General features: G+C 41.9%; 2 long non-coding RNA genes and 1 other non-coding gene across 5 annotated transcripts; all 3 read left to right on the top strand.

Annotated features, from left to right (window-relative positions):
- The first annotated feature begins 18,765 nt into the window (after positions 1-18,765).
- Positions 18,766-25,072, top strand: LOC128629692 (uncharacterized). Of its 3 annotated transcripts, none has more exons than XR_008394066.1 (4): positions 18,766-21,291; positions 22,069-22,117; positions 22,311-23,406; positions 23,530-25,072. It is a non-coding gene; the product is annotated as an uncharacterized LOC128629692 (long non-coding RNA). The 3 variants fall into 3 exon arrangements; XR_008394067.1 differs by lacking the exon at positions 18,766-21,291 and having other exon boundaries at positions 21,579-22,117; positions 22,311-22,375; positions 23,260-23,406; XR_008394065.1 differs by lacking the exon at positions 18,766-21,291 and having other exon boundaries at positions 21,579-22,117.
- On the top strand, positions 21,100-21,171 carry trnaw-cca (transfer RNA tryptophan (anticodon CCA)). The gene has a single exon. It is a non-coding gene; the product is annotated as a tRNA-Trp (tRNA).
- An 11,885-nt stretch (positions 25,073-36,957) lies between the features above and the next one.
- LOC124627564 (uncharacterized) lies at positions 36,958-42,852 on the top strand. The gene is made up of 3 exons (XR_008394085.1): positions 36,958-37,312; positions 38,113-38,139; positions 42,570-42,852. It is a non-coding gene; the product is annotated as an uncharacterized LOC124627564 (long non-coding RNA).
- Positions 42,853-61,129: the final 18,277 nt, after the last annotated feature.

Below are 61,129 nucleotides of genomic sequence, written 5' to 3' on the forward strand. Positions count from 1 at the left end.
TTCTGTACTGAAAAACATTCTCTATTCGACAAGTCAAACAGGTTTCCAACTTTAGTTATCCCAGCTAAAACAAAGTTAGAAATTTCGGTGTTGGATATAGTGCATTTTTTTAGAAAACCAAGGACTGTGCAGAAGTGGTTCATCAAAACCAAAATGTTCTTTCCGCTCCGACTTAAAGTAACCCCAAGCTTCAAGAACCGATCCATAAAACCTTATCTTAAACATGTCTTTTACCACATTTCCCGAAATCAGAAACATTTGTTTATCAAAATCCATCTTGTTTTTTCCACGTAGAATGGCAAGGCCAAAGCTAATCCATGGTAGAGAGTCCGACGAGTAAAGCAGTTTTTGGGCGGTCTGCAACCTCATGGATTTCACCTTAGAGGCTAAATGAATTAATCCCTGACCGCTATCAATTGTAGGGAGACACAGTACCCCAGGGGGGAAGCCAATGATGACCACCCCAAAAGAAGTCTACAAAGGCTTTTTGAAGTTGTGACAAAAGCTCTTTCTGAGGGTCCAACACGGTTAGACGATGCCACGCATTGAGGTGGCTAGATTATTCACCACCAGCACCCTGCCTCTGTAGAAAAGCTGGGCTTGAATCCACTTCCATCTCTGGAGCTTGCCTGTCACTTTTTCTACAAGTCCTTCCCAATTCTTGTTCATGTGCTGTTCAGTCCCAAAGAACAGCCCCAGTATCTTAACCCCCTCTTTATTCCAAGGGTGCTGATGTGGAAGCTGAGGTGGATTTTGGTGTGACCAATGGCCTAACAATAAAGTGTCAGTTTTTCCCCCAATTGATCCGTGAGGAAGAAGCACTCTAAAAGATGTTGAGGCATGAGGTAAGATGTTTAACATCATCTTCAGATCTAATGATCACTGGGATGTCATCTGTATACGCGGTGAGTTTCACCACTGCTGTGTTAGAAAGGTGAGATGTTGGAACTGTAAATCCTTGCAGCTTCTCTCTCAGAATCCTCAACATTGACTCAATGGAAATCGTGTACAAGAGACTAGACAAACTACACCCTTGTGTCACACCTCTACCTACAGAAGAAGGTCTGGTCAAAATTTCATTTATTTTCAGCATACTATAGACATCTTTATAAAGAAGCCTTATCCATGAAATAAACTGATTCCCAAAGCCAAATCTTTCAAGTATTTTGAACAGGTATTCATGGTCAAATTTATCAAAGGTTTTTTCTTGGTCCAAACACACAAGACCAAGATCTAATGTATGCAGTTCCGTTAAGTACACCATGTCCCGCACAAAAAAAGATTGTGAAATATAGATCGCTAGGGTACACAGTAGGACTGATCTTCATGGATGATGGACGCTATAGATTTTTTAAGATGATTTGTCAGAGTTTTAGACAATATTTTATAATCAGTTCCTAAAAGAGAGACCGGTCGCCAGTTCTTCAATAAACCAAGATCTCCTTTCTTGGGTAAAAGAGTCACTACAGCTCTTCTACAACTGATGGGTAGGATATTTGACTCAAAGCTTTCGAGAAACACCTCATACAAATCCTGACCAATGAGGGACCAGAAGGCTTTATAAATTTCAGAAGTCAAGCCATCCAATCCTGGTGATTTTCCCGAAGATTGCTGCTGGACAGCTTCCGTTAACTCCTGAAAGGACAAAGGTTTCTCCAGCTCTGCTTTATCTTCATGTCCAAGATGCGGCAGTCCATCTGAAAGCAGATTAATTGCTCCAAGGTCACAGGGTTGTGCAGTATATAATTCTTCATAAAAAGATAGAGTTTGCGAAAAAAAAAAAATTCTTTTCTGTTATTTCTTTCCCATTTAACAATTTAAGATGATTTATATTCTTTTTTCTCTGATGTTCTTTTCCAATGAAAAAAAGAAAGTTGTTGAAGAATCCATGCTGTTTAACTGAAGATATCTTCCCAGTATGGATGTACTACGACTTATCTCTTCATACAAATTTTTCAAAATCATGTTGTACTCGTCAAGCATTTTTGCAGTTTCCATCTCTTCACCATCACTAATGGAGCTGCTTAGCTTCAGAATCTGCTGTTCCAAAAACTTAACCTTTTCCTAGTTCAGTCAGGTGACTCCTTGTGTATTGTTGGCACAAGAGCCGGATCTGTACTTTTCCAAAATCCCACCACTGGCTTAAAGTATTATAGTGTGATTTTCTCTCTCTTCACTCTCCCCAAAACTGAGCGACTAATTGTACGAAAACTTTATCTTGCAATAATCTATTATTAAAAGCCAAATCTTATAATATGTGTTACTCTGCGTTATAGTCATAGTTACTGCAATATAGTGGTGATCCGAAAATGGTGTTGGCGAATTATCACTATTGGAAAATCTTCCTCTGTCGTTCATCTGAACATAAAATCTATCGAGTCGTGCACCGGAAACTGTATTAGAATTCATTTTCACCCATGTTTATTGTTTACTGCCAGGGAAAGCTTCTCTCCATACATCTACAAGACTATGAAACTGAACAACGGTTTTGAGAGTCTCAGACGAATTTGGATGAGGTTCAACATGATTCCGATCCATAGTGTAATCGAATGTACAATTAAAATCACCAGCTAAAATTATTATTCTATTCTGCGAAACTTTTGAAATAACGTCTTTTACTTTTTTTAAAAAAGAAGCTCTTTCTGCCCCATCATTCGGAGCATAAATATTAATAAGAGATTGCGGTAACTCAAAGCGTAAATTCTATAATTTGCATTCTGCCAGGTATAATTTCTTCAGCTCTACTGTCTTGAATTTGTAAATCCGATGAAATAAGAACTTCTACTCCGGCACTCACGTTTGAATCATGGCTCACTGAGCCATTGCACCTGATTGTCCATATATGTGTGTGTGTTTCTTGCAGAAAAACTACACTTGCTTTTTTCCAACTAAAAAAAATCGAACAAAGCGAATAATTTTTCAGCACCATGACATCCATTAATGTTCAAAGATCATAAGTTTAAGGATGCCATGATGCTGACTATTGAATAAATGACGAATGACATCGCAACACAGGTCTCATTATCTCCTCTCTTCATTACAACATATTCAAACCTTCTTCGCCTTACGGTTAATCATGACTTTTACCTTTGTTATTATTTTCCTGAAGTGATAAAGGTTCTGAATGCTAAGCTCTTCGTCAGTTGCTTTATTCATCGCCATTTTACACGACACCAAAAAGCGCTTTAAATCAGGGAAAAAAGTCTCAATTTGTGGTTTCCGAGCTCCTTTAGTCTCATCTAGAAAGTCATTAATTTGCTTTAATGTGTACAGTCTAGCGCTGAGAGACTCTGTTCCTTCAGCATCATCCATATCAGAAAAACTCTCTATGCTCTCTAGATCAACATCTGAGTCATTTTCAGAGTGAGCATATTCTGAACTCATGGTGGACATCTGAGTACAGATATCTACAGCTGCTTCACTTTCACCATCTCCTTTATTACTTTCTATTCCTGTCTGTTCTTTTTCTGATGGTTTATCATGTTCATTTACTATCTGAGTCAATGTTTAAACAGGAAGATATTGGTCGGCATCACAGAGTGAAGAACTCGCCACTGTAGGTCTCCAGATCGCTTTGGTAGGGGACTCTTATAGAGCAGCCTCCACATAGGGGACTGAGACGGAGGAGTGGATAGGTGTATTCTCCACTTTCTGTCAGTCCGTCCTTTGAGCTCTCTTGAAAGTTCGTTTTTTATGCAGAAGTTGTACAATTGGTCTTTTGCTATCATTGAAAAGCGGACGTTTCTAAGTCTTGTGTACGAGAGAAGTTGGCCTGTGCCATCGTCGTCTGGAGCTTCGCTGGGAGTTATGTACAACTCTGGAAAAGACGTTTGATCAGGATCTCCAGTCATATAGTTGTTTATGAACGTCAGTAGGGGTGTGGGGAACAAAGCCTTCAAAGTCCTTACCACATTCCCCACAATCCTCTCTGACCTGCCTCCAATCTCTTTGGAAAGTTGGTGTACTTGTATCCACTCTCGCTTATCCTGGTCAATAAGATCTCCCACCTTGGCTACTCCTGCTGAGATGAAAGCAGTAATCTCGATTCTAGACTCAGTTTGTTCAGGGAACCAGGTGTTGTAAAAGAGTGGTTCGTTCAGACCATAATGATCTTTCCGTTGCGTTCTAAGCTGAGACCAGGTTTTAAAAACTGTTCCATAATAGTGACTGACAGGCACGGCCTTTGTGACACTATTAGACATTAAGAACATCTGTCTGTCGAGTCCCATTCTTCCCGCAAACCTCAGTACTGCAAGCCCAAAACTAACCCATGGCACAGTACTTGGACAGTACAACAGCTTCTGAGCAGTTTGTAGTCTCAGGGCCTTCACCTTGGACTGAAGATGGATCAGACTCTGCTCGCCCTCACACACCGGTAAACTCAGTGCGCCGGATGGTATCCAATGGTGACCGCTCCAGACAAAGTCCACAAAGCACTTCTGACGTTGGTGTAGGAGTTCTTGAGGTGGATCTAATACTGTCAGACGGTGCCATAGCATCGAGGCAGCCAAGTTGTTTATCACTAGGACTCTGCCCCTGTAAGATAGCTGTGATTGAATCCATCTCCATCTATTTAGCTTTTCAGTAACCTTACTGGTCAATCCATCCCAGTTCTTCTGCATATATCGATCTGTGCCAAAGAAGATCCCAAGTATTCTCACTCCCTCCTTGCTCCATGAACAGTCCTGTGGGAGGTGAGGTATATTCTCCTCCTGCCATTGGCCTAGGAGCAAGGCATCAGATTTGTTCCAGTTTACGCGTGCAGATGATGCTCTCTGAAAGACATCGAGGCTAGAAACCATATGGCCGATGTCATCCTCAGATCTGATTACCACCGTCACATCATCAGCGTATGCTGCGAGTTTGATTCTGGTCACATCAGATAAGTCAGGGCTTAACACTGAAAATCTTTGCAGGTTTTCTCGCAGGCGTCTTAGCAGGGGCTCAATGGAGAGAGTGTACAGCAGACCGGACAGGCTACAGCCTTGTCGAACACCTCTGTGCACGGAAAACGTTCTTGTTAGTGTTCCATTTATTTTCAGCATGCTGTACGCAGTGTACAGCAGCTCAGTGTACAGCAGCCTAATCCATGAGATGAAGTCTCATGGACGTCCACCAATGCCAAAAGCTGTTAGGGTCTTAAAGAGATAGCCATGATCCACTCCTTCTCTTGTTCTAGTGACACTAGACCCATCTCTGCCTTATATAGCTCTGTGAAGTGTAACAGGTCTTGCACCAGAAAAAGGTTGTTAGAGATTGAGCGTCCTGGGATGCAGTATGACTGGTCTTCATGTACTATTGTGGCCAAAAATCTTTTAAGGTGGTTTGTTAGTGCCTTCGAAAAGATTTTATAGTCTGTCCCAAGGAGAGACACAGGACGCCAGTTCTTTAAGCTACCAAGGTCTCCTTTTTTGGGTAGCAGAGTAATTACAGCTCTCCTACAGCTGAGGGGTAAAACTTTTCATTCCATACATCTGAGTATGACAAAGTGCAGGTCTGGGCCAATCAAAGGCCAGAATGTTTTATAAAATTCAGAGGTCAATCCATCCAGCCCCGGTGACTTTCCGTTTGACAGCTGGTGAGCAGCTGTACTGAGCTCTTCAAGCGAGAGTGATTCCTCGAGTTCATTCCTCTCACACTCACTCAGCTGTGGTAGTCCACTCAGGAGTTCTTCAATTGCTTCGGGATCACATGGCTGGCTGTTGTACAGTTTCTCGTAAAAAGATAACGCTTGTAAAGTGATGTCATCTTTGTCGGTGGTTTCTTGCCCATTGGGCAGTTTCAAGTGGCTGATGGACTTCTTTTCTCTGTTTTTTTTTCTCCAGCGCGAAGAAGAAAGATGTAGATGAGTCCATTTTATTATATTGTATAAACTTAGTGCGCACCATGGCACCTTGATCTCTCTCTTCATACAAGTTTTTCAGAAGAATTTTGTTCTTCTCCAGCGTTACTTTTGTTCTTGTTTCTTCTTCTTCGCTTATTGAGCTGCTGAGTTTCAGTATTTCCTTTTCAAGAAAGTTGATCCTTTCCTTGATTTCTCTGGTGCTATTTTCCGTGTATTGTTGGCAGAAGATCTGAACCTGAACTTTGCCAATGTCTCACCACTGGTTTACTGATGTATACTGAACCTTTCTCTCTCTCTAAGACTTCCAGAAAAGTGTAAAGGCGTGAATAAAGTGATGATCCTGTAATAACCTGTTGTTAAAATGCCAGTGATGTTGACGGGAAGTGCTCAGTGTGGTAGTGACAGCGACAGAAATGTAATGATGATCAGAAACATGAGTGGGATGAATATAACAGTTATAAAATCTGCCTCTGTTGAATTTTTGAGTATAAAGTCTATCGAGTCTTGCTGCAAGAATCTTTCCGGGAGTTGATTTTAGCCAAGTGTACTGCCTGTCCATGGGTAGAGTTTCTCTCCACACATCTACTAAATTATGGTTTTGTACCACGCTTCTAAGTGCTTCTGCTAAGCGAGGATGAGGTTCGCCATGATTCCGATCTACACTCTGATTCAAAGTGCAGTTGAAATCTCCAGCTAAAACGATGATCCTTTCTTGAGGGATATCTGAGATGGCTTTATCCAAAAGATTAAAAAAACGGACGCGTTCTGTGCCAATGTTGGGAGCGTAAATGTTAATCAGGGAAAGCGAGAGTTCGTGTAGATCAAGATCTACTCTCTGCATCCTTCCAGGTACAATTTCTACTGCGTTTATTGCTTGTTCTCGAATATCTGCAGAGAACAATATAGCAACCCCAGCGCTCATGTTTGAGCCATGACTGTGAAAAGCCTGACCTTTCCACTCACTTAACCACTGAATTTGATTACTGTTGTCTGTATGTGTTTCTTGTAGAAATACTATGTTAGCCTTCTTTAGGAACAGAAAATTAAAAAGACTGAAACGCTTCTCAGCACTACGGCATCCATTAAAGTTGAGTGAGCCAATGTTTAGAGAGGCCATGTTTTTTTTTTATTTAAGTTAACATTGCCCCTTCTTTTTGAACTTGTGTTGTATCATCTTTTTCACTTTTAGCATAATTTTTTTCAGATGGTAGTGTTTTTGTTGGTCAAGTTCTTCAAGGGTGGCATTTTGCATTACTACGTGACATGACAAATAAAAACGTGAGAGATCGGGAAAGAAGGTTTCAATTTTGAGTTTCTTAACCCCTTTTGTCAGATCTAAAAAAAAGCATTTATCTGTAATGTGGTAAGCAGCTGAGAACTACTGAAAGTTTTGTGTAGTCTAGCTATCATTCCTGAGGAATCAACGTCCTCATCAGAGCTACTCTCTAGATCTTCAAGTTTGTTTTCTGAGCCATCACGCTGTGAGCTTTCTAAAGCCATCTCAGAACAAGTTTCCTGCATTTCCTCCTCTAGCTCTAGTGAAACGTTAGGATCAGCCTCTGGATGAACAGGCTGTGAGAGCTCCTCATTCCCCGTGAGGTCGGTCTGAGACAGGGACCGAGGCTGTAAGTGCACTTCACTCCAGGTGGGATTTGTCTGAGATAGGGACCGAGGTTGTGGGGGAGGAGGTTCTTGCTTTTTTACAGTTTTTTTCCATTTAATGCTAGGGTTACGTTGTGGAGCTGGGTCAGTGCTGTGGCCCGTTGGGGTTTCAGCAGTGTTGTCAGTGTTAGGTGTGACATCTGTCTCGGGTTGGTTAGTGGGAGTTTCTGCCTCGAGTTGTTCTGTAGGACTCGTCACCGGCACTGCGCGAGCTGTAGACATGCTCGGCTGCCCGGCACGCGCTGGGTCTGCCGGTGTCTCTACCTGTGTGCTCTCCTGTCTGCTCGGACATGTCTGTCTGACATGGCCGTGTTCGCCACACACGAAACATCTCATCTGTTCGGAGCTGATGAAGATGGTGCAATCTTTATTCTCCAGCGTTAGCTTAACAGAGAGAGAGAGAGCGGCTCGTGTTGTGTGTTTAGGATCATGTAGGTGAAATGGCGGAAAGACATGACGTGTTTAATGTCCGGGTTTTTTAAACCCAACGGAATCATTTTGATCGGTGCTGTTAACTTTCTGTAGTGCTCGAGCACACTTTTTAAAGTTTCATTTTTAATAAAAGGAGGCACATTAGACAGCACGATTTTCTTAGAGACACCGGAGAGTGGAAACACACGAACATACTCATTGTTTATTATTAGCCCCTGTTCAATTAGTGCATCAGCCATTTCAATTTCGGCAAGAAAAACCACCACTGCTTTGTTCATCCGAGAAGCTGATCTGATGTTTAAACCACCAACCTGATTACTGAAAGCGGTGAGAACTTCTTCAATTGGTATAGAATCATCCGGCGTACATTTACACCCATGTCTCAGGGTCAGACGAGAGAAATCTCCATTTAACTCCATTTTGGAGCGAGTTCTGCCGACAATAGTCGGCTCACACATTGTTAACTTCACTAAAGCTCTTACTTTAGAAGAAAAAAAGCTAAATAAGAAAACAGAAAAGAAAGTATTTGAAAAAGCACTACAAACACTCAGACGTGCTCTAGCCACCTGTACTCTCGCCCGCTACCCACAATCCTGAGAGAGAGAGAGAGAGAGAAAATTGAATTTCAAAGGCCTTTTATTTACAAGCTTTTAAAAACTACATCGACCTATTTCGGTCCCTCAAAGTCATTGCAAATGACCCTAAAAGAAAAAAAGTCAAATAAATTTTTATATATATATATATATATATATATATATATATATATATATATATATATATATATATATATATATATATATGTAATATAGATAGATAGATAGATAGATAGATAGATAGATAGATAGATAGATAGTTAAAATAATTCTCTTTCTAGTTGCCTTTAAAACCAACAGGGAGTAAAGAAAATAAAAAAGCAAACAAGTGTCAAACAGTACGTACATTTGATTCAATTTTGTTTCTCCTGCTGACATATATGGCCATCTTTGCCTGCCCTATGATAAAATTTATCAACTGACACTTAAACCTTTTTTTTTGAGAGTATTTACAACCAAAGATAAAAGTTTCGATTGTAAAACTCTCATTAAAATGGCCAAGCAGTCTCTGTAAAACAGTAAAAAGAGGCTTCAATCTCACACAGTGCATAAACATGTGAAACACAGATTCTCTCACAGCACAGAAAGGACATTCATAACTCACATCAGAGTTTAAAACACAGATAAAAGAATTAACAGCCACTGCACCGTGTAAAATCCTCCACTGTAAATCCCCACACTTTTTTGTTAATGGTGACTTGTATAAAGCGCTCCATTGTGGCTTTACATGTTCCTTTATTTGTAGAACAGACCGCCAAGGTGTGTCGACTCTTTTGTCCAAAAAATTTTTCTTTAGGGATAGTACGCACATTTTATACAGTTCTTTCCCAGATGGTACCTTGGGACCCACAAAACTTAGTTGTTCAGATTTAAAAAACACACCTGAGCACTCATGTACATTCGCCGAGACACAAAAATCTGGTAAGGGATCTTGGTCATTGGGACTGTTTAGCCCTCCGGAATATTCCTCCAGCATTTTCAAGACCTCTTCAGTCAACAGGGACCTCCATTCCACAAGGAACTGCGTGACTACACGGACTGACCTCATCTTTATGTGCCCGGCAACTGCCACCGCGTTCCCAAAACCCGGTCAGTAGGTCACCCAGAGTGACGACTCCAGCCCTGCAGAATCTCTCCGTAAGCGCAGGAAACGGCTTCCTCTGAGAGACATCAAGAATGGAACCCTTTATAATCGGCTCCTGCAGCAGACAGTAGAGAGAACTTGAGCATTGTACTCTCTGCACTGTTAAAAGTCCCCACACTTTAAAAACATTTTGGTAAAAAACAGGAAGTTTCCTGATGTCCATCTTTTTCGGGTCCATCCAGAAAAGAGGTTTATGCAAATCCAGCCCTTCAAGTGTCCGTAAGATGGCACATGCTACACCCTTCCAGTTTGCATTTACAGGTCCTTGTAGCAGCCTTTGCACAAAACGTAACCGAAAGGCTGCAGTCCTGCTCTGCAGGTGTACCAGTCCATGTCCCCCTTCATCCTTGGGGAGAAACAGAACACTCTGTGGAACCCAGTGTAGACTATCCCAGAAAAAATTAACTAAAATTGACTGGATTTTAGATAAAACATGTATTGGAGGATCGATGCACGCAAGCCTATGCCAGAGGGATGATGCTACCAGGTTGTTAATTATAAGTACCCGCCCCCTAAAGGACACTTTTTTAACTAAAAAATTCCACTTCTCCAACCGACCCTTTACCTTCTCGACAGTCCCTTCAAAGTTTTTCCTCATAAACCCTTCATCTCCTAAAAACACCCCCAAATACCTAAAACCACCTCTGCACCATAGTAAGCGGTCTGGGAGGTTTGGGACGCCGCCTAACCATCCCCCGATTAAAAACGCCACGCTTTTCTCCCAGTTTACCTTGGCAGAAGAAACAATTCTAAAATCGTCAGTGATCTTCCGTATCGTATCAACATCCCTCTGGCTGCCAACAAGTATCGCCACATCGTCAGCGTATGCTGATAGTTTAAAAACACCCTCACACTTTGGAATTGTTATACCTTGTAGTTCAGTTCTCAGTTTAGTTAAAAGAGGTTCAATCGCAAGGGAATATAACATGCCAGATAGTGGGCATCCTTGTCTTATTCCCCTATGAACTTTAAAAGGAGCACACAAGTCACCATTAACCTTCAGTATGCTTTCACTGTCACGGTACAGAACTCTTATTTTTTCGATAAAATCCGAATTAAAACCAAAAGCAGACAAAACGTTCCATAAGTAGGTATGCTCAACCCTGTCGAAAGCCTTTTTCTGGTCAATTAAAATCAAACCACATTCCAAATTGAAAATCCTTCCGACCTCTACAACATCCCTAATGAACGAAATGTTATCGTGAATAAATCGACCCGGCACACAGTAGGTCTGGTCGGGATGGATCACCTCTTCCATGACTTTACTAAGTCGGTTTGCCAATACCTTGGAGAGCAGTCGGTATTCTACACAGAGAACTGAGACAGGTCTCCATGATTTTATGTCGTGTAAATCTCCTTTCTTGGGCAACAGAGTCAAAACTGCTCTGCGACAACTGAGCGGCAGCCGCCCCGTGACTAAACTGTCACCCAGTACTTCCAGTAGGTCTGCACCCATTTCAGGCCAAAAGGACTTATAAAATTCAGCCGGTAGACCATCGATCCCTGGTGCCTTGCCACTCTCCATACCCTGGAGGGCTCGTAGCAGTTCCTCTAGGGTCAACTCCCCATGTTGTTCTAAAATCACTCCAAAAATACTTAAACACATCCTTAAAATGACCGTCTTGCAATAAACTGGTGTTAAAATGCCAATACGCACTCTTATGCTTGAGTTTACTTAAAAACACAGTAGACAGAACCATACAATGGTCCGTAAATCCTACCGGTATAATTGCACAACTTCTAAAAGCACTTAACTGGTGTTTAAAACCATAAAATTTATCCAATCTGGCCATAGAGAGCATATTATTATAGGAGTGCACCCAGGTATATTGTTTCTGCATGTGGTGGAAATTTCTCCAAATGTCCACAAGGTCACAGGAATTCATTAATTCGACTAGCCTTCTACGTGATGGCATATGGGGCTCTACATGATTCCTGTCCATATCCAGCTCTGTACAGTTAAAATCCCCCCCTAGAATCAAAAAATCATCAGAGTCACAATTTTTTAGGACATTATCTAGGTTTCGTAAAAATACCATTCTGTCAATGGCTGTGGTCGGGGCATAAACACAAACAAAAACGACCCACCTATTCTCATACTGAGCTCTAACCTTTAACAGTCGACCCTTTATGATTTCATCAACTTGATAAGAACAGGGGATAAAATTATTGGAAAATAAAATAGCTACTCCCCCACTGGTAGATGTCTTATGACTTAAAACGGATAACCCTTTAAATTCCCTGGCCCAGTCCGCAGCATTATTAGCGTCTGTGTGGGTTTCCTGAGCAAAGATTACATCAATTTTCTTTTGGTTCACCGTTTCAAACAACAAAAATCTTTTATTTATTTCCCTTGCTCCATTTAAATTCAACGAAGCAACTCGAAACTCACTCATAAAAATGATGAAAACTAATAGATTTACATACATGATGTCTAGGATTGACTGTCACTATCATTATTGTCCAGCATAACATTGACTTTTGTAAGGATTTTTTTTAGACGGTACCCCTCCTGATCAGTGAAACCCCCTTCTGACATAAACCCACGTGTTTTTCTAATGAACTGTTCCACATCTGGGAAAAACTCGTCTATCCTTACATTCCTAGCATGCTTAGTCTTTCTCAGAAACACCTTGATGTCGTCCAGGCTATATTCATGGCTCGAAAAGCCACTTAGATTTACACTACATGTTATACTGCAGTCGGAGGCTTCACTCTCACTCTCTACCTCCCCAGAATTCAGCTCCTCTACGCCATCTTTCCTCTTAGCCTGTGCATGAGGACGATTTCTCCATCTCTTTCTCTGGGGCACATTGAACACATTTTCTTCCGTCTCCATATGAGAGCTATCATCCGTAACTTCATCACCAAGGGACGGATCCACACTATCTAGTGACACCGTACTGTCCTGTGTATCCTTATCACATAACTCAGGCTCACCCTCAGCCTTCTCTTCTTCACCTGGTTGAACATTGATACCCTGGTGAGAGGGGCCAGCTTCAGGTGCCTCCACCTGAGAGGGTACTGCTGTTCCCTCTCCCAGTGTGTGGGCCCCATCCACCCCAACACCCTCTCCAACAGTAATTTTGTTACCAGCGGCTACGTTAGCATTATCACTATTTTCGGGATTTACCCGTTTTTCTGGACAGGCCCTCACCAGATGACCAGATAAACCACACCCAAAACACTTCATTGTAGTAGTAGTGGCATAAATTACATAATTAAAATCCTCCACCTTTACATTGAGTGTCAGCTCCAGCTCATTATTATCCTTCAGGACCATGTACACAAATCGTCTAAAAGACACGATATGTTTTACACGAGGGGATTTGCTTGTAATTGCAATCCTCTTGATCTGGGAGACCAGTTTACCATAGCGGGATAGAGCTTGGGACAGAACCTCGTCCTTAATAAAAGGAGGAACATTCAACAGGATTATTTTTTTTGACGGGGTTGACAAAGGAAGCACTAAGTGGAACACATCATCAATCACAACTCCACTGTCCACCATTTCGTTTGCCAACTCCACCGTTTTCAGAAACAGCACAACAGCACTATTCATCCGGGCCGCAGACAGAATGTTGTCGTATCCTACACTCTCCCCCACGGCCAGACACACCTCCTCAACGCTGGCGGTAGTGGCTACTTTAATAGCATGCCGCCGCGTGAGGGAATCATATTTCCCGGTACCTGGGACAGCCATGTTTCCCAAAACACCACGGAAACAGCCGCCCAGGCCAGCGAGAAGCGCACACAAACACACACACACACACACACACACAAACACACAAACACACACACACGCGCGCGCGCGCACACAACAAACAGTAGTAAATTGAACTCTCTCAGAAACCAAAGACCTAAAGGAAATTGTATTTCTTAAGAAAAAATAGATAGAAAAAAGAGATAGAAAAAATGAACAAGCGAACTTGGAGCAGCGGCCTCGGCCACGCTCCGCACACACTCACTCACTTCCGCTCCGACTCCGCCCACTCACTCAGTCCATGCGCACACGAGAGAGAGAGACGGTAGCGTGTCTGACTCCAGATCAGAAGGTTGCGTGTTCAAATCACGTCGGGGTCATTCAATGCACTGGGGTGAGATCTACCATTTGATCTTGAAAATCTCCCTTAATGTCCAGGGAAGGGAAACCAGCCAGGTTATGCCTTTAAAGGGCTCGTGCCTTGTCCTCTGAAAGAGCTCTTGCCCAGATGTCAGACACTAGTCGCAACAGTCACAGCCCACCACCTGTCTCCGAGTTCCAATGCGTCTTGATCGCCACGCCGATGAACAAGTATGCCTTGCACCATGATGCGCTATAGGCTTCGCGCTGGGACCTCGTGGCGCAACGGTAGTGCGTCTGACTCCAGATCAGGAGGTTCAAAGCACGTCGGGGTCATTCAATGTGCTCTTATTCACACAGACCCATGATTTTCTGCGCAGTCTAATAAGGATGCTGTTATATGGACTCCAATCTCTATGATGACCACCCATGTCTTTGTCAACTTCATGCTAAAAGGTAACAAAGCTTAGGTAGCAACACTCTCACCTAGTAACCATTAGTAACTTGACAACCTGCTGAATGTTTACCCTTAGTTTGCCCATTTTGCTTGCTGAACAAAACATGCTGGAAAGAGGCACCTTAGATGGTTTCACTGGACCTCTCAGAGGAGAGAGGTTACACAGGTTACACAGAGGTTCTCACAGACATAAATGGTGCTCAGCCCTTGGCTTGGAAAGGGCCCATCCCATCTGGTTCTCATGGCTTTCTACAAACTATTAACACAGCTCAGCACCACTATTCAAGGACACAAAACAACAGGGTTCAACCACGGCTCTGTCCTTCATACTTCTTTACCCACTGACTGCCTGCAGTCTGAGACATACGAAGAGACAAGGTTCTTGTGAAACCTGTAAAATGGTGACGTTAACCAAGAGAATGTTGAACTTTGGTCCTATCTATTATGTTGGCCAGTTTCTAAGTTGAGATCAACTTAACCCCAGTGCTTTCTGTTTAACGACCTTGTTCGTATTTTTGTTTACAACTAGCACACTTTTGACCAGCATGTCGCTTGGAAATCGTTACCAGCATAACTCTTATTCGTAAGGCTCACTCTGGAGGCTTGTCTTGGTTCAAGGAATGCCTTCGTGTCACGGTATGAGAACAAGTAGAATAGCATCAGCATTTTTAATTAAACTTGGCTTTTCTGCACAAGGAGACCAAAATTTCTAACAAACACGTTAATTCCACACCACAAACTGACGTGTAATCTTGGCTCTGTATGCCTCGCAAAAAGCAGGTTTACGCCACCTTTGCCACTGATTGCCCATCGTCTGACACGTATAATGACGCAAAGGCCTCGTACAAATGGTAAATGTGTGAAGTTACCCAGAAGAAGGCTGAACCATGGTTCTATCGCATAGGCAGTTGAGTCCCTGAGTTGCGCTTCAGGTATAAGTTGTCCACGCTTCACTCTCACGCACTGGGGTGAGATCTACCATTTGATCTTGAAAATCTCCCTTAATGTCCAGGGAAGGGAAACCAGCCAGGTTATGCCTTTAAAGGGCTCGTGCCTTGTCCTCTGAAAGAGCTCTTGCCCAGATGTCAGACACTAGTCGCAACAGTCACAGCCCACCACCTGTCTCCGAGTTCCAATGCGTCTTGATCGCCATGCCGATGAACAAGTATGCCTTGCACCATGATGCGCTATAGGCTTCGCGCTGGGACCTCGTGGCGCAACGGTAGTGCGTCTGACTCCAGATCAGGAGGTTCAAAGCACGTCGGGGTCATTCAATGTGCTCTTTTTCACACAGACCCATGATTTTCTGCGCAGTCTAATAAGGATGCTGTTATATGGACTCCAATCTCTATGATGACCACCCATGTCTTTGTCAACTTCATGCTAAAAGGTAACAAAGCTTAGGTAGCAACACTCTCACCTAGTAACCATTAGTAACTTGACAACCTGCTGAATGTTTACCCTTAGTTTGCCCATTTTGCTTGCTGAACAAAACATGCTGGAAAGAGGCACCTTAGATGGTTTCACTGGACCTCTCAGAGGAGAGAGGTTACACAGGTTACACAGAGGTTCTCACAGACATAAATGGTGCTCAGCCCTTGGCTTGGAAAGGGCCCATCCCATCTGGTTCTCATGGCTTTCTACAAACTATTAACGCAGCTCAGCACCACTATTCAAGGACACAAAACAACAGGGTTCAACCACGGCTCTGTCCTTCATACTTCTTTACCCACTGACTGCCTGCAGTCTGAGACATACGAAGAGACAAGGTTCTTGTGAAACCTGTAAAATGGTGACGTTAACCAAGAGAATGTTGAACTTTGGTCCTATCTATTATGTTGGCCAGTTTCTAAGTTGAGATCAACTTAACCCCAGTGCTTTCTGTTTAACGACCTTGTTCGTATTTTTGTTTACAACTAGCACACTTTTGACCAGCATGTCGCTTGGAAATCGTTACCAGCATAACTCTTATTCGTAAGGCTCACTCTGGAGGCTTGTCTTGGTTCAAGGAATGCCTTCGTGTCACGGTATGAGAACAAGTAGAATAGCATCAGCATTTTTAATTAAACTTGGCTTTTCTGCACAAGGAGACCAAAATTTCTAACAAACACGTTAATTCCACACCACAAACTGACGTGTAATCTTGGCTCTGTATGCCTCGCAAAAAGCAGGTTTACGCCACCTTTGCCACTGATTGCCCATCGTCTGACACGTATAATGACGCAAAGGCCTCGTACAAATGGTAAATGTGTGAAGTTACCCAGAAGAAGGCTGAACCATGGTTCTATCGCATAGGCAGTTGAGTCCCTGAGTTGCGCTTCAGGTATAAGTTGTCCACGCTTCACTCTCACGCACTGGGGTGAGATCTACCATTTGATCTTGAAAATCTCCCTTAATGTCCAGGGAAGGGAAACCAGCCAGGTTATGCCTTTAAAGGGCTCGTGCCTTGTCCTCTGAAAGAGCTCTTGCCCAGATGTCAGACACTAGTCGCAACAGTCACAGCCCACCACCTGTCTCCGAGTTCCAATGCGTCTTGATCGCCACGCCGATGAACAAGTATGCCTTGCACCATGATGCGCTATAGGCTTCGCGCTGGGACCTCGTGGCGCAACGGTAGTGCGTCTGACTCCAGATCAGGAGGTTCAAAGCACGTCGGGGTCATTCAATGTGCTCTTTTTCACACAGACCCATGATTTTCTGCGCAGTCTAATAAGGATGCTGTTATATGGACTCCAATCTCTATGATGACCACCCATGTCTTTGTCAACTTCATGCTAAAAGGTAACAAAGCTTAGGTAGCAACACTCTCACCTAGTAACCATTAGTAACTTGACAACCTGCTGAATGTTTACCCTTAGTTTGCCCATTTTGCTTGCTGAACAAAACATGCTGGAAAGAGGCACCTTAGATGGTTTCACTGGACCTCTCAGAGGAGAGAGGTTACACAGGTTACACAGAGGTTCTCACAGACATAAATGGTGCTCAGCCCTTGGCTTGGAAAGGGCCCATCCCATCTGGTTCTCATGGCTTTCTACAAACTATTAACACAGCTCAGCACCACTATTCAAGGACACAAAACAACAGGGTTCAACCACAGCTCTGTCCTTCATACTTCTTTACCCACTGACTGCCTGCAGTCTGAGACATACGAAGAGACAAGGTTCTTGTGAAACCTGTAAAATGGTGACGTTAACCAAGAGAATGTTGAACTTTGGTCCTATCTATTATGTTGGCCAGTTTCTAAGTTGAGATCAACTTAACCCCAGTGCTTTCTGTTTAACGACCTTGTTCGTATTTTTGTTTACAACTAGCACACTTTTGACCAGCATGTCGCTTGGAAATCGTTACCAGCATAACTCTTATTCGTAAGGCTCACTCTGGAGGCTTGTCTTGGTTCAAGGAATGCCTTCGTGTCACGGTATGAGAACAAGTAGAATAGCATCAGCATTTTTAATTAAACTTGGCTTTTCTGCACAAGGAGACCAAAATTTCTAACAAACACGTTAATTCCACACCACAAACTGACGTGTAATCTTGGCTCTGTATGCCTCGCAAAAAGCAGGTTTACGCCACCTTTGCCACTGATTGCCCATCGTCTGACACGTATAATGACGCAAAGGCCTCGTACAAATGGTAAATGTGTGAAGTTACCCAGAAGAAGGCTGAACCATGGTTCTATCGCATAGGCAGTTGAGTCCCTGAGTTGCGCTTCAGGTATAAGTTGTCCACGCTTCACTCTCACGCACTGGGGTGAGATCTACCATTTGATCTTGAAAATCTCCCTTAATGTCCAGGGAAGGGAAACCAGCCAGGTTATGCCTTTAAAGGGCTCGTGCCTTGTCCTCTGAAAGAGCTCTTGCCCAGATGTCAGACACTAGTCGCAACAGTCACAGCCCACCACCTGTCTCCGAGTTCCAATGCGTCTTGATCGCCACGCCGATGAACAAGTATGCCTTGCACCATGATGCGCTATAGGCTTCGCGCTGGGACCTCGTGGCGCAACGGTAGTGCGTCTGACTCCAGATCAGGAGGTTCAAAGCACGTCGGGGTCATTCAATGTGCTCTTTTTCACACAGACCCATGATTTTCTGCGCAGTCTAATAAGGATGCTGTTATATGGACTCCAATCTCTATGATGACCACCCATGTCTTTGTCAACTTCATGCTAAAAGGTAACAAAGCTTAGGTAGCAACACTCTCACCTAGTAACCATTAGTAACTTGACAACCTGCTGAATGTTTACCCTTAGTTTGCCCATTTTGCTTGCTGAACAAAACATGCTGGAAAGAGGCACCTTAGATGGTTTCACTGGACCTCTCAGAGGAGAGAGGTTACACAGGTTACACAGAGGTTCTCACAGACATAAATGGTGCTCAGCCCTTGGCTTGGAAAGGGCCCATCCCATCTGGTTCTCATGGCTTTCTACAAACTATTAACACAGCTCAGCACCACTATTCAAGGACACAAAACAACAGGGTTCAACCACAGCTCTGTCCTTCATACTTCTTTACCCACTGACTGCCTGCAGTCTGAGACATACGAAGAGACAAGGTTCTTGTGAAACCTGTAAAATGGTGACGTTAACCAAGAGAATGTTGAACTTTGGTCCTATCTATTATGTTGGCCAGTTTCTAAGTTGAGATCAACTTAACCCCAGTGCTTTCTGTTTAACGACCTTGTTCGTATTTTTGTTTACAACTAGCACACTTTTGACCAGCATGTCGCTTGGAAATCGTTACCAGCATAACTCTTATTCGTAAGGCTCACTCTGGAGGCTTGTCTTGGTTCAAGGAATGCCTTCGTGTCACGGTATGAGAACAAGTAGAATAGCATCAGCATTTTTAATTAAACTTGGCTTTTCTGCACAAGGAGACCAAAATTTCTAACAAACACGTTAATTCCACACCACAAACTGACGTGTAATCTTGGCTCTGTATGCCTCGCAAAAAGCAGGTTTACGCCACCTTTGCCACTGATTGCCCATCGTCTGACACGTATAATGACGCAAAGGCCTCGTACAAATGGTAAATGTGTGAAGTTACCCAGAAGAAGGCTGAACCATGGTTCTATCGCATAGGCAGTTGAGTCCCTGAGTTGCGCTTCAGGTATAAGTTGTCCACGCTTCACTCTCACGCACTGGGGTGAGATCTACCATTTGATCTTGAAAATCTCCCTTAATGTCCAGGGAAGGGAAACCAGCCAGGTTATGCCTTTAAAGGGCTCGTGCCTTGTCCTCTGAAAGAGCTCTTGCCCAGATGTCAGACACTAGTCGCAACAGTCACAGCCCACCACCTGTCTCCGAGTTCCAATGCGTCTTGATCGCCACGCCGATGAACAAGTATGCCTTGCACCATGATGCGCTATAGGCTTCGAGCTGGGACCTCGTGGCACAACGGTAGTGCGTCTGACTCCAGAGCAGAAGGTTCAAATCATGTCGGGGTCATTCAATGTGCTCTTTTTCACACAGACCCATGATTTTCTGCGCAGTCTAATAAGGATGCTGTTATATGGACTCCAATCTCTATGATGACCACCCATGTCTTTGTCAACTTCATGCTAAAAGGTAACAAAGCTTAGGTAGCGACACTCTCACCTAGTAACCATTAGTAACTTGACAACCTGCTGAATGTTTACCCTTAGTTTGCCCATTTTGCTTGCTGAACAAAGCATGCTGGAAAGAGGCACCTTAGATGGTTTCACTGGACCTCTCAGAGGATCTGGAGGGTACTACAACACCCAAACAGGGACTTGAACCTTGGACCCTCAGATTAAAAGTCTGATGCTCTACCGACTGAGCTACCTGGGCTCGAGGAGAGAGAGAGCCCACTTTACCCTCGAGCTTGTAGGTCAGGCCTGTGGACGCTCTAGTTCAACGGTTCTCACAGACATAAATGGTGCTCAGCCCTTGGCTTGGAAAGGGCCCATCCCATCTGGTTCTCATGGCTTTCTACAAACTATTAACACAGCTCAGCACCACTATTCAAGGATACAAACCAACAGGGTTCAACCACGGCTCTGTCCTTCATACTTCTTTACCCACTGACTGCCTGCAGTCTGAGACATACAAAGAGACAAGGTTCTTGTGAAACCTGTAAAATGGTGACGTTAACCAAGAGAATGTTGAACTTTGGTCCTATCTATTATGTTGGCCAGTTTCTAAGTTGAGATCAACTTAACCCCAGTGCTTTCTGTTTAACGACCTTGTTCGTATTTTTGTTTACAACTAGCACACTTTTGACCAGCATGTCGCTTGGAAATCGTTACCAGCATAACTCTTATTCGTAAGGCTCACTCTGGAGGCTTGTCTTGGTTCAAGGAATGCCTTCGTGTCACGGTATGAGAACAAGTAGAATAGCATCAGCATTTTTAATTAAACTTGGCTTTTCTGCACAAGGAGACCAAAATTTCTAACAAACACGTTAATTCCACACCACAAACTGACGTGTAATCTTGGCTCTGTATGCCTCGCAAAAAGCAGGTTTACGCCACCTTTGCCACTGATTGCCCATCGTCTGACACGTATAATGACACAAAGGCCTCGCACAAATGGTAAATGTGTGAAGTTACCCAGAAGAAGGCTGAACCATGGTTCTATCGCATAGGCAGTTGAGTCCCTGAGTTGCGCTTCAGGTATAAGTTGTCCACGCTTCACTCTCACACACTGGGGTGAGATCTACCATTTGATCTTGAAAATCTCCCTTAATGTCCAGGGAAGGGAAACCAGCCAGGTTATGCCTTTAAAGGGCTCGTGCCTTGTCCTCTGAAAGAGCTCTTGCCCAGATGTCAGACACTAGTCGCAACAGTCACAGCCCACCACCTGTCTCCGAGTTCCAATGCGTCTTGATCGCCACGCCGATGAACAAGTATGCCTTGCACCATGGTGCGCTATAGTTTTTGCGCTTGGACCTCGTGGCGCAATGGTAGCGCGTCTGACTCCAGATCAGAAGGTTGTGTGTTCAAATCACGTCGGGGTCATTCAATGTGCTCTTTTTCACACAGACCCATGATTTACTGCGCAGTCTAATAAGGATGCTGTTATATGGACTCCAATCTCTATGATGACCACCCATGTCTTTGTCAACTTCATGCTAAAAGGTAACAAAGCTTAGGTAGCAACACTCTCACCTAGTAACCATTAGTAACTTGACAACCTGCTGAATGTTTACCCTTAGTTTGCCCATTTTGCTTGTTGAACAAAACATGCTTGAAAGAGGCACCTTAGATGGTTTCACTGGTCCTCTCAGAAGATTTGGAGGGTACTACAACACCCAAACAGGGACTTCAACCCTGGACCCTCAGATTAAAAGTCTGATGCTATATATATATATATATATATATATATATATATATATATATATATATATATATATATATGTATTTATATATATTTCATTAGAAAAAGTGCAGTACATTTTCATGGTACGGTCAGTACTGTTTATTTTTGTAATAAAGTGAACTTAATTTTTCCACTGAGTGTTATATTTTCATTCAGTACTAATCGGTTATTAGTAGGTGCTACCCGACTTGGTTATCGGCATCTGTAAGATCCACTGTCGATCAGCCTTTAAAATAGATTAATGTGTATGACATGATCTTCTTTAATTAATAAAGAAATGCACTTGTTGACAACTTGCTGTGGTATAAGGGGAATAAAACACTTCAGAATGTGCAGTTCTACCTTAGGGTGGTAACGGTCACTCCACTTCATTGGATCGTTGACTGTTTTCCTATAACCGTATGTTTATTCCTTACATAAATTAAACACAAAGGATGTAGGGGTTCTACATGCATGTAGTATTTGTACAATCAATAACCTATTAGAGTAATACATTGTGGTATATAAACTGAACTTTGTGTTTGATGTGTCTGCAGTGCCCAAAGCCCGTGGTGGTGGCAGTGCATGGCGTTTGTGTGGAAGCAGGTCTGTTGGGAGTGTTAAGTACCATCATCTCATACACTCACCACAACTCTGGGAAGTTCCATCCATATTGTTTGCTGTCACTTTTCCTGCAAAGCTTTAACCATCAGAGAGTTATCTTTTACTGGGGCTTTTAGCTGCAGGAGACTGAATTACTAAGTTTTTTTTTTTGTGGATCTGATTCCTTCTTTCGCAGGAGTGGATCTAATCACAGCCTGTGATATTCGTCTGTGCACACAGGAGGCCTGGTTTCAGGTGAAGGTATGAGGAACATTAACTTGCCATACATTGCTTGCTTACATGTTTACACCAAGATCTGTAAACAAGCTATTTTTGTCCATATGATCATATATAGAGATAGTAAGTGATGAGAAGATAAGAATGGGCTGATTGTTCCGACTCGTACAAGCCCCTATGAAAGAGTTGACCACAAGGGGGCACACTCTGAACAATTATTTACATTTGCAGTTTGTTGAAGATTAAATAAACCACAGTGAGCATCAGATGTCTGGTTTTAATACAAAGTTTTATGATGAACTATTTTATGATATTACCATCTTGTCATTTATCAAAGAAGAGCTACAAAACCTGAAATTTGTTCATTTTTAGACAGAAAAATTCTGCAGTGTAGCTCTTCTAGTGGGCTTTCCCACTGGATGTTTAGTCCAAAACAGAGCAGTTTGCATGGAAAGTTGGTAATGTGACCGTCGTAATGTGGACTGGGAAGTGCACTGCGGTACCGAACCCGAGACTACCTGTAGAAGGTGGTCCGAGTTCAGTTACAATGGAACTGTGAATGTGAATTGTCCCATGAATGTGAACGTAACTTGTATCCGGGTCTGCACTTTTTCAGGAAGTAGAGTAACCTGTGCTGAAGGCCTGTTGTGGTGATGACGTGTCATGACATGTTTTGGCCCAAATCTGCAGTGACTTTGAAAAAGTGGAAGCTCCTCTGAATATTGTGGAGTTTCTTGATTTTGTGTTAATTTCTATGATCACAAAAAGGTGAAATTCTAGACTGACACATGGAAGATATGGAATGATAACAGAAGAATGTGACGTTGGGTTGTACCGTGTATTTTTTTCATGTAGCTTAATTGTTTAGTATAAATGAAGGCAAGTGTGTGTTCTGTTCATCTCTGCAGTCGTGTGTTCCCTGATAGTCAATGATTGCTGGAGCTCTGGAAATAGCAGGTGAGATTGCAGGCCGGAGTCGCGTCGCTGTCTAGGGAACCAAAGTCAACCTCCCCTACTCCTGAGACCACAGTGTGACTGAGAGCCTAGACTACATGGTAAGAACCTGCTTAAGACATGAATAGCATTTTTAGCCTCAAGGTAGACCCATGCGCACACAGTATGGCCACAAACACAAAGTAGAAGGGTCGAAATCTGAGATTTCTCCTCTGCGTCTCCAGGCTACTTGGAACATGAACATGTTGCAGACACAGGATCTTATGAAGTCAGCGCAGGCAGCCCTGGAAAAGAAGAGTCCGAAAGACGTGCCCTTCTCCAAGCTTTAAAGGAGAAGATCCAGGGCTGTTGAAGCTGCGGTGGAACTGAGACTTCATCATCCCCATATCTTTAGTTTTTCTTGCTAAGTCTCAGTTTCTTTTTAGTCTTTTTATTTTTAGACTGGTCAAAAGACTGATTAGTGGAAGTGAAATGATAGATGAACTTTTAATTACTTGCTTTATTATTTGCAGGGGCCTTGTACAGTAAGACAGGGTAACTAATACTCAAAAGCTTGTTTTGTGTGTTAACATGTACAGTAGATGGACATATTTTTTCTGGTCCTGTGTGACTGCAGAATGTAGTGCAGTTAACACAGTAAATTTCCTTGGATGCTCACTTTTAACTCGAGGAGGTCACAGTTTGCCCAGACATCTTTTATTTAAATCCGTCAATCTGTCACCCACACGTCATTCTGGGGGACGAAGAGGAGGAAGCTGGACAGATACATTTATTTATTATTGCTGTTTCCTCAATCCAGTGCAGAAAGAAGAAAAACTACACAACTGATTTAAAATAAAAATATAGAAAACAATCTAATGTAAGGTTCTGATCCGGTTTGCTTTCAGCAGGAAGGCTGTCCTCTTTCCTGTTGCTCTTTCCCTTCTATTAGTCCATTTGTCCAGTCTGAATCGGTTTGATTGTTTGATTCGTTTCGAGACGATTCAGAGTCAAATAATTTTCTAGTGAGAGTCGCACACTTCCAAACGAACTAGACTGAGATGAGTATTTGATTCTCACTAGAAAGTGATTAGACTCTGAATAAACTCGAAATGAATCAGTCAAACTGATTCAGACTTGATAAAAGGACTATGAGATGTGATTAAGATATATATTCCAATGTTTTGCTTTACAATTCCACTGTGTGTGTGTGCGCGCCTGTGTGTGTTTTTCAGGGGAATGAGAAAATCTGACACAACAGTACATACTGACCATTGGTACTGTGTACACATCAACATACACACACGTCTCCATGCTGGACATCTCAGGAGGTTTCACACACAGTGCTAGGAATATCCCGGGACAGAGAAACGCACCTCCTAAGTGAGTGAGTTTAGCGTCAACCGGTGAAATTTGCTGTTGCGTGAACGCTTCGCCTCTGTGAGCTTCACTCTCTGTCAGGTTCCCTGTAATTAGACATAAAATGTACATAATTATTTTGCATACATTTAGGATTTAATGTTTTTTTTTTTTTTTTTAACTCTTCGAGGAACAGAAATGATCTTTCGAGGCAGCTTCTTCATCACTACCTGCTCCGTTTGACTCAAAAATGTAACGACCGGTTTCAAAAAGTCACGATGTCTTCAGTTCATGAGATTTTACTGTTGAATTTAAACAGGAAATGTGAAATATTTTTGTTCCTTTATGTTTCCTCTACTGTCTTTTTGCTGTGATATTGAACACAGTTGTATTTTTTTTAAAAGAATACATAAATGATCATTCTATTTCTCTCACTTTCCTTGTCCTAATTGTCCTGTAGTTGTGTTGTGCTTCCCTTTATAAATGCATCATTGATGGCTTTAAGTAAGGTGAAAGAATAGGATGCAGTTTCCGTAATGCAAATATTAAGAAATCATGAAGAACTAATGATACACGGATTTATAACAGACACGTATATGATGGAATGGAACTCCCATAATGCACCGGGGCAAACAAAACGAAAACATTAAAAAAAACCATGTCATTTCTAATTAGTTATTGCAGTAAATGATGTTATATTCATTACAGGTCTTTTGCCTGTACAACTGTTCAGAAGAGTTTGATTGAAAAGTGTTTCGATAATCCTTACCATAAATAGTATAACTACTTTTTTATTGTTTTATTTATTATACAAACCTCCCCCTCAATGATGCAAGCCCAGCCCTAGAGATAATTCCAAGACAGCTTCCATATTGAGTGAATGGTAGAAAATTTGTCTACATCTAGAAGTGATTGTGAAACTATAGTAGTAATCTGGCTCAGTGTTATGTTACGGTACCTTGTCAGGAAGCAAGCACAGGTGGTGCTGAAACAAGAAGGCGAGGAGAAGAAGGTCAGGTTTTCGGGCGAACAGTCAACACTGGGCAAGGCAGGTAATCATGGTCGAGAAACGAGTACAAAGGCTTGGTGAGCGCCAGAGATGAGAATTCTGAGCGTTTACTTCACGAGCTAGTACTGCGCGAACTTCCTCTTAAATGCTGTGTTAGTGAGTGAGTGCAGGTGTCCGCAATCAGAATTCCGGAAAATGTGTGCGTGTCTGGGAAGTGTAGTCCTCGTCGGCCATGTTTGTAGTTCGCGCTGCACTCTGGGAACTGTAGTCGCGAGTTCGCCGTGAAGTGACACTCAGGGAATGGTGGCTTGAGCCCATCTCCTTTCTCCACCAGATGTTTTCATTTATTTCTTTATTTGTTGGTTGACTGTTTTGTTTTTGCTATGCAGTACAAAAAGACCAAAGTGGTACTTAAAAAAAAGAAAAAGAAAGAAAAAGTCAATTACATTTATAACAACAACTACAACAACAAAAAGTCAAATGGAGATGTACATTGTGAAGTTTTCAGTTTCTTGTAAGTTTCTTTTTCTTGTTCCGTTAGTTTTCTTTCTGCACAGTTAGAGGGTATTTTTGTTTATTATTTTGGCCTGGTCGACTTCTGAAGTGATAACCACTATAGATATATAAAAGGTGAATAAAACAAAGCAAACACACTCTTGGTCTCGCCAACCCTTTTCTTTTTTTATTGTATGTTGCGGCCTGACCTAGACCGTAACAGAATTGGGGGCTCATCCTGTGCTTTCCCTCCTGTCATCCCGTTTCTCTTTCGGCGTTTTTTTGTGTGTGTGTGTGTGTGTGTGTGTGTGTGTGTGTGTGTGTGTGTGTGTGTGTGCAGGTTATAAGATATGGCTACAAAATTTAACCTGTATCAGTTTACCTTTTGTCCACGTTAGAGCAGTTTGAGCGATGCTGTAAGGATGGTCTGTTGCTCCTTGCGGACTTTTACAGCGTATCGGTTGCACGGAGCGCCACTAAGCGAGACATCAAAAAGCTGCTGTATGAGGAGCTTGTAAAACAGCGAGTCATGCTTGAGCCTACCGAGGCGGGTGTTGCATCACCAGTCAGTGGTTCCGAGGATTTGGCTGCAGCGGAGGCTGGGGCCAAGCCCGAGGAACCGACGCGCATAGATCCCGCGGTAGTAGACTCTCCATTAGAGGAGCCCATGCTCGCACTGCAACTGAAGAAACTTGACCTTGTCGTCTGCAGTATCAAGCTCAGCTACAGTTCCACACACTGGAGCTGGAAACCAAGAAGGAGATAAAGCTGAAGGCGCTGGAGTTAGAGTTGGCGCTGTGAAATAGGCCAGCTCCCGGTTCACCTGCGTCTCCTGCACCTGCGCTTCCTCTACCTGTTCATCAGTCATCGCCTGTGCTAGAGCTTGCGCCTCGTGGCACCTCGTCTGAGAGTCCTGCTGGTTTTGATGTTAGTAAACACATTGCTTTAGTTCCTGTGTTTAGGGGAAGTGAGGTGGACACCTATTTCCCTGTGTTTGAGCGCACTGCTGCCACTCTGCAGTGGCCTAGAAATATTTGGTCTTTATTGCTACAGTGCAAGTTTGAGGGAAAAGCTCAAGAAGTATGTTCTGCTCTAACGTTGGAACAAAGCTTGGAGTATGAGACAGTTGAATCAGATGTGTTACGGGCATATGAACTTGTCCCTGAAGCTTACCAGCAGAAATTTCGAAAGCATGCCAAAACTGCCAGCCAAACATATGTTGAGTTCGCGCGTGAAAAGTCTGCGTTCTTTGATAAGCGGTGCGCCGCAGATAAGGTCGTTACTTTAGATCAGTTAAAAGAATTGATCCTGCTGGAAGAATTTAAGACCTGTATTTCTGACAAACTTGTGGTTTATTTGAATGAGCAAAAAGTCTCTTCACTCGCTGATGCTGCCATTTTGGCTGATGAGTTTGTGCCCACGCACAAAACTGTATTCTCCCCTCCGCGTGGTGATGTATCTGATCGCAGCTACAGCTCCAACGCTCCTGTGAGCGCATCTAGAAGTGCTAGTGAGTCCCGTCAATGTTTTTACTGTCGCGAATCTGGTCACCTCATTGCTGCTGATCCCGTTTTAATATGCAAAAATCGACGGAAAGCACAAACAGTGTGGTTTTAGTGCAGGTACAACGACAACACTGACAGTTTGCATTCACTTTCCTCAGTTGATGCTGCATTTGAACATTTGAACCCCATCAAGCTGACAAATGCATTTGGTACATCACCAAAATTGTGTAGAACGACAACCTTTTCGATTACAAAAGCTACATCACTGCAGTCACATGGAATAGGGTCCATCGCGTCATCCACAACTGTAATGATTCCAACAGTCATGCACTTGATTGACTCTTCTTCAGAATCTGTGCGCTGTATTAAAAACAACAACAAACTTTAAAATGTGCTTTCACACATACATCCTCACAAGCTCAACGACTTAAGAACAGCATGAGTGAACCGATCTTAACTTTACTAGTTATCACACAATGCATTAATATTAGAAGGTGGTAAAAAATACAGTACAACGTCCTGAAATTTATCATCTGTCATGAAAATAAAACAAGGTAAAATCCATCAAAATATCTGGAAATATCAATACATGGACTTCTGTTATCAGAATATCTTCCAACATCCCTTCTTACTTTCCTCACAGACACTTACCTCACAGATCTGTAAGAACTGAGATGGATTCTCCCACATGGACAGCGGCAGCCCCAACTGTACTGCAACCCTCTTCCGTTTATTTGATGCCTCAAAAGTACAAATGTTTTATATTCAAATTATGCAGGACAAGCGAAATAGCAAGAAAGGAAATGACCACAGTATTTACAAAACAAGTACACTTGAAATAAACCTACTCACATTTTAATCCAGGCTCTCCAGTATGGCACTCCTTTCTGCGATGTCTGCATGGCGCCTTGAGCGGTACAAATACAGCAGCTTTGAGACGTGTGTTTGTCAAGACCCTCATAAAAGAACTTGCTCAGGTCCATCGACACAAGTCTGGTGAATTCTGCGCTGACATTCAGTCATTACAGAACATCAAACAAACATAACACAGAAACATGTTAAACAACACTGCAAAAAAAGGCATTTGAATTTTCACAGTGCGGGTCAAAGGTCATGAGGTTCCATTCCAAAGTACTACAGCACTGCTGCCAAGTCCATAAAGTTACATTTTACTTTAGGTAAAAGAACAAAAAATGCAAGTTTAATATTTGTTTCATATTGGGTATGACAAAAAAGACAAAGTTACTTCTGTGCCTGAAATAATTCTATGAAGAAAAGAAAAAAGAGTCATTCAAAAATGTAATAAACAGTGTACACAAGCAAGATCAGGACAAAGTAATAGATTCTCACCAAATCTGTTGATATATTTCATGGCCAGCCGTTCATATACATATTGATATTGTAAGCAAAGCTAATGAGGGAGTGCAGCAATGTGGCTCGTTTTACAACAACTACGCCACCCCGAGGAAACGGGGAAAATAACCCAAATATAGACACACAAATACGTTCCACTTAGAACAGGCAAGAGGCATGGGTTTCCATACAAAAATACATTTTATTTTGAAGTTAAAAAAAACTGGCCAAGAATTAAGCAGCCTCAGAGTGGCAACATGGCTCCGTGGGGGGGGGGGGGGGGGGGGGGCTATACCAAAACGACTGCACTCACTCAGCCTGCCTTAACGCATGCGAGATCAAGGGCCTGGCTGTGGATCAGGTGGTAGAGCGGGTTGTCCACTAATCATAGGGTTGGGTTGATTCCCGGCCCACATGACTCCACATGCCGAAGTGTCCTTGGGCAAGACTCTGAACTCCAAGTTGCTCCTGATGGCAAGTTAGCGCCTTGCATGACAGCTCTGCTACCATTGGTGTGTGAGTGTGTGTGTGTGTGAATGGGTGAATGAGACACAGTGTAAAGCGCTTTGTATAAAAGGGCTATATAAGTGCAGACCATTTAATACTCACGACGGCACATACAAAAATCATATGATAGCTTCTTTATTATGATAAACGATTCTTTAATAGTTGTGACAGCAGCAGCTGGCGCTCCGACCGGGGCTACATTAAACTGCCATGCTACACAGATGAGAGCCCTGACGGCACACCGCATCAGAAAATTACAAGTTTATATATATATATATATATATATATATATATATATATATATATATATATATATAATTACAAGTTTATATATATATATATATATATATATATATATATATATATATATATATATATATATATATATATATATATATATATATATATAACATTTAAAGACTTGCATACTTAAACAAACTGCTTAAAATCTAAGTGCAAGCATAGTCACAAATATTAACACAACCATTCAGGAGTAAAGTAACTCAGAGCAATGATGAGTTATCTTTTCCTTTGTTGTTTTATTAACTTTAACGATATTATAGACAATGCATTGTAGTATACGACTGTTTTCATCCACTTAAGACAGGACTTGGCCTGTAAATTTGTTTACTTGACCACTCACCTGTGTTAACGCAAGCACACATCACAGAGCACGCGCCCACACAGAAAGCATGCGGGTGCCCGAGTCAGACAGTTTAGTGATGGGAAGTTCGGATCATTTTAATGACTCGGATCTTTAAATCTCGTTCAGCAAAATGAACTAATCTTTTTTTTTGAGTCACTTCGTTCATTTCAGCAGAATAAAATTAAAATGTTACATGTTAAATTCAACACATCTAGGATTTATGCAAACGTTGATCACATTTGGAATAAAAAATAAACTATAGGCTAATGCAACCAAGGCCGAATTATGAGAAACATAAATTATTATTTAATTACATAGCATTAGGCTACGCAGTCTGTTAGTTCACCTCACCTCCCGATCCGAGTCATTCTTCTTTTGTCACGTCACATTGATTAGTTCACGTCTCAAGTCTTCAGGTTCGAGGCATTCGTTCATCATGTGACTGCCCCATATTCTGAAGGCAGTGGGGCTGTGAAGTGAACTAAAGACTCCAGAGGTGAACTAATCAGTTCTGTTTCCGGTATAGAACCTGTTTGGATGTTGCTGCGCATACGCGTCCAAAAATGAACGAATCACTCTCTGAGACAACTCGTTGTTCCCGAATCATATTAAAGATTCGCTCAAAATGAACGATTCGTTCATGAACGACACCTCACTACACAGTGCGCGAGCACTTAATTAAGTTCTCTCTCAAGGTTTTTGCTCTTGTAACACCACACACTTCCTGCTCTGTATTCTCGCATTCACATTAAAAAAGAAATAAAATAAAATAGATAAATTAACACTGAATGCGGTGCACACACACATATTTACATATTGTGATATGTAGCAATATCTTGGAGGATAGCTTATCATGTCGCCTGTGAATATCTTCCTCAGACTAACCTCCCCGCTGATTTTTGCAACTCATGGAGAGAAATTGTTGATATATTAAACATGTATTAAGTGACTAGAGGAAATAATACGTAGCTAGTTTTGTTTCGTTACTTTTATAGACATTTAGCTTTAGTTCGCTGACTAGCAACAATATAATAAGATTAGCCAAACTATGTGTGGGTTAGCTGCGGTTTAATTCCATGTAGAAACGACGTAAACAATACTTGTATTGTTTACTATTATAAACAATATACTATTATATAGTACATGTTGTTTTTACAAGTGATGAAATCAATATGAACAAATATTTACTTATCAAATTTGACAATGGTGGAAGATTTCAATCTTGCCCTATAACATCTATCGTCTTCTGTCTGCTTCGCACTTCACGTTAGATCTCGTGATGAATGATCAGAATGTAACATCATTGTTGTATTGATTCAGCATATGCTTTTCAGTTGAGGTGACAGAAACTTGTTAATTCAACTCACAAACTAGTGACAGTGAAAACGTAACATGTTAAGTTGACTGAAAATCTAAAAAAAAACCTATTTGTTGTGTCAACCTAAATATTTACTTGGGGACAACTTAAACTCAAAATTATTTATTTTTTTTACAGTGTATGGTTTATCTTCGTTCTGAGGTGGTGTCTGGCTTCGTTAAGGTTGCAGTTTGACCTCAGTTGCCAGTTAAGGGAGTTTTGTTTATTTGCGGTAATGATTTAGCTGGTGGAAAGGTTTTCCATTGACCTGTTTTAACAGACGCTCCCGTGTTGCATGAGAGTGATGAGCTTTTGCGTGAGTTTCCCTCTGTCTTCAGTTCCTGTGTAGTGACACGTGCCCAAGCTCACAAAATGAAAGGTGCTGTCGATATTTCAGACGCTTTTATGTGTAGTGATGATCCCTTGTTTGAAAATCAAGATTTGTGTTCTAGTCCTGGGGTTCTTCCCGAATCTAAAACTTCTTCCGCATCTTAAGAAGAGTGTGGTAAATGGGGTGTTGGGCGAGAACAGCTTGTGGCTGCCCAGAAAACAAATGTTTCGCTCTCTCACTGTATGGCTGCTGCTGTAGATGGGGCACAGTTACCTCAATGTTGTACTGTGTATTTCTTTGATGGGGATGTATTGATGCGTAAGTGGACTCCCTCGAACTCTGAGCATGATTCGAGGTCAGTTTTTCAATTTGTGCTCCAAAAACCATACCGAACCCAGGTGTTGAGTATTTCCCATGACCATTATCACGCTGGTCACCTTGGTGTGAGGAAGACATATGACCGTGTTTTAAGGCTTTTTTTTTTGGCCTGCTATGTGGTCAGAGGTTGCCAGGTATTGCCGCTCCTGTCATGTGTGTAAGGTTGCAGGGAAGCCAAATCAGGTCGTTCCCCCTGAACGCCTTGAAGCTATACCCCTGCGTAGCATAAAGTCCAATGTCTTGTCAAGGTTTGTACCACTTTTGGTTTGCCAAAATACATCCAGTCAGACCAGGGTTCAAATTTTATGTCTTCTCTGTTCAGGAAGGTTATGACACAACCGAACGTGCGTCATCAGGTTTCTAGTGCTTATCACCCAGAGTCCCAGGGTGCATTTGAACGCTTCCACCAGACATTGAAGTCTATGCTTCAGACCTACTATTTAGGTCAGGGAAAAGATTGGGACGAAGGGATTCCTCGTTATTGTTTACTATCCGTGATAAGAGTCACTTGGTTTCAGTCCTGCCAAGTTAGTCTTTGGGCACTCTGTTCGTGGACCTTTAAAGGTTTTACAGGAAGAGCTTGTCTCCAAGTCCGGTGAAACCCCCAACTAGGAATGTCCTAGATTATGTTAGTTCCTTTCGTGAGCACCTACATATTGTTTTTGAGTTAGCCAAAAGTTCTCTAGCATCCTCTCAGGCCTGTATGAAGGTTCGTTTTGATAAAAAGGCTGTGGTGCATACATTTCAAGCGGGTGACAAGGATTTGGTTTTACTGCCATTACCCGGCTCTGCTCTCCATGCTAGGTTCCCAGGTCCTTATGTTATTGAGTCTAAATTGAGTGATACGGACTATGTTGTGAAAACCCCTGACTGGAAACGAAAGTCTCGTGTGTGCCATGTGAATATACTCAAGCCTTATATCTCTCGTGCTACCACGGATGTTGGCTCTTCACTTCCTGTTGTCACGTCAGTAGCTGCTGCCTCTATGAGCGTGCCACCATCTAAGTATTCTCCTGAGGTGGATGGTCTCAGTTTAGGTAGGGCTTGTTTTCCCTGTGATCAGTTACCAAACTCTGAATGACTGGCAAATATCCAGTCTAAACTTGCGCACTTGTCAGAGCCAGCCCAGGGTGATTTAATAAGTCTTTTAAAGAAATATCCATCACTTTCTTCTGATACCCCTTCTCATACCACTGTCTTCAGACATGACATTGATGTGGGTAATAATACTCCAGTTAAACAAAATGCTTACAGGGTTAATCCCACTAAATGTGCCATTATGACAGAAGAAACAGACTACTTGCTTGAGAATAGTCTTGCTGTGCCTAGCTGAAGTCCCTGGTGCTCACCCTGCCTACTAGTTCCAAAGCCTGACAAAAGCTATAGGTTCTGCACAGATTATAGAAAAGTCAATGTTTTAACTAAAGTGGATTTGTTTCCCCTCCCAAGAATAAAAGATTGTGTTGACCGAATTGGAAATGGAAACTTTGTCACAAAACTGGACCTTCTAAAGGGTTACTGGCAGGTTCCATTCACACCACGTGCATCTGAGATTTCTGCATTCGCAACACCAGACAGGTTCCTCCAATATACGGTTATGGCTTTTGGTCTAAAAAAATGCTCCAACTACATTTCAGCGGCTAATGGCACAGGTATTGGGAGATGTAGAGAACTGTGAAGCCTACCTCGATGATGTGGTTGTTTTTACAGACATCTGGGATAGTCAGGTATTTGTGTGTTAGCCCATGTGTTTGCTCGTCTAAGTTATCACTGTATGGGTTTAGCTGCTACAGTGCAGTGCAGAGTACATTATCTGTCCTTATGCTCTGCTCATATCATTTTCATGAAACTTATATATATTCACAAACTCATATAGATATTTACACAACTTGTTTTCCTGCTCAGCATGAGAGGATGTTACTGTTTCAGTTTCAACTCATTTACTGGTTTAAAATAAAGCAGCATCCATTTTTCCTTACACTGACTGTGTGAACTTGTGCTTGGCAGTATTTTCCTGCACACCCTGTCTGATTGGCCTCGCCTCCGTTCACTGAAGACAAGCTGTCTTCTTTTATTCATTTGTCATAGGAATTTGGCATATGTGTTCAGTTATGTAGTGACAAATCGCTCCAAGGTGCAGAATTATTCAGGGCTAAAGAAAAGATCTTTGGGACTACAGCCCTGCATGCCCAGCCCAGTTTATGCCCCTATGCTTGAGTTTGTTTTTGGATGAGTAGAGGCTTTTTTCTTGAAACCCTTCCAAACAACTTGTGGTGATGGATGTAGGTGACTTCGGATTGTAGTTTTGGAGACTTTTTGACCCCAAGACACAACTAACTCCTGCAATTCTCGAGCTGTGATCCTTGGAGATGTTTTGTCCACTCGAACCGTCCTCTTCAGTGCGTTGAGACGATATAGACACACGTCCAATTCCAGGTCAATTCATAACATCTCCAGTTGACTGGAACTTCTTAATTATTGCCCTGATGGTGGAAATGGGCATTTCCAATGCTTCTTCTATTTTCTTATAGACACTTCCCATTTTGTGAAGATCAACAACTGTTTGCCACACATCACAACTATATTCCTTGGTTTTACCGATTGTTTACATTTACGTTTATTCATTTAGCAGACGCTTTTATCCAAAACTGACTTACAAATGAGGAAATACAAGCAAAGAGATATTATATCAAGCGGAGAACAATGCAAGTAGTGCTACTATACAAGATCTTTGAGGTCTAGAAAAGCAAAGTGTGCAGAGTAGAGGTGTAAGAGCCAGAGTATGTAGTTTTAATTTTTTTTTTTTTATTAAGGATAATGTGGGGTTGGCATTTTATGGGTTGATTAGGTGTTCACGGAGGAGGTGGGTCTTTAGCTGTTTTTTGATGATAGTGACAGATTCTGCGGTCCATATTGAGGTTGGAAGTTCAGTCCACCACTGAGGGACAGTTAGTGTGAAGGTTCTGGAAAGATACCTTGAGCCACGCTGAGTAGGCACTACTAAGTGTCGGTCATTAATCGATCACAGATTACGTGAGGGAACGTAAGCCTCAAAGACAAGTTTTGAGGTAGGGGGTGCTGTTCCAGACAAGGTCTTGTACGTGAGCATCAAAACCTTAAATTTGATGCGGGAGGCTCCAGGAAGCCAGTGGAGGGAGATGAAGAGGGGTGTGACGTGTTCATTTGGGCTGGTTGAAGATGAGGCGTGCTGCTGCATTCTGAATCGTCTGAAGGGGTTCGATGGAGCTGCTGGGAGGTCCGAGAGTAGTGCATTGCAGTAGTCCAGTTTTGATATGACAAGAGCCTGGACTAGTAGCTGTGTAGCCTGTTCGGTGAGATAGGGTCTGATTGTCTTGATGTTGTAGAGAATGAACCTACAGGACCATGCAGTTGTTGATGTGTGGTCTGTAAAGGTCAAGCCGTCATCAAAAATCAACCCAAGGTTCCTGACTGTCCTGGTTCATTGTTATTAATGACTAAGGGAATGTGGCCTATGTGTTACCTCATATTTATACTATGGAAAATATCTTTGAAGTGCAAACAATATGTGTAACTGACATTTGGATATGTTAATGAAGTGAATTCAATATGTAACCAACATTTAGAATTATTACTTGAGCATTATCGTATAATCAATATTAGTTAAAAAAAAACATAATCTATATGTATAATCAACAGTTAGAAGCATAATCTAAATGCATAGAACAATGTTTGATCAGGTTCTATTCTGAGTGGATTTAAGTTGAATGAACTCTGTGTTTCAGTGCACAACAATTGTTCTTCTGTATTAGCTGTCTCCTGTCTCCACAGCAATAAATACTGGCAGTGGATATTCGCATGCGTGAGTAAATAACTTTGAGGCAGATACAAATTAGGGAGTTAGGAGAGAGCCTTGGGAAAGGAGGTAGATATCAGTGGGGAAAACCGATAGAGACAGACAGATGCTCATTGAGGCCTAAGAATTGAGTCAAGGTCAAGACACACAAGCCTGTGTGAAACCTTTTTTTGTAAAAGAAACCTTGTCCTCATGAAACCTTTTCAAGAAAAACAACTAACTGTGCATGTTCCACAAATTTAAGATAACACATAGACATAAATATTTAATTGTGGCAAAAGAAGATTGGTCTATTTCAACGAGGAAAAGCAAAACCGCATCTACAGAGACTATGCTGTGGAGATAGGTATATAAAGACATGTTTGGTATGCATAATTCAGACACTCTGCAGACTGCCACACTTTATTGATTTTCAATAAAGTTTATTTACTTTTTGACATCTACTAAACTCTCTGTCTCTGAAGTTTTTGACCTAGGCTAAAAGGTTGATTTTATTCATGACAATACCTTCTTTGCTAATATTTACCAAGGGTGCCAATATTAGTGGAGGGTGCTGTAAATATATTTGAATAGGTCATGTAATTAAGTACAGTATTGAGGTACTTCTTTGAGGTAGGCCTACTAGTTTAGAGTATTTCCATTCCAAGAACATTTCAGACAGTATAACATCTGAAAATTAGCTCCACCTTTACAATCTGCAATTTTAAAAGGATTTTTTTAATGAATACATCCACAATTAAAATTCAGTAATTTAATTACTGAATTGTGCATAACGCATATTTATATTTTTGGTACTAAGCATGTTTTGTTGCTTATACTTTTGTATTTTTACTTAAGTTCAAATTTAAATGCATAACTTGTAACAGTATTAATTCAATGTTGTACTCGTGTAGTTAAAATATCAGACTACTTTTTGCACTACTGATATACATACAAACAAATTTAGGTTTTACTTAGGTTTTAAGTTAACTGCATTAATAAACGTCAACCTTCCTTTATTTCAAACACTCTAAGCCTGTGAGTCAGCGTTGAGAATTGGAGAATATTGTAATGCACATTTAGCTGCCTTCAGTGAGGCCTTAATTGGTAGCCACGCCTGAAGCCCGGAGAGGTTCAGGAGAAGCCCGGAGCGGTTCAGATGAAGCCCGGAGCAGTTCAGGAGAAGCCCGGAACGGTTCAGGAGAAGACTGGAGTGGCTGGGATTTCATCATAATCGAGGCGCAAGTTGATTTTCACAAACCTTTACAGTGCAGGTAAGATTTTATGATCCTCACTTATGGGTACTTTTATGGTAAACAGGTAGCTTTTTATTTTATCGGGGAGGGGGTTGTTTTAGAGATCGTGGTATGCATATGGAAGCTATCGGTATGTCGGAGACTCATGGAACTTTCGAGATGGACTAGAGTAAAGTTTAAGGACAAATTGACCGAGTATAATCAAGACAAGTCAGTGGACGGATTTGTTCCTTTACAACGGCTTCTCTGAAAAAATGAACAAGTGACCAAATTATATAAATTATATCCATACATACAGTGAGGGAAAAAAGTATTCGATCCCCTGCTGATTTTGTACGTTTGCCCACTGACAAAGAAATGATCAGTCTATAATTTTAATGGTAGATTTATTTGAACAGTGAGAGACAGAATAACAACAAAAAAATCCAGAAAAACGCACGTCAAAAATGTTATAAATTGATTTGCATTTTAATGAGGGAAATAAGTATTTGACCCCTCTGCATGACTTAGCACTTGGTGGAAAAACCCTTGTTGGCAATCACAGAGGTCAGACGTTTCTTGTAGTTGGCCACCAGGTTTGCACACATCTCAGGAGGGATTTTGTCCCACTCCTCAAATACTTTTTTCCCTCACTGTACTCTGTATAAATCACAATATGTGGTATATCATTATATTTAAGGTCTTAATTGTCATGTAAAAAGATGAATGAGGTACTAAAACATTACTGTATTGCCTTATTGTTGCCTGTGATTGGAATTATTTTGTTTAAACTGATATAATGATGTAATAATTTTTTCAATCTTCTCTTTGGTGTCCAGGAAACGATGGAAGAAAGTTCAACAGAGGTATGTGCCTTTACAAAATCTTTTGAGCAGTTGTTGGTAACTGTTATAAAATCTTAAGGAGGAATTTTGCAAATGAAACAACATAATGTGGTGATAGAAATTAATCCCAGATCTGGAATCATTATAAATTAAGGCTAAGATAATAACTGATTGTAAGATCCAGTGTGATTGTTTGTAGGAAGTACTTAAACTGATGTAATGCTGCTAGATTAGATCCTCATGTCTGTTAGGACAGCTACATGTATGTAGGCTACAGTGGAGAAGTTCTATTTTACAAGTGGTGGAGATACAAGTTGTCAGCATGGTAGATGGTTGCAACTGTACAGTTTCATGGCGTCCCTGCACATTAATAGAGTTATAGACTAGGTTCAGTCTCCATGATGAATTAATACTTAATACTCCAAATAGAAGACTAATTGTATATTATGCACAGTCCAGACATAAGACCTCAGGTATCTGGACCATTCCATAGGCTGTGTGCTTTAGCACATTCGATTTGACATTAAATAATGGAGATTATATTAAAGGTTCTATATGTAAGAATGTGAAGCAATTTAAATGTATTAAATACTTTGAAAGATGTCACCAGGATTCTGTTTGTATCCTTCCTTCTTTTTCATCTCAGTTTATTGAGATTTTACATTGATTTCCTGTGAGTTATTGAGTTTATATAGTTACTTTGCTTATTAGTTTTATTTTATGCTAATCATATTCTGAGTCTGTTTTTAAAAATAAGAATAAAAACACTTATTTAGTGATGAAAAGAACCATACTGAGTATCAAAAAAGAACCTCATGAGGAGGGATTTTTTTTAAATGTATGTGTATGAGAGAGAAACATTATATTATACTTACAGTATCTCACAAAAGTGAGTACACCCCTCACATCTTACCGGACTCCGGTAAGAGCAGAGGGGGGGGGCTCTGTATGTATGTGCATGAGAATTGGTGTAACAACGGAACAATGATAGACAAACATTGTTCCCCTGACCTCGAGTACATGTCCGTAAGATGTCGGCCCTTTTTTCTACCAAGAGAGCTAACAGTGGTGATTATCACGGCTGTGTATATTCCACCTGATGCCAATGTGAACACGGCGCTCTCTCTCCTGTTGAACACCATAAACAAGCAGCAGAGGGCTTACCCCGATGGTGTTCACATAATTGCAGGTGACTTTAATAGAGCTTGAAGACTGTACTCACGAAATTCTATCAACATGTTAAGTGTTTTACTAGAGGGGCGAACACTTTGGATCATGTTTACTCCAACATCAAGCACGCGTATAGAGCCATACCTCTCCCCCACCTCGGCCAATCAGACCATCTCTCCCTCCTGCTCTCCCCTGCCTACACCCCCCTCAGACGCAGTGTCACGACCACTATAAAGACTGTTACCACCTGGCCTGATGATGCATTCTGCAAACTACAGGACTGCTTCGAACAGACAGACTGGGATTTGTTTGAACATCAAGAGCTAGAAACATTAACAGGAACGGTACTGGACTACATCAAGTTCTGTATCGGAAATGTGACTGTAGAAAAAAACATCCGGGTTTTCCAAAACCAGAAACCATGGATGACCAAACAGGTCCGCACACTACTCAAAGCCCGCGACACTGCCTTCAGGTCTGGTAATAGAGCTCTGTACAGAGCTGCCCGTGCCAACCTGAAAGGCGGTATTAAGGAAGCTAAGGCGGCCTATAAGAGGAGCATAGAGTCCCACCTGTCCAGCAAAAATAAACGGGAGGTGTGGCAGGGTATACAGAACATCACGAACTACAGAGGCCGTGAGACGACAACAGGAGTCCTGAGTGCGATTCTGGCAGAAGAGCTAAATTGCTTCTTCGCTCGCTTTGAAACATCACAACAACAGCACTCATCTGCTCCAGCCCCACCTCCACCCTCATCTGGCCCCCGTACCAGTCCAGCCCTGCCTCCATCCCCTCCTGGTTCCTGCACCACTCTACTTACTGTGAGGGAACACGATGTTAGACGGATGTTTCTGGCAGTGAACCCCAGGAAGGCTGCTGGCCCAGACGGTGTACCTGGTAACGTGCTCAGATCATGTGCCCACCAGCTTGCCCACATCTTTACCAGAATCTTCAATCTCTCCCTGGCCCAAGCAGTCATCCCGTCCTGCCTAAAATCAGCCACAATCATTCCAGTGCCAAAGAAATCGCCCACCACTAGCCTGAATGATTATCGTCCTGTAGCCCTCACTCCAGTTATCATGAAGTGCTTTGAGAGATTGGTTCTTCAGCACATCAAGGACTACCTCCCCCCAGATTTCGATCCTTTTCAATTTGCTTATCGTGCAAACAGATCCACAGAGGATGCTATCGCCGTAGCTGTCCACTACGTGTTGAGACATCTTGAGCAGCAACAGAGCTACATACGGATGCTTTTTGTGGATTACAGTTCGGCTTTTAATACAATAATTCCGGACATTCTCGTCACCAAATTGGTCACCCATGGCCTCCCCCGCTCACGTGTGCCTGGATAAAGGACTTTCTCACCAACCGGTCTCAGACAGTGAGACTCGGGCCCCACCTCTCCTCCACTCGCACGTTGAGCACAGGTTCTCCACAGGGCTGTGTGTTGAGCCCCCTCCTGTACTGTCTCTACACATATGACTGTACACCAGTCTACAACAATAATATTATCATCAAGTTTGCTGACGACACCACAGTGGTCGGACTTATCTCAAAAGGAGAGGAGGCAGCCTACAGAGAGGAAGTCCTAAACTTGGCAGCCCGGTGTTCAAAGAACAACCTGACTTTAAACACCAAGAAAACCAAGGAACTTATTGTAGACTTCAGAAAACACAACACGGAGCTGGCCCCCCTCTTCATTAATGGGGAGTGTGTAGAGAAGGTCCACACCGTCCGGTTTCTTGGCGTCCTTATCTCTGCTAACATCTCCTGGACGGACAACATCACAGCGTTCATCAAGAAGGCTCAAACGCGGCTACACTTCCTGAGGGTTCTCAGGAAGTACAATCTGGACTCCAATCTGCTGCTGATCTTCTACCGCTCGTCCGTCGAGAGCTTGCTGACATACTGTATCACGGTGTGGTATGGTAGCTGCACCGCAGCAGACAGGGATAGGCTTCAGAGGGTAGTAAGAGCAGCACAGAAGATCATTGGCTGTCCTCTCCCCTCCCTGATGGATATTTATACTTCCCGTTGCCTCAGCAGAGGAAAAACTATCATTAAGGACAGTTCTCACCCTGGCTTTGATCTGTTCAATCTGTTGCCCTCAGGGAGACGTTACAGGTGCATCAAAACAAGGACTAGTAGATTTAAGAATAGTTTCTTCCCGAAAGCTATTACCATGATAAACAAACACATGTACTGAGTCCACAGCATATGTATATATTGTCTCAAACTGTGCATTTCATAGTACCTCCGCCATCCGCCCTAATATCTATCTATCGTGCATATATCTTGCATATATTGTATATCTTGTTTATTTATTTTGTTTATTTATCTTATTTATTTATCTGTGTATTATCTGTTTATTCTTCTTGTGTATTGAATGTATATGTTTGCACGGAACAAAAAGGAGTGGCTCTTAATTTCATTGTACATATGTATAGTGACAATAAAAGGCATTCATTCATTCATTCATTCATTCATCTTTGTAAATATTTGATTATATCTTTTCATGTGACAGCACTGAAGAAATGACACTTTGCTACAATGTAAAGTAGTGAGTGTACAGCTTGTGTAACACAAAATATTGACACTTTGGGCCCAATTTGGACATTTTCTCTTAGGGGTGTACTCATTTTTGTTGCCAGCGGTTTAGACATTAATGGCTGTGTGTTGAGTTATTTTGAGGGGACAGAAAATTTACACTGTTACACAAGCTGTACACTCACTACTTTACATTGTAGCAAAGTGTCATTTCTTCAGTGTTGTCACATGAAAAGATATAATCAAATATTTACAAAGATGTGAGGGGTGTACTCACTTTTGTGAGATACTGTATATGTGCAGTTCGCTTGGCTAATAGCTACACACAGAGAAACAAGGGTTTTCCGAATGTTAGAAGCTTTAAACTCTTTTAATGTTGACCTTTATTTTTTCATGCTGAATGTGCTGGAACTCAGAGCCTGAAGAACAAAACATGCATTTTAATCTCATAATTGTAGTTTTAGACATTACAATTTAGCAAGTTTGAAGCTGCTTAAGCAACTGAAATATTCCTGCACAGGAAATTAAAATGTTATATCCTTTTACTTAATAAAAGTGGTCAGCTAAGCCCGGTAACTGTTGTGTTAATTTTGTAATGTACTGTTATAATACACATTTACCATTGACTTTGGTTAGTATAAGGAAGTTGGATAGTCCCTCGTCAAAACAATGGTGGTGAAGTGTCTATTTAAAGTTAGACTTTAACTCATGATGATTATACTTTGAACTTGCAGCTGGACGATATTCATGAGGAACCAGAGAGTGATTCCTCGGAATCTGAAGTATCCAGCTGCGCAGTATTAGACCCAGATTACAATCCAGAACACAGTACGTCATCATCCAGTGATGTGGAAGATTTGAGCCCAGACAAAGGTTCATCGCATAAGAAACAGTCCAGTAAAGAATATCTTGAAGGTCCAGACACAAATTTGAGTGATGATGATCAGCAAAGAGGGAAGTTCACCATTTAAAAAAAAAAACAAAAGAAACTTAGAATTTATCTGAAAAGACACAAACAACTCGAGATAAACAAAACAAATAAAGGCAACTGTGACCCTAAAAATTTGTACAAAAAGGGAAGACCATAAACGAGCATGGGACAAAAGACATTATTGCCTCTACTGTGGCAAATCACAATTAAAGATCTCAAGGTATTTGGGGAGAAAGCATATCGAGGTCAAAGATGTGGCATATGCCTTCAGCTTTCCGTTAAGATCAAAAGAAAGAAAGGGTCTTCTGGAACAGCTGCACAATAAAGGAGACTTTAAACACAATTCCAAAGTTCTGGAAAAAAGCAGAGGACATGGTGACCTGGAAGCAGCCGTCTGATAAAGCTTCTCTTAAGGACTATTTGCCTTGCCCATATTGTTTTAGAATGTTCAGGAAAAATGACCTGTGGAGACATCAGTCCTCGTGCAAAACTAACAAGTCATGTGTGACTGATGAAAAAATAAAAACTAGACGAGGGAGAGTACAAAGTCGTGCTGCATGCCTGCTTCCTATAGCAGCTTCCTCAGACGGACGTCAGAGCATCATCAACATGAGACAAGGTGATGTGTCCTTTCACGTCAGGAGTGATTCTTTGATTTGTAAATACGGAGAATCACTTTACGCAAAACATGTTCGTGTGAAGTCTAAGCACCAGTACGTTGCATAAAGAATGAGGGAGCACTTACCCAAATGAAAAGCTTACAGCACCTAGTATTCCTATTCAGTCTCCCAACCAAGTTCTAACCAGGCCCAACTTTGCTTTCGAGGTCAGATGAGATGATTTAAAAAAAAAAAAAATTATTTAAAGTATTAAAAAATTCCATTAATTCCATTATATTACAACATAAATATTTTTCACATTAAAATACATCAGAATGTATGTATATTTTTTTAACAATAAATCCTAACTTCATAAACATTTATTATTTAGATCCATTGTAATATTTATTTTTTATGGTATGACTTTTTTTAAACCTACAACGCTTCTATTCCTGTAATGATAAAATTACCCTTGTTGTCCTGGCACTTTCCATTGTAAATCATAAAAAACCTTACATACATCTGGCGTAAAAACATTATTATAATCATCCATTTTATTTTCTTGTTTGGAAAAAAAAAGCATTCTACATATCTTTCCACTTTTCTTTTAAACACACTCTACATCCATTACAATTTGTTTTCTCTTTGAAAATTGTTTTCTTCTCTCCCATATTGCACTTTTTATCAACATCACAAGCAGATTGATCAGATGTGGTGGTGTGTGTGTGTGTGTGTGTGTGTGTGGGGGGGGGGGTTTCCTTTTTTTAATAAAAACACTTTTTATCCACTCCTAACATCACCTTGTTCCATTCCATGTCTTTCTCATGTTGTTCCCCTCTCAGATGTTCAATTATTCTCTTACATTTCACATTAAAATCTTTCAATTCTTTGCAGTGTAAAAACACTTCATCATTACATACTTTACATGTTGCACTTTGCTCCATTCCTATTTTGTTCAGTAGGACATCTGTAAATATGACTTTATGTCTGATAAAATACTCTAATTTAGGTTCTCTAACTTTTGTTTCTATGGTCATCCCTTTCATATTGTTCCATATACTTTCTTCTTTAAGATCTTTTGAACTTCTGTTGCCAGTACTCAATAACAATAGATTTTTTTTTAACTCCATCTCTAAAAAGGCTATAAAACATTTTCACTGTACATTCTTTAAAAGCACCCAGTTTTTCTCCCACGTTCACATAGACCTCTCTTCCTGTTCCCCCCTCTTCCATGTTTTCAGTTCTTTTTATCCACTCTTTGGGTATTGCTTTTTTGATCACATCATACTTTTTTTTATTATTTTATTATTTTTTTATTATTATTTCTTGTCTGCTAAAATCCTCTTTCACCTACTCAATTGCATCTACTGTACACTGTACTGGTGAAAACCCTTCTTTAAATTCATATAAAACACCTCTAACCCTTGTGATTCCCACCTCCCACCATTTCTTAAAAAAAAAATCCCTTTTCCTTGATTTAAAATGCTGTTGTTTAAGAATAAAAGGCTGATTTAAAATGTTCTCTCTGTTTTTCCAGCTTTCTTTCTGCCCACAACGGCATAGATGACACACATAAGGTATACCGTAACTTTGACACCATCAACACATTCAGGATTAAAATCCTCCCTCTTAAATTAAGAGTCGTCAGTTTCCATAAATTCAGTCTTCTTTCGATAGCTCCTAATGTCTTCCCTCATGGTTTCCCTCGCTTTCTTTTCATCCTTCCCAATTAAAACACCTAAGATCTTTATTTCTTGTTTCTTTGAAAGTAAAATGATTTGTTAAATCTGTCGCACCTCCAAATCTCATACTGTTTTTTCTTCATTTACTTTACCTCCTGATCCCTTAAACATCTGTACAATTTCCATGACTTTTTTTAACACTCTCCATTTCTTTTACTATCACAGTGGTATCATCCGCATATTGAAATATTTTGTCCTTTTCTTTACTTCCTTCAACACCTATTCCTTTTATTTTTTCTTTTCTTGCTTTATGGCTAGTCCTATTGGTTCTGAAACTAGTGAATTTAAAAGAGCTGATAGTGGACATCCTTGTCTTATGGATCTTTTTATTTTAAAACACTGTGTTAAAAACCCATTACATTTTACTCTCTTTATCGCCCTTCTTCTTTGTCCGGCCTTTTCCCATATCTACTTGCGGTCGGCTCTCCTAATCTTTTGTCTCCAGATTGCTCTGTTCTGGGTCGTTGTTGGGTCTATATTGTCTCTAGCGAGGTCTTAATTTATAACATTCTTCCATCTTAGGTGAGGTCTTCCACGGCTTCTCTTTCCTGTACCAAGCTCCAGCACTTTTTTGGTCATGTGGAATTCTGGTTTTCTCTTCAGTCAATTTTTCAGGTAGTGCTCTGACTTTAAAACTGCCCCTGATATATTGGTTTGGAACCTTATCTCGGCGTGTCACTCCTGCAGACCGTCTCAGCATTCTCACTTCATTTACACTTAGCTTTTCTGTCAGCTGTTTTTTAAGTGGCCAGCATTCAGCACCGTATGTTAAAGCAGGTCTCACAGCGGACTTGTAACTCTTGCCTTTGATTTGAACTGGTATTCTTTTATCACAGAGCACTCCTATTAAACGTCTCCATTTCAGCCACCCTATATTCACGCGGCTCGTGATATCCGCGTCAATAGAAACATCGCTAGATAGAATGCTCCTGAGGTATTTAAAATTGGTGACTGAGTTAAGTGAGGAGTTTTGGTGCGAAATTGTGTAATGTTAGTTACTGTTTGAAAAGTTGCAGTACATATATTCGGTCTTCTGTCTGCTTATAACTAAGGCCAGCATTTTCCAGTACAGCTCTCCAATCTTCCAGGTGTTGTTGGAGTTCTTTTTGGTCTTCGCTGCTAAGGACGACATCATCTGTGTAGAGAATGTCCCAGGGTGTTGAATGTTGCACCTCCGCCGTTACATAATTCATCACCAATTTAAAAAGTAGGGGGCTGAGTGCCGAACCTTGATGCACTCCTACTTTCACTTTCAAAACAGTCGCTGATTCCTGCTGTGCAACGCACATTAGTGGTTGCGCCTTCGTACATGTCGGCCACTATATTGATGAGACATTCGGGCACTTTTTGCGATCGTAGAGGTTGCCATACTAGTGGTCTCGGAACACGGTCAAAAGCTTTTTCTAAATCTATAAACACCATGTGTACACCATTTCATTTTTTGTTGTCTCTATGCTTTTCCAAGGATTTGAATCGTATGTATAGCATCGGTTGTTGATTTTTCTGCAACAAATCCGCACTGGTTTTCAGTGACCTTAGTTAGATGCATCAACCTTCTATTTATTACCCATTCCCAAATTTTAAAGGTGTGTGATATCCATTTTAAAGCCCTGTAGTTCCTACAGAGTCTTATGTCACCTTTGTTTTTGTACAAAGGTACTAGGTAGCATTTTCTCCATGCAGTTGGAATGCCATCATCAGGAAATTTGTTGAACAAGGGTTGTCAGGAAATAAGCTCCTGGTTCTCCTAACCTCTTCCAATTCTGATGGTATGTCATCAGGCCCAGTGGCCCTGTTATTGGCCATTTTACAGACTGCTAACTCTTATTGCACCTCTGTATAAAATTCTAATACATTCAGTAAAGTTCTCTCCAAAACCGAAACTCTCTTTAAAACTCCAAATAAATAATCATGTTCCACCCTGTCAAAGGCTTTTTCAAAGTCTAAACTAATTACATAGCCTTCTCTGTTTCCGATTTTCATGTACCTGATCATATCTTTTATGCTTATTGTTGTCTGCTATATATTTTCCTTTTACACTGTACAATAGATTTGTTTTAATTATACATTACTATATGCATTACTACTTTTAATCTGTTGGCTAAAATTTTTGCCAAAATCTTTAAATCGGTGTTGAGCATTGTAATCTGTCTGTAGTTATTAAGGTCTACCCTTTTCTCCTTTTCGTTTATAGATCAACTTCATCAATCCCATTCTTTGATTCATCTCTCCTTTCTTAAAAACCTCTTCATATACTTCTTTTAAGGTGCTAGTTCTAAAATCCTTAAAACCATATAAAACTCACTCCCCAAACCATCTATCCCTGGACTTTTCTTTCTATTTTATTCACTTAAAGATTTTTGATCTCTTCCTCTCTTATGTCTTGATCACATCCTTTTTTATCTTCCTCTCCTACTTTTGTTTTTATTTGCTTCAATAGTGATACTTTTTCTTCTTCTTTTACTCCATCTCTAATGAATAGCTTTTCATAATATGCTTTTATTTCTTTCAAAATTTCCTCTTTTTTTGTACTACTTCTCCATTTTCCCCTTTTGTTTCAGCTTTCTCCTTTCTAGAGCTAAAAAATATTTCTTTTCTTCCTCCACCATATGCTTTGCTTTGCTGTGCAACCTCGCACCTTTATTTATTTTCTTCCATTTCTTTCAATTCTTCCTCTATTACTTTTAATTTTTGTATATCTTTTTCTTTCTCATTTAATTCTTTTCCCCATCGTTCCCTTGTTTCTCTTTCCTTATTCTTTTTGCTTTTTGTATTTGTCTGCAATATTTTATTGTACATTTTTTCAATGCATACTTCATTTTCCCACCATATTCTTTTATCTTCCACATACATTCCATTTTCTTTTTCGTTTTCAATGATATCTTTTATCTTTACAACATATTCTTCATTCTTTAAAACCGCTGTGTTTAAGACCCATACCCCTGGCCCTCTTTTCACTGTACTCCAGTCTATTTGCATAAAAAGTGGCTTATGATCACTTAGGCTTGTTTCTTCATACCTCATCCCTTCTATAAAACCTTTTATGTTCCTTGTACATAAAACAAAGTCTATTCTTGTTTTGCACATAAAATTCCTGACTATCTGCCTCCTTGAGTATTCTTTTTTTTTTCTTTTCATTCCTTTCTCTCCATATGTCAATCATGTTATTTTCTTCCATCAGGGATTTTAGCTCTTTTCTCCCAGTGTCAGTTTTAAAGACCATTCCCTCAGCCATATCCAATTTACTAAACACTGTATTAAAATCCCCCATTATAATTACTTGATTGTGCTTCTTTAAAAACTCCCTTAGAAACTTAAAATACTCTCTTTTCCTGCTCCCCTGCTGGTGCTTGTACGTTGACCACCACCACTTTCCTCTCTTCATATTCTATCTCTACCACCATACATTTCTACAACTATCATACTCAAAGGCTACCTTATGCTTTATATTCTAATTTTATTAGTTTCCAAGTGTGGTTCATACCACCAGGGTCACTCTCTGTATTAACAAAGGTGAACTGTCAGGAATTTCTTGCCATTGGATTTTGTGTTTATATACTTCGTTATTTTGCTATTTACTGAATGCACTTCATTCAATTAGTCGGGTTTCCAAAAATTCTGACAATCCTGACTCGGCAACCTACAGCGTAATGTCCGAAATCCACAGGTGTGAAAGTTTCCTCACTCAAACTCGGGATTCTGACACTCTGACATAAGCGTTTGCACATTTGCATTTTAATTAATGATACAGTAAACACGTGCATCAAAACCAATCTTATAAATTAGATGGTAGCAGTAGTAATATAATAGTAATAATAGTCCGAGCTGTTATTTCAGTTTAACACACACATGCGCACACACACACGGAAGCCCAATCAGGTGATACAGAGTCCAGCAATTCACAATTCTCTCACCTGTTCATCGTCGTCATCGAGGAATCGGATGGTGCTCATTCTATTCGTGGCTCTGTTGTCCCACGTGTCATCAGCCACATCGTTCACGAGACTCTCCAGAGCGCCATAGCGTGCCAGGTTATCAGAACCTACATATACACACACAGACACATTCCAATATCACGATCACTATTTCTGACTATAAATAGTGATTTAAATCACTATTTCTGACATTTGATCTTGTTTGGATCAACTCTAAAATCTAATATCAGTTCATCTTCTGTGTACAGTCACAATTCTATATAAATCCTCCAAAACATACTACCTCCACCACCTAGTGGCTTTTAATTCCCTCAGTTGTAATATATTGGCTGCCTTGCAGTTCTCCCTGTAGTTCTGGCCTTGTTTCCCACTGAAGTTAAGCAAGGTTGAGCCTGGCCAGTACCTGGATGGGAGACCTACTGGGCAAAACTAAGGCTGCTGCTGGAAGTGGTATTAGTGAGGCCAGCAGGGGGCGCTCACCCTGTGGTCTGTGTGGGGCCTAATGCCCCGCTATAGTGAGGAGGGACACTATACTGTAAAAACAGCACAGTCTTTTGGATGAGACGTTAAACCGAGGTCCTGACTCGCTGTGGTCATTAAATATCCCAGGACACTTCTCATAAAGGAGTAGGGGTATAACCCTGGTGTCCTGGTGAAATTCCCCCACTGGCCCTTCTCCATCATGGCCCCCTAATAATCCCTGAAAACCCCTGTGACCTGAAAATGACTCCAGTTTAAACAATATATTCTTGAGTCATATTGAATTCATGCAACTGCACCTGCCAAACATGTTCGTATGCAAGTGTGGGAAGTAGATTTATTTATTTATTTTTTACATACAAGTCAGCGTGACTATGAATGCTGACTCTGATCACAATGAAAAGTTGCAGGGAAATAATAATGGCTTTTGCTGGGTCATTCATATCTGCATTAGCATTATGTGCAACATGCTTATGTTACTTAAAATATGCCAAACCCAATTTACATGCCACTTACTGCTGTGTTGTACCCATTAGTATGTTTAGACAGAACAAATGTTATAGGTGTGTTTATATATTTTCTATATTTGTATACAGGGTCCTGATCTGCCTTTTCAAATATCAGTGCCCCCTGTATATTTGGGGAACAAATGGTACCTAATTTGGAGTTGAATTATTCTGGGATTTACCCCTAACAACTCAGGCTTACAACTGCCTAACCTGTTTCCAGACAAATCAAAAACATGCAGCTCTGTAGCCTGTGAAATTTCAGGGATGTGCGTCAGACGGTTGTCCCTCACACACAGCACATTCAGACTGCTGCAGCCTCCTATCTGTGAAAATGGAAAAAAATAGATGCACATAAACATGTCAGAAGTAATAGCTCTAGAGAGGAAAGCATTATTATAGGAGCTTGGGAGTTGAGTGGAATAATATAGGGGAAATCAGTCATGACCAGGAATTAATCTCTTACGGCTCTAAATGTTCAGGTTCTTGAGAATCCCAGGCTATTATTAATACAGTCCTGAAAGAAAAACTGGAGAAAGCACAGGTGGCAGACATTTGTTTGTCTTGATATGTGATCTATTTTACAATTGAACAAAAGGATGGATAAAAGAATGCACGCGTGAAAAACAGCACCCCTGTAACACATGCAAGTCTCGGTGTGGGATCTATACGCTGCTAATGGGGCTGACAGCGGGGCCTAATTTTAGAAGCAATTAGTGGTGATCTATAGCATGGCATTAATGGATAGCCAGACAGCGACAAATCTACCTTCCAGTGACTGAGCCTGATATTATATTATATACACAGAGAATATAAACAGTAGGTACACCTGTAACCCGATCTCAACATAATAACACAGCAGGAATACATAGAGATACGTGTTCAACACTCATTTCCGTTACCTGTAAGGTGGGGAAACTTCTGTCTAAGACTGGGCAGAACAAGCAAACAACAAATCTCATCAAATAAAATGTATTATAAAAGTAGGTCAGGAGTGTTAAGAGGATTTAAATGCATTGCATCTTACACCACCACACCTTGTACTTGAAAAAGTATCATCTTGGGGCTGCGTAGCTGCAGACCGGTCAGAGTGCCCATGCTGACCCCTGTCCACTGCCGAAAGCACCCATAATGGGCTCATGAGCATTAGAACCGGACCATGGAGCAATAGAAGAAGGTGACCTGGGTTCATGAATCACATTTTCTTTTACATCATGTGGATGGCCAAGTGCATGTGTGTCGTTTATCTGGGGAAGAGATGGCACCAGGATACACTATGGAAAGAAGGCAAGCCGGCGGAGGCAGGGTGATGCTCTGGGCAATGTTCTGCTGGGAAACCTTGGGTCTTGGCATTCATATGGACGTTAATTTAACATGCACGACCAACCTAAACATTGTTGAAGACCAAGTACACACCTTCATGGCAACAATATTCCCTAATGGCAGTGGATTCTTTCAGCATGATAATGAGCCCTGCTACATTGCAAAAATGGTTCAGGAACGGTTTGAGGAACATGACAAAGAGTTTAAGGTGTTGACTTGTCTCCAAATTCCCCAGACCTCAATCCGATCAAGAATCTGTGACATGTGCTGGACAAACAAGTCCAATCCATGGCAGCCCCATCTCGCAACTTACAGGGCTTAAAGGATCTGGTTGAGAGTTCCCAAAAGCAGAAATTAGTGAATATATTAATCAACTAGTTGACTAGTCTATGAAACCCTGTCCGATATACTCAAATTTTGCAAGTTAATATAATAAAAAAAAAACAACAACACAGGCAGACAGCTGTTATTTTAAGCTAAAATGTTTAAAACTAAAAGGTACCTGGTACTGTTTTTGATAACAGAGACGATGTTGACTACAAACTTTGTCAGTCAATGTTAAAACAGTTGAATCTCAAATGTCATATGTCGAGTACAGTTTATGCTTTACAACTCCATTATGTTTGGGAAGTGGAAGCTCAGTGATTAAGACATTGGGCTTCTGATCAGAAGATCGTGAGTTCAAATCCCAGCACCGCCAAGCTGCCACTGCTCAAGGGCCCACCAAGGCACTTAACCTTCAACTGCTCAGACATATAAATGAGATGCATGTAAGTCGCTCTGAATAAGCACGTTTGCCAAATGCCATGAAAGTCAAATGTAAATGTAGCCTATGTCCTTTGTACAGGAAACCATCTGGCCCTCATAGCGCCAACTAAAAGACGTCAGATTTGATGTGTTTACGAAATGTAAAAATGAAAATCTAAATATCAGCAATAAGAAAATATCCCTGTGAGTGAATAAATCAAAATGAATCTGAAACGTGTGTGATGAATTTGTGACGTTTCCGTTTATATCCATAAGAAAAGCTGCATTTGAAGAGTTACGCCGACAGATAATCTCACTATAGTGATAAGAAAAGAAATATAGTGCTTTATTCCCAGAATGGCGATAATCTGTAGGTACTCCTTCTGCCATCTTATTGGACATGTGACTAATGTGACTAGTCATGCATACTGATCTACTTTCTTGTGGTCAGTAACACAGCTTGGCCTTTCAGAAAGCCTTAATCTTCTGCTACAAACATTAAAAAATGTTTTTAAATGATCCCACCCACTGAAAATCAAACTGTGATGATCTGTTTTCACTGGCTGGTAGTTAATTCTTTGTTTAGTGTTTTGAGATGCCATGTAATCAACCATGTAATGAGATGATTACTGCAGTACCTGCAAAGAGCAAACAGCAAACACATCCGGTTGAGAATTCACTGTAAATGGCTGTTAAGCCCACCCGCGGGCCAGAATGGTGAACGTAAACTTGTGGAGCGTAAACAAAAACTTTTAAAGCGTAAATGAAAACTCTGGCAGCGCATTCATGAACCGTGATTAGCCAAAAGGAAGCTTGGAAAACCATGAATTACTTGAAGACCATGTTATGTTTTGGCCTTTTTCTCTCTCACTGTATATTTTTGTTTATTTCTTGAGAAGTTATGTTCAATAATTTTGGCACAAATTTAATTCTATACTGACAGGGCCATTTGAAGATATTGATCTGAAGCCATTCCTTTGTTGACTTGGATGTGCACTTTGGGTCGTTATTGTACATGAACTCAAACATTCTTTTTCTCATCTTCAGTTGCCTAACAGTGTCACAAAGTAGACTGGTGTTAGGATCTACCCATGATTCCCTCTATCTTGACTAGAGTCCTAGTTCCTGCTGAAGAGAAACAGCCCCATAGTACGATGCTGCCACCACCATGCATTTTCATTTTCTTTTTCCATAAAATGATGAGATTTGTGTTTCCACTTAAGGCTAGAAAAAGATCTGACAAGTTATCTTGACTCTATTTTAACAGGAGTGTGTAGACTTTTTATAGCCTCGGTAGATTGGTATACGTGTGCGGCACACACCACACATGCTGTTCCTGGCTTGAAATGCTACGGATTATAATATTCATAATCGAAACAGTACATGATCTATACTTCAGCTTGTACTGTGCTGAAGCAAAAAAAAAGCGTTCTTAAGTTAAAAAAAATAATAATAAAATTAAATGTTCTAACTGCCACTGAGCACAAGCGAACATATCAATGAAACTTAAGAACCTTATTTGATCATATGCAAAGTCATGTCATTCTTGAGGTAAAACAGGAATACTGCTTGGAAGTGCTTTCTTGCTTGTCCGTTATTAAAATCATCCAGTCATTTTCAGGTTTCAGCTCTGTGCTTCATGCTGGCACTTTCAAGTAACTTTGTAGGCTGAAAGAGATCGCCGCTGGAAGCAGGTATGTCGAGTATCACTTCAGATATGGAACTGTTCTGCCGCTGACACTAATTAAGTGTCCGTGGATTTCTATGAAACCGGACTTTTCTTTATGAAGTTAAAAAATAAATAGAAAATTGTGCTGTTGTAGAGTTTCGAGAAAAAGAAATTATTCATGCTGTTTGGAAATACAGTGTTATACTGTGTGTATATATATATATATATATATATATATATATATATATATATATATATATATATATATATATATATATAAAGTTGATACCATGGTGTGGTATAAAAATAAAATGAAAAAAAATTAATTAAAAACTCTCCTGGAGGACATCCTCCTCTGGCAGATACTGGCAAAAAGAGAGAGAGAGAGAGAGAGAGAAAGAGAGAGAGAGAGAGAGATTTTAGTTCAAACACTGTCTGACCATGACTAATAAGTGCTAAGGTGCACTCCTAAACGCACACACACACCCCTTATACTCTGAAAGCAAGCATTAGTTTAAATTCACTGATACGGTGTCAGGATAAAAAGATTTATTAAAAGCATGAACATGTGAATAATTATTAGTGACATTAGGCTACATTTAGCTGACAGGACACGGGCTGAATGGAGATGCATGGTGGTCCATTAGGAGGTAGTTTATAACATTGCAATGCGTTAGCATCATTAACAAATAGAGAGAGATAGAGGGGGGGGAGAGAGGGAGAAAGAGAGAGAAAGAGAGGGTGGGGGGAAGAGAGGGAGAGTGAGGGAGAGAGAGAAAGAGAGAATGGGGAGAGAGGGAGAGAGAGTGAGTGGGGGAGAGTGAGAGTGGGGGAGAGAGAGAGAGTGGGGGAGAGTGGGAGAGAGAGAGAGTGGGGGAGAGGGGGAGAGTGGGAGAGAGAAAGAGAGAATGGGGGAGAGTGGGAGAGAGAGAGAGAGAGAGAGTGGGGGAGAGGGGGGAGAGTGGGAGAGAGAGAGTGGGGGAGAGGGGGAGAGAGGAGGAGAGAGAATGGGGGGAAAGGGGGAAAGTGGGGGGGGGGGAGAGAGAGAGAGAGAGAGAGAGAGAGAGAGAGAGAGAGAAAGAGAGAATGGGGAGAGGGGGAGAGAGAGAAAGAGAGAATGGGGAGAGGGGGAGAGAGAGAGAGAGAGTGGGGGAGAGGGGGAGAGTGGGAGAGAGAGAGAGAGAGTGGGGGAGAGAGAGAGAGAAAGAGAGAATGGGGAGAGTGGGAGAGAGAGAGTGGGGGAGAGTGGGAGAGAGAGAGTGGGGGAGAGTGGGAGAGAGAGAATGGGAGAAAGGGAGAGAGAGAGAGAAAGAGAATGGGGGAGGGGGGAGAGGGGGGAGAGAGGGAGAGAGAGAGAAAGAGAGAATGGGGGAGAGAAAGTGGGGGAGAGGGGGAGAGTGGGAGAGAGAGAGAGAGAAAGAGAGAATGGGGAGAGGGAGAGAGAGAGAAAGAGAGAATGGGGGAGAGGGGGAGAGAGAGAAAGAGAGAATGGGGAGAGGGGGAGAGAGAGAAAGAGAGAATGGGGAGAGGGGGAGAGAGAGAAAGAGAGAATGGGGAGAGGGGGAGAGAGAGAAAGAGAGAATGGGGAGAGGGGGCGAGAGAGAGAGAGAGAGAGAGAAAGAGAGAATGGGGGAGAGGGGGAGAGAGAGAGAGAGAGAGAATGGGGAGAGGGGGTGAGAGAGAGAGTGGGGGAGAGAGAGAATGGGGAGAGGGGGTGAGAGAGAGAGTGGGGGAGAGAGAGAATGGGGAGAGGGGGAGAGAGGAGGAGAGAGAGAAAGAGAGAATGGGGAGAGGGAGAGAGAGAGAGAGAGTGGGGGAGTGGGGGAGAGAGAGAAAGAGAGAATGGGGGAGAGTGGGAGAGAGAGAGTGGGGGAGAGGAGGAGAGAGAGAATGGGGGAGAGGGGGAGAGGGAGAAAGAGAGAATGGGGAGAGGGGGGGAGAGAGAGAAAGAGAGAATGGGGAGAGGGGGAGAGAGAAAGAGAGAATGGGGGAGAGGGGGAGAGTGGGGGGGAGAGAGAGAGAGAGAAAGAGAGAATGGGGGAGAGGGGGAGAGAGAGAATGGGGAGAGGGGGCGAGAGAGAGAGAGTGGGGGAGTGGGGGAGAGAGAGAAAGAGAGAATGGGGGAGAGGGAGAGAGAGAGAGAGTGGGGGAGTGAGAGAAAGAGAGAATGGGGAGTGGGGGAGAGGGGGAGAGTGGGGGAGAGAGAGAGAGAGAGTGGGGAGAGTGGGAGAGAGAGAGAGAGTGGGGGAGAGGGGGAGAGGGAGAGAGAGAGAAAGAGGAAGAGAGAGGGACAGGGGAGAGAGAGAGTGGGGGAGAAGGCGGGGAGAGAGAGAGAGAGTGGGGGAGAGGGAGAAAGAGAGAGAATAGGGAGAGGGAGGGAGAGAGAGTGGGGGAGTGAGAAAGAGAGAATGGGGTAGAGTGGGAGAGAGAGAGAGTGGGGGAGAGGGGGAGAGAGGGAGAGAGAGAGAGAGTGGGGGAGTGGGGGAGAGAGAGAAAGAGAGAATGGGGGAGAGGGGGAGAGTGAAAGTGGGGGAGAGAGAGAAAGAGAATGGGGAGAGGGGGAGAGTATGAGAGAGAGAGAGAGAGAGAGAATGGGGGAGAGGGGGGGGGAGAATGGGGAGAGGGGGCGAGAGAGAGAGAGAGAATGGGGAGAGGGGGCGAGAGAGAGAGAGAGAGAGAAAGAGAGAATGGGGGAGAGGGGGAGAGAGAGAGAGAGAGAGAGAGAGAATGGGGAGAGAGAGAATGGGGAGAGGGGGCGAGAGAGAGAGAGAGAGAGAGAGAGAAAGAGAGAATGGGGGAGAGAGAGAAAGAGAGAATGGGGAGAGGGGGGGAGAGAGAGTGGGGGAGAGAGAGAAAGAGAATGGGGAGAGGGGGAGAGTATGAGAGAGAGAGAGAGAGAGTGGGTGAGAGAGAGGGAGAGAGAGAACAAGAGAAGGAAGAGAGGGAGAGAGAGAGAGAATGGGGGAGAGTGGGAGAGAGTGAGAAAGAGAGTGGGAGACAGAGAGGGAGAGAGAGAAAGAGAGAATGGGGGAGTGGGGGAGAGTAAGAGTGGGGGAGAGAGAGAGAGAGTGGGGGAGAGAGAGAAAGAGAATGGGGGAGAGTGGGAGAGAGTGAGAGAGAGAGTGGGAGACAGAGAGGGAGAGAGAGAAAGAGAGAAGGAAGAGAGGGAGAGAGAGAAAGAGAGAATGGGGGAGAGTGGGAGAGAGCGCGAGAGAGAGAGAGAGTTGGAGAGAGAGAGATTCAATACCTCTTTATTCAATCAAAGCAGGACTATGTACATGCTTGATGCTCTGATGCAGAGCGTATAAATACACACACACACACACACACATACCCCAAAGCATTGACATGATTTAGTCCAACACAGTCCCAAAAATAAGAGCATTCTCCACTATTGAACATAAGACATCTTTGAGGCACCATATATGAGTGAACTCCTCTACATTATTTGTGGTTTTGTAGAAAGCAAAATGGAGATTTAATCTGGCCTTTACCATTCTGACAAAAACTGTGTTTGCGTCACAATCTGATGACTCCTCAACTTTGTTTCTTCTTGTAAGGTAAATTGCCATTTTTGCTTGGCCTAGCACGAAGTTAAACAGTTGACCTTTCCTTCTCTCCTTCTGACTGTATCTAAACCCAAAAATAAACAGCTGCTTGGAAAACTTTTCCCCAAACATCATGAACATTTGTTGTAGCAGCTGAAACAAGGTGTGTAGTCTGGTGCACTCTGAAAAGCAGTGATAGACCGTTTCCCTCTGCAAGCAAAAAGGACAGTTATCTCTTACACTGGGGTTGATCACAGAAATAAAAGCATTCACTGCAACAATGCCATGTAAAATTCTCCACTGTAAATCTCAACCCTTTTTGTCAACGGTGGTTTGTATAGCGCTCTCCATGCAGGTTTGACTTCACTGTCGAGCCCTAAATGGGCTCTCCAAGGAGTGTCAACCCTGTCACGTAGTTTGCGTTTATTCAACACTTTTACATATACAGAGTACATAATTCCCCCCCCCATGGTTTCCAGCCTATTTGTGAAGGTCTCTCTGGACTCCAACAGCTGTCCTGTACAGTCTTTAAAATCAGGAAGGAGAGTCACTTCAGGGAAGGGCTCGTCAGCATTTGGGTGACGGTGTCCGTTACAGTAGTTGTTCAGCAGAGACAGTTCCGTTTTTGTGAGCTCGCGCTTCCATGTGTTGAGCAGTTGGCTTAAGACCCTGGTGGAAGTAATTCCTACATGAGAGGCTAGACCTGCAGCGTTGATCAGGCCGGGTCCACATCGCTCGACCACATGTCCTAGTGTGACAATCCCAGCTGAAATGAACAACTGCATCACAGAGGGTCCCGCTACGCGCTCCACGTTGAAGCGAGTCCCATGCACCACTGGTTCCTTCAGTAGCCATTTTGGAGCATCCCCCACACAGTAAACAGTCCTTGGTAGAACTTTGGAAAATCTTGAAGTTTGTGAGAAGTCAGGTCCATCAGCCACAAAGACTCAGCAAGACCCAAATTCCGGCCTCGTGTCAATATGGTTCGGGCCAAGGGTCTCCAGACAAGGTCTCTGGGCCCAACAAGGAGCCTTTGAATGAACTGGAGTCGGAAGGCGGCGCCCCTGCTGGCGAGATGGAGGAGTCCCTGCCCTCCTTCCTCCTTGGGTAGAAAAAGTACGCTTTGCGGGACCCAATGCAAACGGTCCCAGAAAAAGTTCACCAATGCTGCTTGTATTTTAGCCAGCAGCTGTGCTGGAGGGTCTACGCATGCTAAGCGGTGCCACAGTATAGACGACACCAGATTGTTAATCACAAGTGTGCGACCCCTCAAAGACATGTGCGGTAAAATCCATTTCCATTTATTTAAACGCCCTTCCACCTTCTCTAAAACATTATCCCAATTTTTCCTCACAAAAGTATCATCACCGAGATAAACACCAAGATACTTGAAACCGCATTTGTTCCACCTCAGCCCAGCAGGTAAAACCAGTTTCTTACACAGCTCACCGCCCAATGTTATCGCTTCACTTTTTCCCCAGTTAATTCTTGCAGAGGACACTACACCAAACTCATTAATGCTTTCTACAAGGGTGTCAATATCTTCTTGTTTCTCGGTGATGACAACAACATCGTCAGCTTAAGCAGATAATTTAAAAACTGTTTCACATCCAGGAAGGGTTACACCTGAAAGAGACCGTCTTAATCTGTTTAGGAGAGGCTCTATGGCCAAGGAGTACAGCATGCCAGATAATGAACAACCTTGTCTGACTCCTCTCTGAACCTTAAAAGGAGCACTTAAAGCACCGTTGATCTTTAAAATACTCTCAATGTCACTGTACAAGACTCGCACCATGTTTATAAAACCCGAGCTGAACCCGAACGCACCTAGCGTTTGCCACAGATATTGATGTTCAACTCTGTCAAAGGCCTTTTCCTGATCTAGAGAAATCAAGCAGAATTCACAGCCCAATGACTTGGAGAGGTCCAGAACATCACGAATTAGAATGATGTTATCAGATATCAACCTGTTGGGTATGCAGTAGGTCTGATCGACATGAACGACATGCTCCATAACGTTTCTCAGCCTCATGGCCGACACCTTTGATAAAAGTTTGTAGTCAGCGCTGAGAAGAGCTGCTGGTCGCCAGTTTCTGATCTCCTGTAAATCTCCTTTTTTAGGGAGAAGGGTAAGGATTGCCCTCCTGCAGCTCAATGGTAGTTGCCCCTTGTTCAAACTGTCTCTGATAACAAGCAGTAGATCCTCTCCGATAACAGGCCAGAATGCTTTATAAAAGTCCACAGGAAGACCATCAATACCTGGTGCCTTACCGCACTTTAGGCTCTGCAACGCAGAAAGTAGCTCAGCAGCAGTGATTTCAGCCTCCAGGTCTGCGTTGACCTCCTCTGAGACCTTGGGTAAACCCTCATAAAAGGACTGCGCCACCTCTGGTTTCTCCTGGAACTCTTTCCTGAAAAGCTTTTCATAAAAAGTTACTGCACACTTACGGATCTCCACAGACTCCTGTAGCAGGTGCCCGGTGTTGGACCGCAGAGAGTGCATGAGCTTCCTCTGTGCATTCCTGTGTTCAAGGCCAAAGAAAAAGTGAGAGGGTACATCCATCTTTACGACATTTTGGTGACGAGATCGAACCAGAGCACCTTGAGCAGAGAAACCCAACAGGTTAGATAGAGCTGATTTTTTCCTCTGGAGACTTTTTAAATGCTCTCCTTTTCTAGAGAAATTTGCCAAATCTTGCAGCTTCACTATTTCACTCTCCAAATTTTTCATGGCCCTCATCATGTCTTTTGTGACATTGAGAGTGTACTGTAGGCACAGCTGTTTGATCTTACCCTTCCCTATGTCCCACCACTGTTGTAGAGACGTGTATTCGGACTTAGTTTTTGTATAACTTCTCCAAAAATACACAAAAATATCCTTAAAAGCATTGTCAGACAACAGAGATACGTTAAAATGCCAGTAGGCGCTATTACATTTCACATCCTTAATAAAGATGGAAACTTGGACAAGGGAGTGGTCTGAGATTCCAACTGGGTGTATTGAGCAGCTTCTCAGTATGTTGCTTTGATGTGCGAAACAATAAAATCTATCAAGCCTTGCCAAAGACAAAAAGTTGTCTTTCACATGAGCCCAAGTATACTGACGCTGAGTGGTGTGGAAGAGCCTCCAAACATCACACAGATCGTTCGCATCGATTAATTTAACCAGACATCCCTTACTGGCTCCATGTGGCTCCGGGTGGTTTCTATCCAGCACTGCGTTTGCAGTGCAGTTAAAATCACCACCCAGGAACATATATCCGTCATCACCACAATTACTGATAACAGTGTTTAAAGTGTTTAAGAAGACCACCCTTTCTGTGCCTACAGTTGGAGCGTATACATTGATAAAATTTAATTTGACATTTTCGAATACAGCTTGTATCTTTAACAAACGTCCCTCAATAATTTCCTCAGTTACACAAGAGATGGGTAAAAAATCTCTAGAAAACAAGATCCCAACCCCTCCGCTGTTACTGCTCTTATGACTGAGGAATGTTTCCCCGTCCCATTCCTTCTTCCACGCAGTTTCATTATCAGCTGTGCTATGTGTTTCTTGTAGGAATATGACATTTAGCTTCTTAGCCTTAAACAAGCTGAAAAGGGACGCTCTCTTCACATCCTCTCTAGCACCATTAATATTCAAGGATCCCAGCTTTATGTCGCACATGGCAAATGATAAACTGCATTCGAACAGAAACGTGAGATTAAGACAAAATAGGGAGAAAAGAATGTGAGACATTTAACCATCTTTCACCATTTTCTCTCTAACTTTCGTCATCAGTTTCTTGAGACGATAACCGTCTTGTTCACT

The sequence above is a fragment of the Ictalurus punctatus genome, unplaced genomic scaffold (assembly GCF_001660625.3).
Source record: "Ictalurus punctatus breed USDA103 unplaced genomic scaffold, Coco_2.0 Super-Scaffold_100, whole genome shotgun sequence".
Taxonomy (NCBI): domain Eukaryota; kingdom Metazoa; phylum Chordata; class Actinopteri; order Siluriformes; family Ictaluridae; genus Ictalurus; species Ictalurus punctatus.